Below are 72,089 nucleotides of genomic sequence, written 5' to 3' on the forward strand. Positions count from 1 at the left end.
TAAGTCTGATAGCTGCCGCTAATGAGAAACGAGGAGTGATTTATGGTTAGACAGAAGCTTCTGAATTCAGAGCTGTGTTTGGTTAGACTATATAAGAAAAATAAATGGAAGTCCCGAAAGATCACTTAACAAATGCAAACTATAATAAAAGGCCCAACAAGAATTCACCAAGTGCTCTCACATGATGATTAAGCTCACACGCCCAGAGCATTATTAAGCATTTAAGTGATCTTGTCATGATGCTACAGCCGTTGAGCCAATAAACTTCTCTCTATAACAGAGATTTAGCTAGATGGGGTGGCCACCGCCTTCAATTATTATCTCTAGGTATGTTGAATTTCAGTATATAATAGATTATAGATCCCTAGGTCCAGATTGAGCCAATATGAGAATTTTGTCTACCTCCAGGCCCTGCATATGCCCCACATGTGCTGCAGAATACCCTACAAAGTCAAATCCTGTTGAATTTTCAGGAAGCCTGATTAGACCATGGATCCACATGGAAATACATAAAAAATTTCTTCAAAGCCACAGATCAACCACCGTGATCTATAGCCACCAACTAGTGAAATCTATAATAGTAGGTTTTAGATGCACCAGAACCCTCCATGATCATTCATTATTTATCAGTTCCCTCGGTGTTAACTTATCTTTTTAATACAGGTCAAAAATTCTTGATAATAAACAAATTAATTAAAGGATTTAACTTGGCGTATAAAAATGTGCTAACAGAAAAATGAACAAATGATGTGAAACCCCTATTTTATCCTTATAATATTGAAGCTTTAAATTTATTTTTTTTAAATTATTTCTTTTTAAAATCTACCTAATGATAGCCCTGGTCTTCTTTGATTAATAAGCTCACAACAATCGCTTAATTAATTACATATAATTAAATTTATAATTAATCAATAACTCTGTTAATTTCTTACCTAATGATAACCTATTAAAAATTTAACTAATCATACCTAATCATACCAAAAATTTAACTAATGACAATTGATTTCGATTCAAATTTTATAAAAATTGATTCGATTTAGTTTTATTTTTGAAAATTTCAATTTTAGTTTATTTGGTTTTGGAGACAAAATAATAGTTTCATTTTTTTTTCTTCTCTCTTATAAAAATCATATAGTCTAATCAATAAGAGAATAAATCAAGTAACTATGAATAATTAGATCAATTAATTAAATAACTATTAATTAAGTAGATTATAAATCAAGTAATTATAATTAATTACATTATAATCAATTAGATCAATTAATTAAATAACTATTAAAAATTAGATTAATTAACAAAGTAACTATTAACAATTAGATCAATTAATCAAGTAATTATAATTAATTACATCATAATCAATTACTATCGCGTATTTATTAATTAATCAAGTAGATCATAAATCAAGTAACTATGATTAATTATACCATAACTAATTATATCAATTTAAATAACTATTAACAAATAAATTAATTAATTAAGTAACTATTAATCAATTAGATCTTAAATCAAGTAACGATAATCAAATAGAACATAATCAAATACTATCAAGTATTTTATCAATTAATCAAATATATCATAATGAATTAATCATAAATCAATTTATTATGATCAATTACATAATAATAAATTATTATCGAATATTTTATCAATTAATCCATTAGATCATAATTAATTATATCATAAATAAAGTAACTATGATGTGTGATAAATTAAATCATAATCAATTTTATCAACTAATCAATTAGATAAGAAGTGACCATTATTCAGTTTAAATTGAAATAACCGACCGAACAGAATTAATATGGAAATTCGGTTCAGTTTTTGTAGAAATTTAGTTCGGTTCGATTTTTATTTTCAAATTTTTTAGTTTAATCAGATCGATTTTGGAGACAACATAATATTTTTCTTTTTTTTTTCTCCTTTTTGTGAAAATGTGATCGCTTAATATTTATGTCACGACCCAACCTATGGGCCGGACCGGCACTAGGACCTGGGCCAGCCTAAAGCCCCCGAGGCCCGTAGTAAGCCTAGCTGTTCATTTACCCAATTCTAAGGCCTATTTGGGCCCAATTTCAAGAAAAAAAAACGGACAGAGTTCGGCCATAAAATGGACTTTTCAACGGGGAGTTTTTGACTCACCCGACCTGTAAACACAATATATAGTCATTTGGGGAGCTCAGCTCACCCTCCACATACTAATCAACATAAAAATAAATGGGAGCTTAGCTCCCTCATCCAATCCATCAAACATGCATAGCATATTAAGTTTACAAGTCCCAAAATAATAATTTAGTTTACAGACCCAAATCAAATAAACATTTCTAACACATGCGGAAATTCTAAGATTTAACAAGTTTATACAAACAGTAATAATTGACCTGCGAGGGAGAAAGCAGGTTAACCTCAAAAAAATATCATCCTGTGGCCTGTAAAAATTTTTGAACAGGAGTGAGCGTGCGACTCAGAGAGTAAAATATCAATTTTTAACCATAATCCCTATAACTATCTAAAACTAATGCACCCTGTAGAGTGAAATGCAACATCAACAACATTTTCACATCATAACATCAAAAAGGTAATTTGGAGCACTCACACACCCTGTAGTATCGATCATAACATATGGGAGCTGATCCCCTATACAGCTCTCTTAAATCCAACCTGGTGCCAGCGAATTACTCAAGCTCGGACTTCCACTTAATAACCAAATCCAGGGTCCCAGCGAATTACTCAAGCCATGACTATCCCTCGAAGGATCGGGTCCCAGCGAATTACTCAAGCCGTGACTACCCCGTCCTATCCATAGTCCACACCACATCATACGCACGCCAACGCTGCTTGCTCCAAATTACCACAACAACATCCATGGCACATCAACAGTTATGAATGCAACATAAATCGTGCCTAGAGTTTAACTACATAAATATATGCATATAAGTGATGCATGGGCATGCTTGAACATATAATAATATCAAAATTACAATTAAAATTAATATTCTACTCACAGACTTGACGATGGTCACTGAGGCGGCTGGGCGGAGGAAGAAGGCTGTCCCGGCTAACCTGACAATTTTATTACAATCATTTAATAAATTTGACTCAATACAAACAAAGAAAAAGACCAATACGTCCTAAGTCGTGCCGAAAATCGTGAGTCTCCCCTATACCTAGGACCTACCCAACCTGCAAAATGGCTCAAAACACACTTCTATATTCACAATCCATATATCCACAGCTCAATCATATCACACAGCCCCTCCTGGGCCCATCAAATCAATCATCTATCACAATATGTAAAATTTCAATTTAGTCCCTATAATTGACCATTTTTGCAAAAACTGCCCAAATCAGCTCTAAAAATTCTAAAACTTTGCCCCACGGTCCTTAGCAATATTACTAAGCTATTGCAAAAAGAATCATAATTTTCTAAGCTACCACGAATATTTTACGGATTTTTAATCATATTTAAGCACTAGAAAATTACGTAAAAACAAGGTTCGGGTTTACCTTTGCCGATTCCGACTTCGGGAACGCACTCGGGACGTCTGACAATGGGGGGCTAGCCAAAACCTCGGTCCAATTCGGAGACTTTTCCGGTAATGGGTCTGTCTGGCCCGAAATTTGCAGACCCGGTCAACTGTCGAATTTCCGCGAATCGAGGATACCTACACGAAGCCCATAACACGGGGGTTAGTACATAAATTTTTCAGAATTTTCTAAGCTCATTTAATGCTCGGAAAAATACTGCGAAGTTCCGTGGGATCCACCGAAAAACGGTGTCGGAAAAATTCGAAATTTATGTCGTTGCGAAGCTCTCGACGAGTGGAGCGTGTTGGTAGCCTCGGTTTTCTCATGGGATTCACGATTTTCGAGAAATCTAGCCCAAAAGTCGAAATGGGCTAAAAACTTCCCGAGCAAAAATTGGACAAACCGCTCGATGGATTTCGGCGTTCTTGTTGTATATGTAATGCTCTCGTCGATTATATGATTTTAGATACAAGACACTGTCCAATTGGTGGCGGATCGGCGGATTTTGGCCGGAGAAGCCAGCGCGCAGGGGAGGGCGTTCGCGCAGCGTTCCGGCGATTTAGGCGCGGCCGTCAGGGACCGGTGAGGAGGCGCCGTGAGTGGGGACGCGAGGCGGTGGCCGGCGGCGAGGGGAGGAGAGAGAAAAGAGAGAGAAAAGGAGAGGAACGTCGCGCGGAGGAAGAAAAAGGAAGAAGATCGGTCAATTCGACCGGTCCGATCCGATCCTGTTCGATTCGGCCGGTTCGATTCGTTTGTGTAAATTTTGAATTTTTACTCTGCCTCGGGACCAAAAACGAGGTCCAAAAATTCCGAAAAAATTTCAGAAAACTCAGAAAAATACGTAGACTCCAAATATATTTTTAGTTTTGCCACGTGATCTTTAAATAAATTTTTAAAATTCATCAAAGTTTATATTTTCGGAAAATCGAACCCGATTTTTAAAATCCGAAAAATCTCAAAAAAATTCCTAAAATTTAAATAAAATTAAAATACCAAAATGCTCATAAAAATTAAAATTTTGGGGTGTTACATTCTTCCCCCCTTACAGGAAATTCGTCCTCGAATTTTACACAAGGCAGAATAAATCACATGATTATACATTGAACAGATAGGGGTACTTGCTACGCATGTCCCGTTCTGACTCCCAGGTGCACTCTTCCACTGACTGGCTCCTCCACAAAACCTTAACCATAGGGATCTGTTTGGATCTTAGCTGTCTTACTTGGTAGTCCACTATGGCTACAGGTTGCTCCTCAAATGTCAAGTTCTCTTTTAGCTCTATCACATCCGGCTGCAGTACATGAGAAGGATCGGGAATGTATTTCCTGAGCATGGAGATGTGAAACACGGGATGAACGTGAGAAAGGTTGGGTGGTAGCTCCAACCGGTAGGCAACTGCTCCAACTCTATCCGTAACCTCAAAAGGTCCAATATACCGAGGTGCCAACTTGCCCTTCTTTCCAAATCTCATGACTCCCTTCATTGGAGAAACCTTTAGAAATACATAGTCGCCCTTTGCAAACTCCATCCCTTCGTGCAGTGCGCATAACTTTACGCCTCTTGAAATTTGTTTTGATCGTTCACGATTAAAGGAACTACCTCAAGTGTCTTGCACTAGCTCTCCATCATGCACCGTCGCTTCCCCAATTTCTTTCCCACACAGATGAGAACTACACTTACTTCCATATAGGGCCTCATAGGGTGCCATCCCTATCTTTGGAATGGTAGCATATTGTAGGCAAACTCCGCCAAAGCTAGCTGCTCATCCCATTGACCTCCAAAATCCAAGACACTCATGCGAAGCATGTCTTCCAGTGTTTGGATTGTCCTTCCGGACTGTCCGTGCATGCGAGGGTGGAAAGGCATCTTGAAGTTCAGCTGTGTGCCAAGTACCTCCTGCAACTTTCTCCAAAACCGAAGTGAATGGGGCCCTCTGTCGGATATTATGGAAGCGGAACTCCATGCAATCGACTATTTCTCGAATGTAGAGCGGGCATCTTGTGCCACGAGTATATAGTCTTCTGGTAAGAAGTGAGCTGATTTGGTCAAGCGGTCTACAATTACCCATATCGAATCATATCCTCGCGTGAGTGCAGGCAACCCAGTCCACAAAATCCATAGTGATCATTTCCCACTTCCATTCTGGGATAGGGAGCTCTTGCAGCTTCCCTGACGGTCTCTGGTGTTCAAACTTCACCTTCTGACAAGTCAAGCACTTGGACACAAAGTCTGCTATGTCTCTCTTCATGCCATTCCACCAATAGCTATCCTTCACATCATGGTACATCTTGGTGGAACCTGGGTGGACACTGTACAGTGTGTAGTGTGCCTCTCGCATGATTTCATTCCTGAGGTTGTCCACATCGGGCACACATATCCTAGAACCTTGCACTAGGGCGCCATCATTGGCAAATCCAAACTCACCACCTTCACCTTCTTTGTACTCTTTCTATGATCTTCATCAATTGTTGGTCTCTGTGCTGGGAAACTCTAACTCTGTCTCTCAAGTCTGGCCTCACTGAAAAGTGAGCCAACAATACCCCCTCATCTGAAAGATCTAGGATTAAACCTTGATCCATCAACTCATGTACCTCCTGAATCAATGGTCTCTTCTCTACTGAAATGTGCGCCAAACTGCCAGAAGATTTTCTGCTCAAGGCATCTGCCACAACATTGGCCTTTCCAGGGTGGTACTGGATGGTGCAATCATAGTCTTTCAGAAGCTCCATCCATCTCCTCTGTCTCAAGTTCAAGTCCCTCTGTTGGAAGATGTACTTCAAACTCTTATGGTCGGTGTATATCTCGCACACTTCACCATACAGGTAGTGTCTCCAGATTTTTAGTGCAAAGACTACAGCCGCCATTTCCAAATCATGGGTGGGATAGTTCTGCTCATGCCTCTTCAGCTGCCTTGAAGCATAAGCCACTACCTTTCCATTCTGCATCAAAACACACCCTAGGCCAACTCTGGAGGCGTCACAATACACGGTGTATCCTTCACCACTCACAGGTAGTGTCAACACAGGGGCAGTGGTTAGACACTCCTTGAGTTTCTGGAAACTCACCTCACAGTCATCTGTCCAAATGAATGGAACATTCTTCCTGGTCAACTTAGTTAGGGGAGCCGCTATCCTGGAGAAATCTTGTACAAAACGCCTATAGTAGCCAGCTAAACCCAGAAAACTTCGCACCTCAGTGACTGTTGTAAGCGTAAGCCAATCAGTTACAGCTTCAATTTTCTTGGGATCCACTTGAATGCTGTCACTAGAAACCACGTGTCCCAAGAATGAGATGCTTTCTAGCCAAAATTCACATTTTGAAAATTTGGCATATAGCTGGTGCTCCCTCAACGTCTGCAACACCATCCTCAAGTGCCACACGTGTTCTTCCTCGGTCTGAGAGTATACCAGAATGTCATCTATGAATACGATGACAAAATGGTCCAAAAATGGCTTGAACACCCTGTTCATCAAGTCCATGAAGGCTGCTGGTGCATTAGTGAGTCCAAAAGACATCACCAAGAACTCATAATGACCATATCTTGTCCTGAAAGCCGTTTTGGACATGTCCTCATTCCTGATTCTCAGCGATGGTAGCTTGATCGCAAGTCTATCTTTGTAAAGAATCTAGCTCCTTGGGTGATCAAACAGATCATCGATCAGGAAGTGGATACTTGTTCTTCCTTTGTCACCTTGTTCGGTATGTCTGTAGTCAATGCACAACCTCAATGACCCATCCTTCTTTCTCACAAATAGAACAGGAGCACCCCAGGGTGAAGTACTCGGACGTATGAAACCCTTGTCCAAAAGCTCCTGTAGTTGCTCCTTTAGCTCTTTCAATTCTGCTGGTGCCATCCTGTAAGGTGGCATGGATATGGGATTTGTACCCGGCACAACATCAATACAAAACTCTATTTCCCTTCTGGTGGCAACCACAGAAGCTCCTGCAGGAAGACATCCATAAATTCTCACGATACAGAACATTTTCCATCTTGACACCTTCTATAGATGTATCTCTCACCAATGCCAAATACCCTTGGCATCCACGCCTCAACATTTTTCTGGCACTAATTGCTGACACCAAGTTATATGGAGCTACGCTCCTGTCACCATCAAAGCTAAACTCTTCCACACCAGGTATGTGGAAATACACCTTTTTGTTCCTGCAGTCTAAAGTGGCATAGTGAGTTGCCAACCAATCCATCCCCAAAATTACATCAAAGTCCATTACTGGTAGAGGGACCAAGTCTGCTGGGAGGATCTTTCCATCCACTACTACTGGGCTACCCGGAAAAACCATATCTACATCTATGTTGTCACTAAGTGGGGTAGCTACTGACAAAGGACACTCTAAAGTTGTAGGGTTTCTACCCAACCTCATGGCAAACACAGGGGAGACAAATGAGTGCGTAGCACCCGGATCTATCAAAACACGAGCCTCATAGGAACAGACCAGAAGAATACCTGCCACAACTGCATTTGAAGCTTAAGCATCCTGGTGGGTCAGGGTGAAAACTCGAGCTTGACCCCTGCCCTGAGTGGCAGAACCTTGATACTGACTTCTACCTCCTGATCTGCCTCCAAATCCACGTCCCCCTTGTCCTCGGCCCTGTTGGCCACTGAACTGACTGCCTGCCATGTTGGAAGTACCCGGATACAACTGGCGAGGAACATTTGCAACAGAATCCTGTGACCCCATCTATGGCTCGCTGAACACGGGGCATTCCCTAGCAAAGTGACCTGGTTGGCCACACCTGAAGCATACTCCTGACTCCATCAAACAAGGTCCTGAATGTCCTCTTCCACCTTTGTGCACACGGTGCAAAGAGGATCTGAACCAGACCAGGCTGCTGTACCCAGCGTGACCCTGCTTTGGATCCGTACCACAGTGCAGATCCTCGTGGTCTGTGTCTAAAACCACTTCTCTTGCTCCTACCCTTTCCTCTGTAATTACTCTGGCCACCACTATCCGGAGTACCCATTTGGGGAACACCTGAAGAACCCTCTGCTCTGTTTTTCTTTGCTCTTTATTGTCATCCACGGCATAGCTAATCTCAATCATGCAGCTCGATCAACCACCACATCAAAAGACTGATCCGACATCATGGCCAGGTTCGCATACCTCCTGTCAAGCCCCTTTAGGAACCTCTTCACCTTCATAGTTTCTGTAGCTACTGCTGTAGGGGCATATCTGCTAAATTCTAGAAATTCTGTAGCATATTCATCTACAGACCTGCCATTATGTCTTAGGGCCTCAAAGGCCCACTGTTTCTGATCTCTGAAGCTTTCCGGCACAAACTGATTGATAAAAAGTTCCACAAACTGAGCCCATGTCAAGCCCTCCATCCGGGGTAACACGTAGTCATTCATCCATTGTCTAGGCATAGGCCCCATGACATGCTGCATACACTCTATCAGTCTTCTATCGATCAAGCTGTAATTACATTCTGCTGTCTGCGAGAATCCAAAAACCGATATGCATCGTCTGACACATCATAAGTACCAGGCACCAACTTCTTGAAATTTATGATCTGTTTGTAAGGTTCCCCTCTTGGTGCGGTGGACTGCTGCTGCTGTGGAGGGTGTACCATATATTGCGCCATCATATCGATGGTTCTCTGCAACCCAGCTAGAGTAGCTGCCATGGGATCCATGGGACCCTGTGCCATAAAAGACTGATCCTGTACTGGTGGTAGCTGCTCTTCTACTTGAGCAGCTCTAGGCCTCGTACCCCGCCTCCTCGGGGCAGGCGCCTCATCCTGTGCTGACACCTCGTCAGGCACATCTGGTTACAGTGCGATGGCGGCTCTCTCACCTTCTACGCATTTTCACGAAATTCAGCGGCATTAGCCCACAAAATTTAAGCGCACATTACGGCTCTATAGACTCAGATTTATACACAATATATGGAGCAGAAACTAGTAGCAAAGACGACAATGCAAGACGAATGTGGACCCTATTTTTCCGCATGTGACTCCTAGTAGACTCTTCCCAACACTTAGACAATTTTTCCCTAAGAATCTGGAGCCTAAGCTCTGATACCACATCTGTCACGACCCAACCTATGGGCCGGACCGGCACTAGGTCCTGGGCCAGCCTAAAGCCCCTGAGGCCCGTAGTAAGCCTAGCTGTTCATTTACCCAATTCTAAGGCCCATTTGGGCCCAATTTCAAGAAAACAAACGGACAGAGTCCGGCCATAAAATGGACTTTCCAACGGGGAGTTTTTGACTCACCCGACCTGTAAACACAATATATAGTCATTTGGGGAGCTCAGCTCACCCTCCACATACTCATCAACATAAAAATAAATGGGAGCTTAGCTCCCTCATCCAATCCATCAAACATGCATAGCATATTAAGTTTACAGGTCCCAAAATAATAATTTAGTTTACAGACCCAAATCAAATAAACATTTCTAACACATGCGGAAATTCTAAGATTTAACAAGTTTATACAAACAGTAATAATTGACTGCGAGGAGAAAGCGAGTTAACCTCAAAAAATATCCTCCTGTGGCTGTAAAAATTTTTGAGCGAGTGAGCATTCGACTCAGAGAGTAAAATATCAATTTTTAACCATAATCCCTATAACTATCTAAAACTAATGCACCCTGTAGAGTGAAATGCAACATCAACAACATTTTCACATCATAACATCAAAAAGGTAATTTGGAGCACTCACACACCCTGTAGTATCGATCATAACATATGGGAGCTGATCCCCTATCTGACTCTCTTAAATCCAACTTTGGTGCAGTGAATTACTCAAGCTCGGACTTCCACTTAATAACCAAATCGAGGGTCCCAGAATTACTCAAGCGTGACTACCCCTCGAAGGATCGGGTCAATGAATTACTCAAGCGTGACTACCCGTCCTATCCATAGTCCACACCACATCACACGCACGCTAATGCACGCACACTGCTCCAAATTACCACAACAACATCCATGGCACATCAACAGTTATGAATGCAACATAAATCGTGCCTAGAGTTTAACTACATAAATATATGCATATAAGTGATGCATGGGCATGCTTGAACATATAATAATATCGAAATTACAATTAAAATTAATATTCTACTCACAGACTTGACGATGGTCACTGAGTAAGGCGAAGGAAGAAAGGCATCGACTCACGACAATTTTATTACAATCATTTAATAAATTTGACTCAATACAAACAAAGAAAAAGACCAATACGTCCTAAGTCGTGCCGAAAATCCGGCAGAGTCTCCCCTATACCTAGGACCTACCCAACCTGCAAAATGGCTCAAAACACACTTCTATATTCACAATCCATATATCCACAGCTCAATCATATCACACAGCCCCTCCTGGGCCCATCAAATCAATCATCCATCACAATATGTAAAATTTCAATTTAGTCCCTATAATTGACCATTTTTGCAAAAACTGCCCAAATCAGCTCTAAAAATTCTAAAACTTTGCCCCGCGGTCCTTAGCAATATTACTAAGCTATTGCAAAAAGAATCATAATTTTCTAAGCTACCACGAATATTTTACGGATTTTTAATCCTATTTAAGCACTAGAAAATTACGTAAAAACAAGGTTCGGGTTTACCTTTGCCGATTCCGACTTCGGGAACGCACTCGGGACGTCTGACAATGGGGGGCTAGCCAAAATCTCGGTCCAATTCGGAGACTTTTCCTGAACGGTCCATTCGCCGAAATTTGCGCACTGTCAACTATCGAATTTCCGCGAATCGAGGATACCTACACGAAGCCCATAACACGGGGGTTAGTACATAAATTTTTCAGAATTTTCTAAGCTCATTTAATGCTCGGAAAAACACTGCGAAGTTCCGTGGGACCCACCGAAAAACGGTGTCGGAAAAATTCGAAATTTATATCGTTACGAAGCTCTCGACGAGTGGAGCGTGTTGGTAGCCTCGGTTTTCTCGTGGGATTCACGGTTTTCGAGAAATCTAGCCCAAAAGTCGAAATGGGCTAAAAACTTCCCGAGCAAAAATTGGACAAACCGCTCGATGGATTTCGGCGTTCTTAGTGTCTATGGAAAGCTCTCGCCGAGTAGATGATTTTAGACACAAGACCCGGTCCAATTGGTGGCCGGATCGGCCGGATTTTGGCCGGAGAAGCAGGAGGGGCGCGCGCGCTTCGGCCGTTTGGGAGGCGTGGCCTACCGGGATACCGGGAGGCGCGGCGAGGTGGGGACGCAGGGGAGGCGGCTGGCCGGCGGCAGGGGAGGGGAGGAGAGAGAAAAGAGAGAGAAAAGGGAGATGGAACGTCGCGCGCGGGAGGAAGAAAAAGGGAAGAAGACTGGTCCGATTCGACTGGTCCGATCCAGTCCGGTTCGATTCGAAATACAGAATTTTGAATTTTTACTCTGCCTCGGGACCGAAAACGAGGTCCAAAAATTCCGAAAAAATTTTAAAAAACTCAGAAAAATACGTAGACTCCAAATATATTTTTAGTTTTGCCACGTGGTCTTTAAATAAATTTTTAAAATTCATCAAAGTTTATATTTTCGGAAAATCGAACCCGATTTTTAAAATCCGAAAAATCTCAAAAAAATTCCTAAAATTTAAATAAAATTAAAATACCAAAATGCTCATAAAAATTAAAATTTTGGGGTGTTACAATTTAATTATAAATCAAGTAACTATGATCAATTTGATCAATTAATAAAATAATTATTACAAATTAGATTAATTAATCAACTATTAAACAATTAGATTATAAATCAACTAACTATAATAAATTATAATTAATAAAATAACTATTAACAATTAGATTAATTGATAAAGTAACTATTAATCAAATAGATTTTAATCAAATAACTATGATCAATTAGAACATAATCAAGTACTATTAGGTATTTTATCAATTAATCAAGCAAATCATAATCAATTAGATTATAAATAAAGTTACTATGATTAATTACAGAATAATCAAATACTATCGACTATTTTATCAATTAATCAAATATATCATAAATCAAGTAATTATAATTAATTTCACTATAATCAATTTCATCAATTAATCAATTAGATAATAATAAGTATTATTCAATTCTAACTGAAATAACTGACCGAACTAAATCAATTCAAAAATTCAGTTTGATGCAGTTTTATTTTTGAATTTTTCAATTTACTCGGTTTGGTTTTGGAGACAACATAATAATTTTATTTTTTCTTCCCTTTTATGAAAAGTATATCACTTGATTAATTAAATCATAAATCAAGTAACTATGATCAATTAGATCAATTAATGAAATAACTATTAATAATTAGATCAATTAATTAAGTAACTATGATAAATTATATCATAATTAAGTATTATCAGGTAATTTATCAATTAATTAATAATATAGGGGTGAGCATTATTCGATTCATAGCAACATAACCGATCAAGCCGAATTAATTTAGAAATTCAATTCAATTCAGTTTTTATTTTTGAAATTTTCGATTTATTCGATTCGGTTTTGGAGATAACATAATATTTTCCTTTTTTCTTATTTCTTGTGAAATTCAAATCACCTAATTAATTAAATAATAAATCAAGCAACTATGATCAATTAATCAATTAATTATTAATAATTAGATCAATTAATCAAATAGATATTTAAAATTAGATCAATTAATTAAGTAACTATTAATCAATTAAATCTTAAATCAAGGAACTATAATCAATTAGATCATAGTCAGTTACTATCAGATATTTTATTAATTAATTAAGTAGATCATAATCAATTAGATAATAAATCAAATAATTATAATCAATTAGATCATGATTAAGTATTATTAGATACTTTATCAATTAATCAAGTATACATAATTAATTATATTATAAATCAAATAACTATGATCAATTACTTCATAATCAAGCACTATAAGATATTTTGTCAATTAATCAAATAGATCATGAAACTAAGTGACTATGATAAATTACATAATAATCAATTAGGGTATTTTATCAATTAAACAAGTAGATCATAATTAGTTAGATTATAAATCAAATAACTATAATCAATTACATTATAATTGAGTACTATTGGGTATTTTATCAATTAATCAAATAGACCATAATCAATTAGATCATAAATCAAGTAACTATAATCAATTACATTATAATCGATTTTATAAATTAATTAATTAGATAGGGGTAAATATTATTTGATTTAGATTGAAATAACCGCAAAACCGAATTAATTCAGAAATTTAGTTTTATTTTAATAAAAATTAGGTTTGATTCGGTTTTTATTTTATTTTTAGTTCAATTCTAGAGGCAACATAGTATTTTCCTTTTTTATTCCCTCTTAAGAAAATCGGATCGCCTTTCATAGTTTTAGAGTTTCAATGGCGTATGAGATGAAAAACATAAATTCAAATTGAAAAGAACGAAAAAAAAAAGAGACTAAATGTAATAACTTGAATCATATATATATATATATAGTATTTAAATATTATTTTAATATTATCTAACTAATTTATAATTTTTGTAAAACTTTCATTTATATATTTTTAATGTTATTTCTAAACATATTTTATAAATTATTTAATAGTCCAATTTTGATTAAATGATTATTTTTAAATATTTATGTTAAATCAATTAACAAAATATATTATTTCATTATTGTTAACTTTGGTTCCAAGATTTGATTAATTATTATTAATTTGATTATTATTATTATTATTGTTATCAATATTATTTAATATATATTCTTTATTATTTAATTGTACATGTATTTGTATTTTGGAACCCAATTGAAAGGAATTTTGGATCCATTTGATTATACCCAAAAAGTTAAGGACTAAAAGTGTAATTAAAAGTTAAAAAAAAAAAGATTTTCAAAATCATGCAACAGACACCACCCCTCCCCCCCACCCCCCCCTCAATGCTCTCTCTCTTCTCTCCCTCACCTTACTAGTGGCTCATGGCTAGCAACCACCCCAGGTGGCCATAGCTCCTCCAGGAGACCGTCAGAGTTCAAAAAACAACAGCTGGCAAAGAGAAATCCAATACCCATGCGAAGAGAGAGAAAATTGCCACCTCCACTTCCAAGCTTCATTTCCGGGTGTTTTTGACCTCCAAACGGAGGCATTGGATTCTTGGGAGTGAGAGCTTTCAAATGGGACCAACCTCGTCGGATTTCAAGGAGTTTTCTACGAGGTGGAGGAGAGAGAAGGTAGTAGCATTTTGGCATTTTTCCAGATGATCTGACCATCGGATCAACGATCCGAGATCATCGATGAACTCAGAGTGATGAAACCTTTGAAATGGAATCGGCCTCCTCTGATCGAACACCATTTGAAATAGGTGATCATCGGACTATCCAAATCGCTTGATGAGATTTTCGATTTTTTTCTATGCCCATAAATTAAATATAATTATATGATAATTATTAACAATTTATGAACTTTGTTTAGGTGCGATCAGATTGGCGATAGGTCATGGGCACTTGGGACCGAGTTTTTAGCCCGATCTGGGTGTCCGGCAGAATGTCCTAGAAAGAGGTCATGTTTACGGTTGTTCTTAGAATTTTCAGACATTTCGGACGCATTCTAGATGTCAGAATTTACAAAGGTAGTCCCTAACGCAAATTGTGTAGTTTGTCCCTTGCTTAAACTAACTGGTTAAATCTGTAAAATATTTCTGACTTAGAAAATTTTGGTAAAATGGCTTTAATTAATACAAGGATGATGTGGAGGACCTCCAGAAATACTTTTATAATTTTTAAAGAGCTAAAAATAATTTTTTAGACTGTAAAAGAGTTAGAGACCTGAGTTAGAGTTTGAAATATTTGACCTATGTTAGAATCCTTATAGGCTCCGGATGGACATTATAATTATTGTTTGTGGGCTTGAAACCCTATTTGTTGCGGTTATTACATTTTTCTTGTAGGAAAGTTAGGTCCAGTTATAGACTTTAGAAATTATTATTGCTTCCTTAATTAAATTAATTAGTTAATTTTGTCAGTAAATTAATAGAGGTCAATGTGTATATTTAGGTGATCGGTGCCGACTGTCTTTTCCTTCCAGCCAAACTAGTTGTAGTCAAGTCTACCAGTCTATGAGTTGAATATTGATTATTTTTATAATTTCAATATTAATTATATATCTGGCATGCTCGTGGATTCTATAAATAATTAATTATGCACATAGTTAATATATTAAGGGTATTTTTTTTATTGATGCATATTTAATTATTGTTAATTGTTGTGATTGACGCCCTCAGAATAATTTGGAGCTCTGTGTGTGTGTGTTGGCGTGAGTATGGTGTGGATATGGATATGAGTAGAACGGGTAGTCGCGGTTGGAGCTTGACTCACTGGGACCCGATCCTTATATATGGATAAGTCAGGGTGAGTACGACTTTGAATTGATCTCGCTAACTCCTGTACTTGGATTATTAAGCGAAAGTCCGATTTGAGTTGACCTCGCTGGCAGGTATTGAATTAAGAGAGTTGTATAGGAAATCAACTCTCATATATATATATATATATATATATATATATATATATATATATATATATATATATATATATATATTGATATGATACACTGGGTGCATGAGTAGCTTCAAATTAACTTCTCGTATGAATATTGGGTGAATTATTTATTTAATGTGTTGGATGAGCATTTCATGATAGGATAGTAATAGTTTTAGATAGTTATAGAAATTACATCTATAATTAATATTTAAACTCTCTGAGTCGAACGCTCATTACTGTTCAAATATTTTTTCCATGTTGCAGGAGAAGCAAGTTTATTTTTTTTAGTCTAACATGCCATTTTCCTTCGTAGGTTGTGCTTCTTAGTTTAATATTTTATTGTATCTAGTTATTTATTTATTTGTTTAATAATTAGAGCTCCGCTGTGAGACTAGTTTATGTATATATTGTATTAATTAATGAAAAACTTATGATATGAAATAGTTTGTACATGATGGGTATCAAGATTAAGTTGCGCTCCCCTATTTTTGGCTTCTTAATAAAAATTAGGTTGAGTTGGTCCTAAATAAATCTATAATATTTTATTATTTTTGTTTATATGTTGGGCCTTGATTTTGGTCCTGGTTATGGTTTTGGGAATAGTGAGGCTTACTACGAGCCTCGAGAGTTTTATGCCGGCCTAGGTCCTGGTGTTGGTCTGGCTCGTGGGATCGAGTCGTGACACTAAAAATAGATATATGCAGAAAATGAACTCCTACTTGAGATGGGTTATGGAGTTAGAGGTTGAGATAGGTTCGATTAAAAAAAATTAACAAACTGAAAATGGATATATGAAGAATCAAGTTATATTATGATATTCAGTTTGAAATCCAGGACAGAGTGAATCGGTTTGATTCAAATATTATAAAACCAGTAACCACCAGTTCGATATATATTCAGTTCATGATCAAGTATTTTAATTCTTATTTTAGAAGGGGTTACGAAGTTGGAAGTTAAGTAGGAGATAGCTTATTATCGGTTAAAGTAATAGTGGGTTCTTATAGGTTAAAGAAATAGTAGAATGATATCTGATTGGTTAAATAATTAGTAGGAGATTCAGGTCACAGGTTAAAGAGTTAATGATATTTAATTGGATGATCAATAATAAAAAAAAAAAAAAAAAAAAAAACTTGTAAACTTTTAAATTCAAATATGAAGAGTTAAATACACATTACACATTGGAAAGGTGCCTGAAATTTACTGATGTATCCCATTTATAAAAGTTTTGTCCATTTCATAAGTACACAATCGTTTTCCCTTAATTAAAAGCACACTTTGGCTTCCCAAGGATGAAGTCAAAGACCAACCATTGCAGATAATAACATAGCTAAACAACCGAGACATCATTTGCAAAAAGATTATCAATGAGACAGATGAGAAAAACTAGGCATATGTACTCAAATCAAAACGTTCGTGAGCTGAAGGACCACTACATCAATATAGAACACAGCCTTTCAGAGCTCATGCTGCATGTTATTGGAATATTGCTTCTTGGTACTCGCTTGCATAATGAAGAATCGAAGCCACTGTAGCTCTGCTACTAATCAATCAGGGTGGGACTGACTCTGCTGCTGTTGCCTGTTAACCCACCATCTTCATCATGTTCCTAATCAGCAATTTTTGGCATTTATGCATTGATTTGAGGATTTTTATCATTCATTTTCCTTGGTATATCTTTAATTTTTTCTGTAATTCATCATTTATCTCACCATGTTGTCTCTTCAACTTCCTACTCTCTGAGGACGATCCTCTTTTCAAAAAAAAAAAAAAAAAACTGGAGCATTAAACTAAATTGAAAACTTTGACAACGGAATTGTAATAGAACCTTCAAATCACATTGGCATTTCACCAATAGAGATTAACAAATTCAATGAATAACAACAGACTTTTCAATGATAAAACTCAGATTAATAGAAACCCACAAAATATCCAGCAACATGAAGTAAGTTCTGCGGAATTGAGGATTATATAGAACCATTAGCCTATCAATGGAAAGGGGACAGTGGAAAATATATACCAACCTTAATTTCCTGCTGGATATCCAAGACCCAGTCTACACACTTCATCCATACTGTTAGAAAAATATTATAAAATCATTAATCCTTGTTTGGAATTTAAAAATTTAGGAGAATTTAATTCAATTAATTAATTTCATTTCATAATAAAAGAATCCAATTCCTTTTAACTGAAAAAAAAATAAAAAAAAAATTAAACATAATTTTGTGAGAATTAAATTAAATTCCTTTTTTTTATAAATAGTTTATTCCAAAAATTAAATACTTTTGTTCATTTTTTCATACTGTTAAATTCTTCCCTCCTTCCTTAGAAATAAGAAAGCGGTGAAAGAACAGCATTTGGCTTATAAACCATATATATATATATATATATATATATATATATATATATATATATATATATATATATATATATATATATATATATATATATATATTTTTTTGCCATATCTTCTTCCTAACAGCATTTTCGTTACTTAAAGGTGAAGTGAAGACCATATAACAGTTTCACTATTGATTCCTTGGACTTTATAATTAATAAAAATAATTAACTACAATTTAGTCACGAGATTTAATAAAACTTTCAATCTCAGGAGGGAATTATCAATAAAATAAAATTTCAAGAATTAAGTAATAAATTTTATTAAATCTCGAGACTAGATTACTTAGTTTTAAAAATACACAACTAAATGTTTTAAAATATAAAACTAAATTATAGGGCTTTTTTAAAACCTCCAAAATTAAATTGTAGTTTATCCTCTAACAAAAAAAATGTGGTGACAGTAGCAACTGAAACAGAAACAGCAAACATGTAGAAACCTTGGTGTTGGTGAAGTGAAATTTTAACTTTATATTTGCATTAGCCAATAATAAAGCAACAACGCAACAGTTTGGCAGCAATGAGAACTGTGGCGACAAAGCCTGGGTAAGGGTATTAATTCCAGTGATCAAAGTGCTAGTCTTGGAAAGAAAACAGAGTTGGTGAAATGGCAGTTTACAGTAGCGAGGAAACAGTGATAAAGAAATGGGGTTGTAACAGCGGTATAGCATCAAAGTAGTAGCAATGCAATGATGGTCACATGATGCAGTCTACAGAAAATGTTAGTGCAGTGACAGTAGTTGTGGTAATGGAGATCGTAGTTGAAGATTTCATAATGGAAAGTGAAGGCTGTGGAAACTATGCAGGTGACTGAGGAGCAGGAGTGATAGAGAACTGTAGACAGGCACCTAACTGAGATTGTTTTTGAGATATAATTATTTTTAGTATTTCGGATTTTTTTTTTAATATAATGACCTCTACATTATCCGTAAAATACATTCAAATCATAATTAAAAAGACATTCCTAAGTTGCAATGGGAAAAAGAAACCTTGGAATCAATAGCATTCCAGACTTGTGTGTCACATGCACGTCCTAACACCAAATATACAAGGCAAATAAAGATCAAAAGAGCAGAGATAATACCAAAGCTAAGAAGAGTGTCGTTTTAGTATTAGGATAATGCTTCTAATAGATATGACCTGATTCTGCTTGCAATGGAATGGACATCATTCCTCCAATTGTCAATTGCAATTGTATTATTGAAAAAAGAAACAAAGAAATCATGCTTCATTCAAACTGTATTCTGCAAACAGTGTGAAAGTCCTAGCTCCTAGTGAAGAGAAGGATATGGTTGCCATCTCCCTGTTGGCTGGTGCTACTTTCCTTTTGGAGAGTTATGGAGTCATTTAAAACATGAGGATCAGATGTATTATCAACGATCTTCTTAACATGCATTGTAGAATTAACAGGGATATGGAATATTCTAGAAGAGCAAAGAAGGCCAGCTGTGCTACAATCCGTTAGTGATTCTTGGAAGGAAATGTGCAGCAACTGAAAAGAAAAATATAAATAGATAGATGGGGAAGGGTAGAGAGGTGTGAAGAATTGAGTTATATTTTCCAGCTAGTGTTGCTGGTTCTGGGGGCAGAGTATTCTGCTGGGGGAGTAATTTTCTTGTGGTTCTCCAGTAATATTCTGCACTATGTGCTGTGTTCTGCTTGTACTTGTTCAATTAGGTTCCTTATTCCATCAAGAATCATCAGCATCTCCTTGTTAATAGGATCACTAAACTTAAAATACATGGATTAGAATTTGTATCAGTGTATTTTGAATGCATGGCAAATCAAAGATTTAGTTCCCACAACATTACGCTGCAATATATCCTTTGGTTTTTCAGGCCATGAAAGGAAGTTCCAAAATAAATTAAAGATCGAATTGACTTCTGGGTTATGTTGCAGGAATACCAGCCATCATCATCATACTGTTCCATTTGATAAACAATCCCATGATCTTATAATTACTACTAATTATTGAAAACAATAAGTAACAAGGATAATTAAGCAGCAGCTTATGCCACTAAGAACAGTCAAACGATGAAATCAATTTGAAAGCAGAACAGGTATAAAAATTAAATAAATTATGTTTGCTAGTGCTACAAGAGGTCAACCAAAGACAAATGCAAATGCTGATGGTTCGAGGAATGAGAGTGCCATTATTCCTGTGAACATGAGAGTATTTTAAACTAACGGAAGAGAGAAATGCTTGCTCTTTCAGATGCTGAATATATTTTAACTAGGACTTCTTTTGGCCTTCTTCTCTTCTTGTGCTACTACTTTTCAAGTATCTCACTGTTTATTTGCAGCAGGTGCCAACTACTAGGCTGACTAGTGATCAGAATTGGATTGACATGCTCCAAAAATAAATAAATAAATAAATAAATAGAGCTAGCCTTTCGTTTAATTCAGTTGTTGAAGACGTGAAATAACATGCCAGCCATTATCATTTCTATTGCTCTGGCAATCATGTGGAGTTCTTACACAAATTTCTTTTACGGGTACAATGAAGAGGAGTTGTTCTCTTGTTAAGGCCTTTGATGGCAGAATAACCTTCTTACCCTTTGGAAACTTAAGTATGAATGATGGATTTTCATTTTTTGCAAACAATTTAAATATATAAAATATATTAATGGCTCGTATCCTATTACAATTTGAAAGGAGTTGTGGACAGCTCCTTGTTCCATACTCTAACCTAGAATATCAGGCTATGGAGCATGGAGAAATTCTAAGACCATATGAATAACAAACTTAAACTTTGCTGCTCCTTCATATAATTTAACAAAAAGATTCAGCAATAGCATTCAAGAAAATCTTCCAAATCCAATACAGATACCAAAAGTCCTGAATTTTATACCCTTGGTATCAATGTGATGATAGCCATAAGCTGGTAACACCATTCATCCCCTCATCAAATATTATGGTCAGTTGGGAAAGGATTGAAGCCGCTCCGTGCCATTTTTTCCAATGGTCCAAACAATGGTTTTGGGAGGTTGTCCCAATCATACCATTCCCAACCATAGCACTTCTCAGGCTCAAGATTTTGGGGCACTTGATTGGGGTCGGCCAAGATTGCACGAAGAAAGATGGTAACATAATGTGATGGCCTTGGTTCCTCCAGGCAGGGGTTGTTGGTAACCGTTAGAAATTCTATTTTGGAAATATCCAAACCTGTTTCCTCTTTCATCTCTCTTGTCCCACATTCCTCAAAGCTCTCCCCTGAAAGCAAACAAGAGCAGAGCTTTTATTCAATTGCCAGGATTAGGTATTGCAATTATTCAGTATTCCATAGGCAATCACTAAGAGGACGATTTTGGAATTAGAACATCAGAAACTTCATTTAAAATTGTTTATCTTCAATTCAATCGATTGTACTCAAACCAAATTATATCAAGATCTCCATAGAATTTCAATTGAATTCCAAACTAATATATGCGATTAGTTTTTCTGAAAATAGTTACTTTCATGTTGTAAAATCTCGCAAGAACAAGACTAGAATATGCGTGAGAAAGAGACTAACCAAACTCTAGGTGACCGCCAGGAAGGGCAAAGGTAGAGTCACCGATGGAGGAGCGGCGTCGCCCCAACAGCACCGATTTCCCTTTCAACAGGAAGACTACCACAGCTACTCTAGGCACAGGAGTCTCTGCCTTTTTCTCCATTTTTCTTCTGAGGATCTCTTTGGAACACTTTCAGCTTCTCCCTCTCTCTAGACAGCATGAGATAAAAAATAAATCTGCCATTTTATATGGACTTGGAACGCGCCTGCCCAGCGCTTATTTTAAAGGTTTTTTTTTCCGCCAGAAGGATGACTAGTAGGAATATGCTGTTGTAGATATAGTTAGATTTCGTATTCATTGTGCAATCAAAGACAGCCACGTCATGGAAATAAACCTGAATAACGAATTTACCCTTGCATTTGGCGGATTGATCATTGGAAAATCTCAGCGGCTAGCAACGTGGCATGACAGTATTTGGTATTCTTGTAGCTTGCTTAGTCTTCCTGTCGCTCTTGTTTTTTCCGTTGTGCTTGGGCAGCGAGGGACCAGCGGTGGCAACTTTCAACTCGCCAAGTCAAAAAAACGAAAATAAATAGGGTAAATTACTTTTTTATTTGTATAATATACAATAATTAATAATTCAATATTTATAATTTGTAAATTCGATAATTGAATTTTTAATATTTAATTTCATCAATATTTTAATTTACAAATATATTTCACTAATTAGGCAAGTAAAATAATAAAAGATATTTTTATTCCATTAATTTTAAAGGCTCAATTAGATTTAAAAAAGGCATTTCTTGAGTCCATTAGGCTATAAATTTGATTAGAAATAGTAACGGAGAGCTCAATGATGGAGATCGCTCTTTCAACAATATAAATTTGATTAGAAATAGGGATTTTTTTTTATTTTTTATTTTAATATATTCTTTAAATATTATTTCAATAATATATTTATATTTTTTTCTAAACTTATCATATTTATATATATAACATATAGAAATAAATTATTTTTTAATAAAACATAATAATATATTATTATGCGAAAGGTTATGGGAAGTCGAGAAGAAGAAAAATCTGTTTATTTTTATCCCGCATAAATTAAAATCAAGAAAAATTAATCAAATTCAAGTGGATATAAATCAGGTTTAAAAACTTTTTGTCATCCCTCAATTAAATCAATTCAACACAAATGCGGAAAGCACAAACCACGTAATAATTTGCTTTTTAAAGTTTATAAAAAGCTACAATTTAGTCATTCTCTCTTTATGTCCTTTATTAGGGTTGCAATCGAATTGAGCCGAGCCGAGCCAAGCTTTGACTTGTTCAAGCTCGGCTCGTGAATATATGTCTTAGGCTCGAGCTCGACTTGAGCTCGATTCGAGTTTTAATATTAAAATTCGAGCTTGATTCGTTTGCAATATGTTAAATTCGAATTCGATTCGAGCTCAGCTCGGTTTAAGTTCGTTTGTCAAGCTTTAGTTTAAGCTCGCATCAAGCTTGATAAGTTTAAGCTCGAACTTATTTCGATAAGTAAGCTTGATAAGCTCGAGTTCAAGCTTGAATTCGATAAGCTCGAGCTCAACTCGACATTTATAATACATGTTTTAAATCACAATTACTTTCAAAATAAAATACTACATAAGTCTATAGCCATTAATAATACAAATTAACAAGAAAAAAAATATAAAATAGATTAAAAGAATTTAGTGTTTTCTATTTTTCTATTTAATTTATTTAAATAAGTTTAAAAGAATTAAATAGATTATATTATTTAATTTATCAAATTATATTTGGTACTTTATATCTTTCATTAATGCTCTATTAAAAAAATAAATAATTTAATTTATATGAAATAAGTGTACAATATTAAGTAATATAGTAATTATAGATTAGTTATTATTAATAAAAAGAAATAGGGGGAGATTACACACACAGAGAGAGAGAGAGAGAGAGAGAGAGAGAGAGAGAGAGAGAGAGAGAGAGAGAGAGAGAGAGAGTTAGTTTACAAACTAATTATAAATTAATAATATATAGATAGATTAGTTAGTGTTAATAGAAATAGAGAAGACACACACACAAAGTCAAATAGAGACATGGACAGAGATACTTATTAGATAGATTAGGGAGGGGAAGGAGACCACATACACACACACACAAAGAGCAATACTTATTAGATAGATTAGTGATAAGTTTGAAATTTAATCTTTTAAAAATTTAATATTTAGAGATAAAAAAAAAGAGATGATCAGAGATACATGACTTCATATTTAGTGATTTAATATGAATAAATAAGTTTAAAATAATTTTTATATATAAAAGTTATAATAACATTCCAAGAGCAGATAAAAATAATTATATTTTATAAATGTATTTTTTTATTTTAATTATATAATAAAATTATATAATAATATAATATTTAATAATATATTATTTTATATTTAAAGTAGGTAAACAAGCTTATTCATGAGCTTATAAAACGAGTCTATTCACGAATTTACTCACGAGCCTGTTCACGAGCCTATTCATGAGCTTAATTAACGAATTAGTTTGCGAGCCTGTTCAACGAGTCAATTTGCAAGCCTGTTCAACAAGTTAGTTCGTGAGGCTATTAATAAGCTGAACTCGAGCTCGAGCTCGAACCACATATGACTGAACTCGAGCTCGGCTCTTTTAATAAACAAACTTAAAATTCGAGATTGAGCTCGGCTCATTTAGAAAACGAGCCAAATCGAACCGAACTTTTTTTGAGCCGAATATCTAGTAGCTCACAAGCGGTTTAGTTCATTTATACCCCTATCCTTTATCCCCTCTATCCCTATGCTTTCCTCTAAAAAAAAACACAACAATAATAAAGCGTTTATGTAAATTTAAAAAATCTCTGCATATCATTGCATGATAGGCTAGAAATTTCTATGAACAGATAAATATACTGACATCGTAATATAAATAAAGCAATATGGTAAAGAACTCTCATGTCTACGTTAGCTGATCCACATGCTTTTAAAAATTAAAATAGTGAATTTTTTTTTTTATCAAAATTAAAATAGGGAAAGTTGAAACATTCGATATTAGATACGTAATAATCCTATTCTCACATTAAAGTGCAACTAATTGGATATTCGTGCCAAATTTGTCTTTGTTCTATTCAATTTATGTCATTAAGCACTCGCATTAATTAACAATTTAAATTGTACAATCACATCATTTTTTTTTACTTAGTAAATTTAGTTACAGCAAATTTAATAGGAAGGGAATATTAATGTCAGTCATATATAGTAAAACATAGGCCTTGAAGTGTTTGAGCAGGGAAATTTTATGCTTTGAGCGGATGGTAAAGTTCTCGCTATGAGGTTGATGATCTATCTCCCTGCTTGTTAGTCTTCCAAGCTGCCTTGCCATTTTCTCTTCTTTAGGCTTCTGTCTCCCTGCATACTGTGGCTGATGAAGAAGGAAGGGCGTTGAAGATGAAGTGGTTTTGTGTCAACCTGTTTAGTCTAGAGATCCTTTTCCTTTGGGCTTAGTTGAAGTTATGTAGTTTTATATTTTTAGGGGGCTGAACCATTGTAACTCATATTTTTCTAATTAAATATCTTTTTCTGTTCGAAAAAAAAAAGAGCATGTAAAGTAGAGTTGTGCACAATTCTTAAGGGATTCAAATCGAATTAAAGAATTATATCGAACTGATAAGAACTATACCGAATTAAATTTATTTTGATACTTTAGTTCGATTCTAATTCTTCACTAAAAATCGAACTGAAATTGAACCAGAATCATACAGAATTAAAATCGAACCGAGAATTGAATATATATATATATATATTAATTCTTAATTATATTTATATCTTATAGTTAAATATTATATGATTAATAAATAGTTAAAATGTATATTACATAATATTCTTATATTATTATATTATAATATATATTTAATCCTAAATTATATATGCCACCTCATAGTTAAAGATTATATAATTTAGATATAACTAAAAGATATGTTATATTATATATTATGTGATAATAATTAAATTCAAAATTTAAATACTAATAATTCAAGTATAGTTTTTTAAGAAAATAATTATATAAAATTATTTTAAAAATTAAAAATCAAATCAGAATCATACTAAAATTGAAAAATAAAAAATTATATCGAATTAAAATTAAAACTATAAAAAATTAGACTAAAATTTTATCGAAATTTTGATTTAATTTTGACTAACCAAACCAAAATCCAACACCCTATGCAGGAGAACTTTTGAGAGTGCGGTTGCTTATTTGGTTTGAATCAATGTGTTAATTTGGGTATCTAATCACTTGCCACTCATGAGATTGGCTTTTATTTTGGGAGGAAAAATTGTTCAACGCATAACATCAAACGTCAGTTTTAGTTTGGGTTTAGGAGACCCGATTGGACTGTGATTGCCTCATTTGTAACTACCATTCATAGTTGCATACTTCCAATTCTTTCTGGGTTTATACTTCTTGCAAGCAACATGAATATCGGCATGAATATCAACATCATTTCTCTCAATTGTTTTTCTTTTTTAATTATTTAAAATGATCCTTTTTTTAATAATATTTAAAATAATACCTTTTTAAAAAGTTTTTTTTTTTTAATTTTACTTGGAATCTTAATACTAAGCAAAGCCTTACAATCGTTATAATAATGTTTTACAAAATTCATTAAATATGAAATGGGATGTTGATTTAATTTAAAAATCATTTTATATCGTCTTCTTACATCACTGTTCACGCCCTATAAAAAAGTCGACAGAAAAATGAGGGGCGGCTGATAACACAATTATCCATTAACATCATAATTATTAAATGTTATTTATTATTTTTTGTTAATGTCAAATTCATTGCCTCTTTAAACGACATTAACTCTTTACACGCACACTCGTTATCGTCTCATTATCTTATTTTTATTAGAGTATTTATTATAAAAATGTAATAATTTTTTTCTAAATATATATAATAACAACAATAATCACTATTTATTGAAGTAGTAAAACTCATTTAATAAAATAATTTAAAATTAAATTTAATAAATTTTAATTATAAAAATAATAAAATAATTTTTTATATTATTTTTTTAATAATATCTAAAATATATATTTTTTTAATAAAAATCAATCAAACGAGCTTTTAAAGTGTACATAGGAAAGGGAATCTACTTTGGGATCCTGGGAATCTCCTGAAAAAGATCCCATAAATTTTCTGGGATGCCAAAAAACAGTACTAACTAATAAAAGAAGGACTCTCGAGCCTCGCAGATAGAAAAGGACATTTTCGGGGAAAATATGAATCACAAGCTCGTAAAAATTTCAGTGATCAGAACGGAAAAAAACTGCCCATCTTTTCCTCACTGACCCCCACGTTTCAACATTTCCCTTGCCCTCTCCTTTTCCTAAGAAAAAAACTGGGCCCTGCATTTAACAGAAGTTTTCGTCTCTGTTTCTCTCTGTACTTTTCCTCTATCACCACTGCCAGCTTCACCTTCTCCATTTCAGTCTTTCTCCCTGGAAGAAAGAACTGCACTTTCTCTTCTCTTAGATTGCTGCAGTGGGTTTTTGTTTTTGTGTGCCTAGGTGCTCTATATTAGTGCTTTGAGTGTTTTATTTTTGTTTTTATTTTTTCGGGTATAATGACGGATACAACAGACGATATAGCTGAGGAAATCTCATTTCAAAGCTTTGACGATGACTGTAAGCTGCTTGGGAATCTGCTAAACGATGTGTTGCAGAGAGAAGTTGGAGGCAGATTTATGGAGAAACTTGAAAGGAACCGGATCCTCGCTCAGGTTTTATTTTTAATTTTCCACTTTGAAGGGTGGGGGGATGGATCGTTAAAAGGTGTTATTTCAAGTTGTTCTTTACTTATTTTGACAAAAAAAAAATTGTTCTTTACTTCTCTGGGAGAGAAGTCACTGTGCTTATACTTCCAAATCATTATTAATTTTTGGGTAAGATGGCTATTGCTAAAGTCCATTCCTAGCTGAGAAAACAGAGGGGATAATGTGAAATGAAATATGATACGGATATTAAGTTTTGTATTGTTTTTATGGAAAATTTGAAGCTAAATTGACTTAGCCAACTGTTAAATCCCTTTCTTTCCCCCTCCTATGAATATAGTTCCAGATTTACTCGGTGATGATATGCATTATTGTTTGGGCCTTTTCTTTTTAAATTTTTTTATTTTGTTTGGATACTTAGAAAACTGGGAAGTGAAAATAACAAAACTAATTTTTCTTTTGGTTATTTGGCTCTTTTTTTTTTGTCGGGAACACACGCACCCACAAGACTCACTGTGACAACGCTTACACCCAGCCAATTGCAGTTATTTGGCTCTTTGACCATGTTTTAAGTATATTCAGCATAATGGATTTTTTTTTCTTAACCTGGTTCCTTTCTGTTGCTTAGGCCCATGAGAAGAAGGACGGCTTTCATATTTATGGTTATTTTTGTAAAACAGGGAAAAATCAGTATGGTCAAGATAACTGTAACTGACTCAAAAATTTTATTGTTGAATTTATGATTTAGAGTATTGATTGGTATTTTGGTCACATGATATGAAAAGAATCATTCACATGAAAAGCGAAATACATTTTCTTGCATTTTGATGGGTATTCTCTTTCTGCATTTTCTTGGTAGGCAAAAAGAGAGCAAAGTATACTGATATTGATTAAAAATTTACATGGGGCTTTCCTTTTTGTTCAGAGTGCCTGCAATATGAGATTGGCGGGGATAGAGGATACAGCTGAGCTGCTAGAGAAGCAGCTGGCACTGGAGATGTCAAAGATGACATTAGAGGAAGCCTTGACTCTTGCTCGTGCATTTAGTCATTACCTTAATTTGATGGGGATTGCTGAGACCCATCACAGGTAATTTCTGTTTGCTATTGTAATTTTTCTCTGAGCATGCCTATTTAATCAGCTCATTTATTTTACATTTCAATGTATGTTGATAATTTTCAGTCCTCAAATTATCAAAAGATTGATCAATTTAGGCTTTTGCTTAATTTGGAATCAGTAAATTACATCACAGGCAATGCATTGTCCTTTTAGGGTTTTCAGACTGACGAAGGTAGCGTTGTTTTTAAGGCCTTTTATTTCTTTTCTTCTGATATTAAGACATGATGAACTAACGCTCTATGGGTTCTTAGATGGTAGGAGGGAAAGAAAAGAAAATTCCCATGTAGAATTTGCATTTGACCATTCTTCTCTGATCCTTTCTGTTATGTCTTCTATAAACTACTGCAGAGTTGGTCATACTGAATAGCCTTTTAATTTACATTCCTTTCCTCTTTTTAGCGTTCTCCTATTGAATGCTTCTCTGTTCTAGTTCAGTTTTAAATATGGGAAGGAAACCTTTCTAGATAAATTGTGGAAAACTGTTGCATCCTGCAGGGTTCGTAGGGCTCGAAGTATGACACATCTATCAAAATCTTGTGATGACATTTTTAATCAGCTGTTACAGGGTGAAGTTTCTCCAGAGGAGCTTTATAGCACAGTTTGCAAGCAGGTTTGTTTGAAATATTACTATTGGTTTAGTTGGCTACTTGTGGTTAACTATTTAACGTTTCATGTATTTACTTGACAAGTTATTGCTGTTGCAGGAGGTTGAAATTGTTCTTACTGCACACCCTACTCAAATTAATCGTCGTACCTTGCAATATAAGCACATTAGAATAGCTGTAAGTTTGTCATATAATTGCTTTCAATTAACATCATGATAATCTTAGATGCTGTCTTAGTACACTGTATCTGAATATAACTTGAACTTTCTTGCAGCATCTTTTAGATTATAATGATCGACCTGATCTTACTCATGAAGATCGAGAAATGCTGATTGAAGATCTGGTATAGTTCCTATCCTTTAATAATTCTTTATCTATCATAAAAACCACTGAAAAGTGTGATGGTTGTATGATAATATGAAAAAGTAATTTCTCTCTGATTTTTTTTTTGTGGTTTATAGTTCACTATTGCATTTGCAGGTGAGGGAGATTACTTCAATATGGCAGACAGATGAGCTTAGACGTCATAAACCTACACCAGTGGATGAAGCTAGGGCTGGTAGATCACTGGATTTTAAATAAGATATATATCGCAGCTTTGGTACTTTGCAAAAATTGTTCTCTCTCTCTCTCTCTAGGAGGTAACTGATGATGTCAGTGTTTAATCCTTTCAGGCTTGAACATTGTTGAGCAGTCCCTGTGGAAAGCTGTGCCTCATTACTTACGTCGTGTTAGCAATGCCCTGAAGAAGGTTTGTCATGACTTCTTGTTCTGTTGCTAGTAGATTGGTTGGATGCATGTAAGGATTTTTGCTGACTTTCTCATTCTCATACATGATTCTGACTGCAGTTTTGCATTTCTGTTTTTCTCAATTCTTTTTCCTCCCTTAGCATACAGGAAAGCCACTTCCATTAACTTGCACACCTATAAAGTTTGGGTCTTGGATGGGGGGTGATAGAGATGGAAATCCCAATGTAACAGCAAAGGTGAGGCTTTTAAAGTTCTTTTGTGTGGCTTGCTAGTCAAATAACAACTCTTCTGTTGGTGAAAAATTATATCTAACTTTGCTGTGGATAGGGATATCAATATATTTGGTTCATTAATTTAACAAATAAATGATACATGTGGATGATGAGCTCGTGTAGCTTTTTGTGATAGGACTGTAAAATCATTTAGGAGATTTTGGTCTTAGAACAGAAAAATGAAAAATGAAAAAGGGTAAAAATTGTTCAAATCCTTTTTATTTATTTATTTATTCTTTTTCTAGAAAAATGTTCTGACTTAATTATTTCCTAATTGTCTCTTAGGAAGATATTGGATAAGCATGAGTAAGTTGTTAGTTGTTATTGTTACCGACTACTTTTTTTTTATTAGGCAATTACAATTAATTATCACTATTTCACCATTTTATTCCTTGTGCATGCCAAACAGATGATGATTTTCATGGAACCATTGGCAAGAAATTGAGAAAACAAGTTTAAGGCTTTGTTTTAGTAACTGTAGCATTTTATGCTATTACTTCTAAGGTGTGCTATGAAAATTTAGCAGCTATTCATTTTTATTCTAGGTTTGCATGAGTTTGTCCTTTAAATTTACAGTTTCTTTAAATTTACTGCTCACATTGAAACGTCTAGCATCTTTGATGCATCATCAGCATGGCATGCCCTTTAAACTGATGAAATTGAAGAATACCTTGTTATGCATCCCAAAGAACTCTGGTGTTAGAGAATGCTTTGTTCTCACATTTTTTGTGTGTGCATTTTCTTTTCAGGACTATATTACTTTCGCATCCCCTTGTTTCTTTCAGGTACATACAGTAACTGGTAGTCTTCCTTTTATTGTTTCAGGTCACAAGAGATGTTTCTCTTTTGTCTAGGTGGATGGCTATTGACTTGTACATTCGAGAAGTTGATAGCCTCAGATTTGAACTATCCATGAATCAGTGCAGTGATAGGATGTTAAAAGTGGCAAATGACATTCTAGTAGAAGGTTTGGGCTGTTGCCCTGTTTAAATTTTTATTATAAATTCTGAAGGAATTCACTTGAAATTTGTGAAAGATGATGCCCTTGCCTAGAAACAAATGAGAAACTGCATAAAGAGATACTAAACAAGCTGGTACCTATAAAAATTGTTAATGTAAATTATTTTTTAGTGCACCGTTCATTAGCAAAACCTCAATATACATGTTAATTAGTGTTCTCTCAGGAATTATTGTCTTGACATATTTGATTTTAGAATTTAATAATATGTTGTGGGAGCTGGTGATCAAATGAAGATGTGTCTTGGAGTACAAAAGTAATTAACGGTCAGGCTCCAACCACTAGAGGAATTGTCGGCTTTGGTAGTAAGCCTCATGGTTTTATTCCATAGGTGGAATGAAGAACTTCCAGGTGGTCACCCATCCTAGGATTTCTCTTAAGTAAGCACGCTTAACCTTGGAGTTCTTCCAACTCTCCAGGTCATTCCACCAAAAGGCGCCTCCAGTGACTAGTTCCCTATTTTATATATCATTACTTTTTGAACCCAAGACCATCTCCGTGCTTTGCCGATGTGGGATTTGCCTAAGAGACCTTTCTCCCCCCTTTCGATAACTCAGCGTCCTCGCTGAGGTTTGCCCCACCATCGCCTAAGAGGACACGCAAGCGGCTCTGAAATCAATTGTAACTGTCGGGCTCCAACCACTAGAGGAATTGTCCGCTTTGGCCATAAGCCTCACAGTTTTGTCCTAAAGTTGGAATGGAGAACTTTCCAGGAGGTCACCCATCCATGGAGAACTTCCCAGGAAGTCACCCATCCTAGAATTTCTCTCAAATGAGCATGCTTAACCCTGGAGTTCTTCCAACTCTCCAGGCCATTTTACCAAAAGGCGCCTCTAGTGATTAGTGAGAATTTGGCTGACTTCCCTTCATCAAAGTTATTCCTTAGTATCTTAGCTTTAATTCCCTTTTTGAATCACTTCATCTGGAGTTTTGTAGCTCAAGTTATGGCCATTTAACTATAACTGGCCGGATTGACTAAAGTCCAGATTTCTGGGCAATTTTTTTTGTTCTGGCAGATTTGGTGACCCAACTTTGGGTGGCAAATTGATTTGGTTATGGTCAGAATTTGGGATTGTGTTCTTCATGAAAGTTGTTTTACTATGTCATAGCTTTCCAATGGTCCAAAAATCAGGTCATTCAAACCTTTCTACACCAAGTTATGATCATTTGAACAAGTACTGTTCATATGGTCAATTCTATTCAAGGGCAGGGTGTGTGATCCAGATTTAACCTAATTTTTCACCAACTTAATGTCAATTTTAGGGAAAGATTTCTACATGAAAATTGTAGCTTTAGGTCTTAATTTTTATCTCCAATTGGCCTCACACCAATTTGAGTAACAGAATTTCAGTTATAACCATTTAAAGGGACAAGAGTCGAGCTGCCAACATTGACCATTTCACATACACCATTCCATTCCAATTTTAATCATTCACTCACACTCCAAATCACACCAATTGACCAATTTAAGCCTCAATTAGGTCAATTGGCATCAATTCCCCAAATTCCCAAATTTTCCCCAAATTTTCAATGGCTAAGAACCATAATTCACCAATTAACTCAATTCACTCAAATTAAAGCTTACTAATCACCTTTACTTACTTAATCAAACTTGTATACAAGGTTAAAAAAATAAAAATCCTCATTTTATCTTCTTCTTTGCCGCCCCATATAGTGGTTAGAGCCCGACCATTACAATTGTTTTGTCCCATAGGTGGAATGGAGAACTTCTCAGGAGGTCACCCATCCTAAGATTTCTCTCAAGCGGGCACGCTTAACCCTGGAGTTCTTCCAACTCTCCAGGCCATTCCACCAAAAAGCGCGTCTAGTGATTAGTTTCCCCATTTTATATATCATTACTTTTTGAACCCAAGACCATCTTTGTGCTTTGCCGATGTGGGATTTGCCTAAGGGACATCATAATTGTAATGGTTGGGCTCTAACCACTAGAGGAATTGTCCGATTCGGCCATAAGCCTCACGGTTTTGTCCTATAGGTGGAATGGAGAACTTCCCAGGAGGTTACCCATCCTAGGATTTTATTTAATTATTCTAATCACTAGAGGCACCTTTTGGTGGAATAGCCTGGAGAGTTGGAAGAACTCTAGGGTTAAGCGTGCTCGCTTGAGAGAAATCCTAGGATGGGTGACCTCTTGGGAAGTTATCCATTCCACCTATGGGACAAAACCGTGAGGCTTATGACCAAAGCGGACAATTCCTCTAGTGATTAGAGCCCGACCATTACAATTGGTATCAGAGCCGCTCGCGTGTCCTCTTGGGCGATGGTGGGGCAAACCTTAGTGAGGACGCTGAGTCCCGAAAGGGGGGGAGAAAGGTCCCTTAGGCAAATCTCACATCGGTAAAGCACAGGGATGGTATTGGGTTCAAAAAGTAATGATATATAAAATGGAGGAACTAATCACTAGAGGCATTTTTTGGTAGAATGGCCCGAAGAGTTGGAAGAATTTTAGGGTTAAGTGTGCTCACTTGAGAGAAATCCTAGGATGGGTGACCTCCTGAGAAGTTCTTCATTCCACCTATGGGACAAAACCGTGAGGCTTATGGCCAAAGCGGACAATTCCTCTAGTGGTTAGAGCCCGACTATTACAGTAACAGATGCAATTGTTGAGAAATTATACTGGGGAGGTACTTGCTTATTTATGACTTTTGTTTGTTTTGTCATAGATACTAGCCTTTTGGTTTTGGTTATGAGTTATGATTGCTGTGAATTATAACATGGTATAGATGTAGTTCTTCATTGAGTTTGTCAGTAAGCGTTGCTTCATTATTAAGATGGTTTAGTCATATATAATGTGGATAATCAAATGCCCTAGTACAAAAGTGTGATAATTAGCAGGGGAAAGAGTGAGAGGGGGAAAGGGGAGAGGAGGGAAGGGGTTGGCTAAGATGATGCAGAGAGAAGTAGCATTACAGAATTTACAAGTTTTGGATATTGAGGTGTACTTGGTGTCTAACAGAGCTGAATGACGAAAAAAAATTCATATAGTCGATCCCAACTAATTTGGGATTAAGCTTAGTCAATGTTATTAAAGGTGCCGGGCGAGGTGCGAGGCAAGATGAGGCTTGCCTTAGTTCCAAGAGGCGAGGCCCTCTCTCGTCTAGACATTGAGGTGTGAGGTGAGGCGAGGTTAGGTGCGCCTCTTTCAAAGTAACGTTTATTTTTATTATTTTATTTTTTTTAGGGTTAATTTCTTTTGCTCTCTTCTCTTCTCTCCTTTTTCTCTTCTTTCCTCCTCTCCTATATCTCCCTAAACCTTAAAACTTAATAAAGTGGAGTTAATTAATCTTTCTTTAAATTTCATTTTCTTTCTATAACCTTATTATTTTCTACCTTCTATTTCTCTTAAATTACATATAGTGCAAATATATTTTTTTCCTTTCTGTATTAAACTAGTTAAAGTATGAAATATATATATATACATATATATGGCGCCTCACTTTAAAAAGGCCCTCGCTTCGCTTCTCACCTAAAGCCATAAGGTACCTGATTGCCTTAATTTCATTGGGCTTAGTTGTTGTTGTTCATTTTTAGGAAGGGATAAAGAAATTGCATGTACTTCTGCTTTTTTTTTTTTTCCTAATCTTTTGTTTTTTGGGTAAAATTTGCAGCATAGGACTTTGTACCAGTTGAAAATTATGGTACCATCTAAAAAATTATCATTTATCTAGGTCCTTTTTTCTTGCTAAATATTTAGTATGATAGGTGGTGGAAATCTTTCTGCATTTTCTTGTTTTGTTTTGATAAGTTCAATTATATAATGTGCAGAGAACCTGGTTCAGTGGTTTTTCTATGTCAGTTTTCTTTTTGTAGTTGGCTTAGCAATGTATTCCTAGATTTCAGTATCTCTTCAGATTTTCCCTGTTTGTGCGAGGATATATATGCCTCAAAATGACTTTTTTGAGGGTACTTCTGTACCCTGCCTGCAATGTTCCTTGATGGTTTTAGGAAGAATCTTGCCAAAAGTTGTGCCTTGAGCTTGAACTGGGTTGGATTTATGGGTAAATGGTCATTGTTGATAACAAGTCTGGTTGGGACTTATAAAGCTAAAATGAGAAAGAATAACTGATATAGTTTTCACCTAATAGTTGTCTACTTTTCTATCAAAATCCTTAAGCATCAAAGTGGAGTTAATTAATCTTTCTTTTGATGTGTCCCAACCGCAAGTGCACGGGTCGTTCAAGTAGTATAGAAAAAGATATCGTTCCCACGGATAGTTGTGTTTTCAATTGAATTTTTGATGTAAAATAAAATATGTTAAAATTGTATTTTAATAAAATTAATAAAAGAAATTTAGGAATTTGAAGCATAAGGTATGAAAATGAAAAACTAAATTCAAACAATGACTAATTTAATAATTCGCAAAATAAAGAAATTGATAATATTAATAATGAAAATTAATAAAAGGATAATTAAACTAAACACTCAAAAGTAAAATTTCAAGCAATGATTAATAAAAGATGATTCTGGAGTTAAGGGTTTATATTTAAATCATTTTGGGATTTTCCCTAGCTAGCCCAATCCATGAAATTTATGGGTTTAAAGGAGATTAATTCTAAAATCCTTTGAAAACTCTTTCGAGTGAGACAAAGAGTGTCTTAATTAACTTAATCCTACTTTCGTGGAGTTAAAATTAACCAAGACCCATTAGGTTCTTTAATCAATCTATTAAAACTCTCTTAACCCTTAGTCTATTTCTAGATCTAAGTTAATTAAGTCTAATTTCTTGATTAACTATCGCTTGGTTTTCTCCTTACGGTGCTTCAACCAAGAATTAAAATCATAACTTAATGAGGCCCTTCATTAAGCATGTGAATAAGCACACAAGAAATGGATTAAACCTCATAAATTTCATTAAATTGGGACTAACCTAGTTCAAATCCACAAAAATAACTAAAATATTACATCCCTTACTCCAGAATCAAAGAAAACTACTGACAATCTATGTTTAACACAAGAAATTCTAAGTAAAAGAGGAAATAAATCATGAAAATAAACTAAAACTAAAGAAACCCGATAGGAGAAATGTAGAAAATGGTGAAGAAGAGAAGAAGAAGCTAGATTCTGCTCCCCAAGAATGGAAGTTGACTGCTCCTCTGTTTTTCTGCCCCTTTTTCTGTCTTCCTCTCTTTCTTCTCTTTGCTAAAATGAGATAAGGGCCTATTTATATCTTTTTCTGAGAAGTAGCCCTAAAATGGTGTGTTTGAGGTGTAGTTTTCATGAGAGAATCTTCTGCCAGCTCATTATGAAGACTCTATGAAACTGTATAAGTTATGCAGTCCCTTATGCAGTTTTCGGCAGGTTTTTGGGCCCTCTGTGTGAAGCTGCATAAGCAAGGAATAGGTCTGCATAAGTCATGCAGTGACTTATGCAGATTTCGGTAGGAATGGAAAAATTGCTTCTTCTCCCTGTGCAGAACTGCACAACTTATGCGGCAAGTTATGCGCAATTTGGCCACTGTATTTTTCAACTTTCAATCTTTTTTTTTGACATCTTTGGCTATAGGAATCACTCCTCACTAGCATAATTTCTTCTTAGTCCATCAAAAACACCATTTTACCTACAAAACAAAGTAAAAATTATAATTTAATCTAAAAATTGATAATTATGAAAAACTATCTAAATAACGAATAAAATTAGCTAAAAGTGACTAACAAATAAATAAAATGGCCATGAAATTAAACCTAATTGACTATGCAAAATGCATGTATCAAATACCCCCAAACTCAAATCTTTGCTTGTCCTCAAGCAAACTTTGAAAATATAATGCAATTTTAGGGGGTGTCTTGTCCAAAGAGCTATGAAAAATCACCTATTAAAGTAACTTAACATACCTTTAGCCATACTAACAATTCATATACCCATCCTTCAAGATGCAAAGAATCTAATGCTTATCCAAGCTTTCACCGCTTAGCCATCAAGTCAATTATCATCCAAAAATTCCAAACCAACCAATCAAAAGAGAGAGTCATGCTAAAAAAGAATTCTAGAATAATCAATAGCCAAAGTGTCTCTATATAGAATGATGGAATTTAATGAGTGAATGAATAAATTTCCAATCTCATAGGCAAATTTCCTACTCCTATCTCCACTAATGTAGCAAGTACTATCAAGAGATCAAAGGTCTTTTTAGGAATGTAATGGGGCTATGAGGTTCAAAATGAGGCTAAGAAGAAACAGGGTAAAAATGATTCAAAGTACGAGAATATTTTCAATCTTGAAAACATAAGGTACATAGTAAAGTAAGGAATATTTATCAATAGAAAATTAGCTCAAGAGAGAACAATATAAAAACTGTGATTGATTGTATTAAAGTAATGCAAAGGTTTGATAAGACTTTCAGCACAATACAACCCTTCAAAAATACAATTCCATTGATGACTTCCACTATAGAAATAAAAGATAAAAGAAAGAGATAAAAGAAAGATAAAAATGGCTGGTGATCCAACCCCCAGGATGACTCCCGTGCAGATAACAATTCTGCCCAATTTTTCCCAATTCCTCCAGACCCCTTTCTGCTCTATTCTTCATCCCTTATATTCTGTTTTGCTCCCATTATTGTAACTGCTTTCAGCCACGTGTTCCTTCCTCCATATTTCTCTCCAACGTCCATTTCCAGCTGTGTAGTACTCTCCTTGTCTATTTGCAGCAGTGTAGTACACTCCTTGTCTCTTCCTTCCTTCCTCCTTCTAGTATAAACTTTGAATGGTCTTGGGCCAGAAAGAGTAATAGCACCTGGGCCTGCTGAAACAAAAACATCTCTATCAGTACACCTCTTATTACCCTTTTTTTTTTCTCTTTTTTTCTTTTTCTCTTTTTTTTTTATATATAAAGAGGAGAGAAATACACAATGAGAATTTTCAATTGCTAGCATATTTTACAAAATACATAAAATGGAGGGATACTTTGATACTTTAAGCTTGTATCTTGTATCTTCTCTTGATGATTGTCCCTAAAAATACCACCCCCAAACTCATTTCCTTTAATTACTTTGGGTGTATTTCTTTTAATTTGAATGACAATAATGAAAAGTACATACATACTAGCATTTTTATATCATGATAAGCATTTCTTCTCCCTTCTATTATTAATTTTTTTTCTTTTGTTTTTGTTTTTTTTCTTCTTTTTTTTATAGTGTACCTACTATTATAAATAATTATTCTCATGAAAAGGGTTGGAGTGTTTGGTTCATTGGCTAGGTAGCAATAAGGGTTTCAAGAAAAATTAGGAATATAAAGGCTCAAAGGGGTTTACAAGAGTTAGTTGTAATAAAGGGAAGGATAAAAGTTTAAAATAAGAGGTTTGCAATCAAAGAATGCCTAATCATCTCCCTTTTCAAGTACAAGCTAGTATTTCGCCTTGAAAGGTTTAGAAAATTTGTTCTAGGATTGGTGAAACATCACTTGACTACTTTTTATCCAATAACTCCCTCTAAACACTCCAATCTCTAAAGGACTAGTTGGGTGGCTTTTTGGCTAAGAAGATATAGGCAAGGGATAAATACTTCAAAATTTTGCACCTCTCAGGAAACTTTCAATCCACAAACCCAACTTCAGGTAAGTCAAGTCACTCTCATAGGCAACTTCTCATTACTCAAGGGATTTGACAAAAGATTTTATTTCATGATGCATGATTCCTAAAAATGAGCAATGCATTAACTACTATGAAAACAAGGCCAAAGTGCAAGAAAATTTCAGTTGGCAACTCTTTATGCGGAATATTTTAATTCATGATAAATAAGTTCATAAAAAGTTATAGTTTTTTATTTATCAATAGTGTGGAAGAGCATAAAAAATACATGCTTTTTTAGTTTCTTTTAAAAAAAAAAAATAATTTTGTTTGAATAAGCCGGAGTGCTTAACTAAATTCGGGGACATCCTAATTGAATGTGGATCAATATATGATGCGTCCCAACCGCAAGCGCACGGGTCGTACAAGTAGTATAGAAAAATATCGATCCCACGAGGAGTTGTGTTAATGATTGAATTTTTGATATAAAAGTTGACTAAATTGAAGTATTTATGAAATTAAAATAATGAATTAATGGGTAATGGAGTATGAAATCTAAATGTGCAAATTTAATATTCTATTCAACAATGTATTAATTAAACTAAGATTTGCATCAAATTGAAATAAGCAAGTTCAAATATGGCAATATTTAAAATGGAAAATGATTAAATTCGATTAACAATGGTAAAAAGGCGATTCCGGAGTTCGGGATTTCATATTCAAGCTATTTTGGGATTTTCCCTAGCTAGCCCAATCCATGAAATTTATGGGTTTAAAGGAGATTAATTCTAAAATCCTTTGAAAACTCTTTCGAGTGAGACAAAGAGTGCCTTAATTAACTTAATCCTACTTTCGTGGAGTTAAAATTAACCAAGACCCATTAGGTTCTTTAATCAATCTATTAAAACCCTCTTAACCCTTAGTCTATTTCTAGATCTAAGTTAATTAAGTCCAATTTCTTGATTAACTATCACTTGGTTTTCTCCTTTCGGTGCTTCAACCAAGGATTAAGAACATAACTTAATGGGGCCCTTCATTAAGCATGTGAATAAGCACACAAGAAATGGATTAAACCTCATAAATTCATTAAATTGGGACTAACCCAGTTCAAATCCACAAAAATAACTAAAATATTACATACCTTACTCGAATCAAAAGTAAACTACTCACTATCCATAATGCTTACAAGATATGATGAGTTTAAATGGAAATAAAGCTTTAATCTAAGCTAAGAAGTAAGAAATTAAACACTAGAAATGTAGAAAAGTGTAAAGAAAGAAAGAAATCTGCAAATCTTAGTTAAAAAATGGTGTGGAAGGTGAAGATGGCTCTTCAAATTCTGCTCAGCCCCTCTCCTTTTCTTCTTTGCTCCTTGTCCCCCTCTAAAATGGGAAAATGAGACTATATATAGCATTTTTCTGACATGGAGCCCTAAAATAGTATGTTCTAGGAGGAATACATTAAGGGAATCTTCTGACTCATTAATGAACTCTTTATGGGGTGCATAAGTGGACTGCATAAGTTATCTGATCCCTTATGCGATTTCTGATTACAGGCCACTTATGCAAGCGCATGACGTGGTGCATAGGTTATGATCAATTCTGTGAAGGTGCATAAGGGAGGCGGGAATGTGCATAAGCTATGCTGTCTCCTTATGCACACTTCGGCTGGTTCTGGAACAGTGATCTTTCTCCTTATGCAAATCTGCATAGCTTATGCGGCAAGTTATGCACAATTTGGTCAATGCATATTTCAGCTTGAAAACTTGTTTTTGACATCTTTGGCTGTAGAAGACACTCCTCAATGGCAAAATTCTCTTCAGTCCTTCAAAAACACCATTTTTCCTACAAAACAAAGTAAAAATTACAAATTAATCCAAAATCGACAATTATGAAAAACTAACTAATTAACTAATGAAATTAGCTAAAAATGACTAATAATCAAATAAAATGGCTATGAAATTAAACCTCAATGATTATGCAAAATGTATGCATCAAATACCCCAAACTCAAGCTTTTGCTTGTCCTCAAACAAACTTTAAAATGTAATGCAAAATTTTTAGGGTGCCTTATCCAAAGAGCTATGAAAATTACCTATTAAAGTAACTAAACACACCTTTAGCCATACTAACAATCCATATACCCATCCTTCAAAATGCAAAGAATCTAATGCTTATCCAAGCTTTCACCGCTTAGCCATCAAGTCAATTATCATTCAAAATCCCCAAACCAACCAATCAAAAGAGAGAGAGTCATGCTCAAAAGGAATTCTAGAACAATCAATAGTCAAAGTGTCTCTATATAGAATGATGGAATTAAATGAATGAATGGATAATTTTCCAATCCCATAGGCAAATTCCCTACTCCTATCTCCACTAATGTAGCAAATACTATCAAGAGATCAAAGGTCTTTTTAGGGATGTAATGGGGCCATGGGGTTCAAAATGAGGCTAAGAAGAAGAATGGGTAAAAAGGATTCAAAGCATGAGAATATTTCAAATCTTAACAACATAAGGTACACTTCTTATTTTATTATAATTTTTTTCTTTTTTTTTTTTTTTTTATATATATATGGAGGAGAGAAGTACACAATGAGAATTGTCAAGTGCTAGCAAAACACATAAAAATGGAGGGACATTTTGATACTTTAAACTTGTATCTTGCATTTTCTTTTTTATGATTGTCCCTAAAATTGCCACCCCCAAACTCATTCCTTTTAATACTTTGAGTGGATTTCTTTCAATTTGAATGACAATAGTGAAAAGCACATATAGTAGCACTTGTACAAGATGACAAGCACTTCTTCTCCCTTTTATTGTATATTTTTTTTCTCTTTTTTTTAATTTTTATTTTTATTTTTTTTAGAAAGTGTACCTAACATTCAATATTATTCTCATGAAAAGGGTTGGAGTGTTTGGTTCATTGGCTAGGTAGCAATAAGGATTTCAAGAAAAATTAGGGATAAAAAGTCTCAAAGGGGTTTTCAAAGGTCAATTTTAATTAGGAAAAAGGGCCAAAGGTTTAAAATGAGAAGGTTTAAATCAAAGAATGCCTAATCATCTCTCTTTTCAAGTACAAGCTGGTATTTCGCCTTGAAAGGTTTAGAAAATTTGTTCTAGGATTGGTGAGACATCATTTGACTACCTTATATCCAATAACTCCCTCTAAACACTTCCATCTCCAAATGACTAGTTGGGTGGCTTTTTGGCTAAGAAGATATAGGCAAGGGATAACACTTCAAAACTTTGCACCTCTTAGGAAACTTTCAATCCACAAACCCAACTAAAGGTAAGTCAAATCACTCTCATAGGCAACTTTTCAATACTCAAGGGATTTGGCAAAAGAATTTAATGCATGATGCATGATTCCTAAAAATGAGCAATGCATTAACTAAATGGAAGAAGTCTATTTGTGTGCAAAGTGTATAATTTCTAAGTGATGTATAATGTGTGTGTAAATGTGTTATGTATATGTATGTATGGATGTATATGTAAAATATTTACAATATATGTAAATGAAATGGGATGAGATGTTCCTATACTCAAAATGTAAAAAAAATGAAGCAAAAATCAAAATGAATGTGCACCCCCAAACTCAAAATTAGACATTGTCCTCAATGTCTCAAGTAGTGCATTATCAAAATTCAAAGTAAAGAGAAATGACCAGGAATTGTGAAATTTAAGAGCAAAAGGAAAGAGTTACCTGGTATAGAGCAGATGAGAATTCAAGGAATAATAGTGATGCATAAGAGGCTGTACAGGTTATGCAGAGTAAAGTGCTACCCAAAACATGTGCATAAGTAGGGTGCATAAGCCGTGCGGTTCTGCATGAGTGGCAATAAGGGTTGCATAGGCTATGTAAAATATTTTAAAAAATTTTTTTTTATTTTTTTGGTCATGCGGAAGTGCATAAGTTATGCACTCTCCTTATGCAAGTCTCGTGAGTTTTAACTTTTCCAGAACATGTGCATAAGTAGGGTGCATAAGCCGTGCGGTTCTGCATGAGTGGCAATAAGGGTTGCATTTTTTTTTTTTTTTTTTTTTTTTTTTTTGGTCATGCGGAAGTGCATAAGTTATGCACTCTCCTTATGCACTCTTCGGTGGGTTTTGAAATTCAGAGTCTTTGGTTATGCAGAAGTGCATAAGCTATGCACATTGCTTATGCACCCCTCGGCAGAATTGGAAATTCAGAGTTTTTGGTTATGCAGAAGTGCATAACTTATGCACCTTCCTTATGCACCCCTCGGCAGGTTTGAATTTTTGGAGTTTCTGGTCATGCAGAAGTGCATAGGCTATGCACTCTGCTTATGCAGACTTCGGCAGAGAGAGAAAATGCAGAATTTTTGGTTATGCAGAAGTGCATAAGTTATGCACTCACCTTATGCAAGTTTTGTGATATGAAATTTGACAAAATGAGGTTATGCGAGTTGCATAAGCTATGCACCCTCCTTATGCACTTGCAATAAAGGTGAAAAAATGGCAAGAATTATGGTTATGCGAGATTGCATAAGCTATGCGATTCTTATGCACAATTTAACAAGATCAAGAATGCAATAGAACATGGATTGCAAGTGTGAAAAATACCCTAGAATGAGGAAATATAATTCCATGAAGCATAAACCATGAGAATTTTTCACCAAAAACACATCAATATATACAAAGTTCATCAAAAATGCATCACAGGCATGTAGACATTGATCCTACATAAAAGACCTTTGAGAGCTATGCCATTTTGACTCAAATTCTGCAAATCAACATTCAGCACATAAAACTCCATAAAAATCTGCATAAAGTTGCATCTAACCACAAATGAGAAATGAACTCTCCAACATTTTCCAAGTAAATGCAGCATTTATATATTGTTTCCTATAACCCCAATAATCTCAAAACTTCAAAAATGTTTCACTTTCCACCATATTAAAATTATAAGCACAAGTATTAAAAAAAAAAATACACACCCAACCTCACCAAGAACTTAAGTGATGCTGCAGATTCTATTTTTACGCTCTGCATAAACGGATAGCAACTTCAGTTCACCAACCTTCCTCCATTGATATACATCCAACCTCACCAAAAATACAAGCCATTTCTGCAGACACCCTTTTTTTGCAGATTTCATTTTGCTTCGCATGAACTAGATTGCAGCTCACCTGCAGTTATGCAAAAACTTATCAGTTCTTTTGAAGGACAAAATTTTTCAAGTTAAGAATTACTTCCCCAACAGTTCACCAGCCTTTCTTCATTGAATTACATCTACAAGGGACAAGATTTAACAATGTCAAAAATTGAATTTGGGGAGATTTAAGATAAAACAAAAGCAATGAAAATAAAAGTAAATCAACAAAAGCAAAATAAAAGAACTTGGGGTGCCTCCCAAGAGCGCTAATTTATAGTCCTTAGCTGGACTCTTTTCATGTTTCATGGTGGCTGAAATTGGAATTTATTGCCTCTGTTTCCAATAGGCGCTTCAATGAATCTATACTTCATTTTCTTTCCATCACATGAGAAGATCCTTGTTGCTTTGTCTAAAAATCCGACCATTTCTTTCTTGACAACCTTTGGTGCATCTTTTTCTTTGAGAGATGGTTGCTTTACTTCACTTTTCTCCATTTGCTCAACTTGAAAGATTGGTGCCATAGGACAAGGTGGATTACTATTCAAATCTTGTGCAAATGCAGCCTCTTTTGGATTTTCATCATTGATACTCCCTTCATGGATAAGACAACTTTCAAGAGAAGCCTTCGGATAGCTCTTTCTAAAGTGCTCTTTTACTAACTCATCAACTATATCAATTATCAAACAAGAGTCTAACTCTTCATGTTGCTTCTTCTTATCATTGCCAATATTGAAGACTAAGCGATCCTCTCCGATTCTAAGAGTAAGCTTTTCACCTTTCACGTCAATCAAAGCACCAGCTGTAGCCAGGAAAGGCCTCCCCAAAATGATTGGCATATGAGAATCCTCTTCCATGTCCAAAATGACAAAGTCAACTGGGATGTAAAATTTTCCAACCTTGATGGTATATTTTCCAAGATCATACGGATATTTAATTGATCATGTCATGGTGAAGAGAAATGTGGGTTGGCTTAAGATCTCCCATGTTAAGCTTCTCATAGATGGAGAGGGGCATAAGGCTTACACTAGCCCCTAAATCACATAAAGCTTTTATAGAACATGATTCCCCAATATGGCATGGAATTGAAAAACTCCCTGGATCCTTGAGCTTTGGAGGAAGTTTCCTTTGGAGGATAGCACTACATTCCTCGATTAAGGCTCTGATCTCATAATCTTCAAGTCTTCTTTTGTTTGAGAGAATTTCTTTCAAAACTTAGCATAAGAAGGCATTTGGGAAAGAGCATCGATAAAAGGCACATTTATATATAGCTTCTTCAAAACCTCTAAGAACTTCCCAAATTGCTTATCAAGCTTGGCTTTTTGAAATCTCTGTGGAAAGGGAAGCTGTGGCTTGTAAGGCTCTGGAGGTATATATTTCTCTTCTTTCTCTTCAACCTCCTCTTTACCTTTTTCTACACTCTCTTGTTTTTCATCTCCCTTGACATCTTTCTCATTTTCTCTCTTCTCAGCTTTTTCACTCTTCTCAGTATGCACTATTTTACCACTCCTCAGTGTGATGGCATGACATTGCTCCCTTGGATTTTCTGTTTGACTAGGAAGTTTCCCCATAGAATTGGTACTTGATGAGCATGCTTGTTGTGCAATCTGATTTTCCAGCATCCTATTGTGTGTTTGCATTTGTTCCAGCCTTGCTTTCATCTCTCTCAACTCTTCATCACGCTTAATTTGATTAGCAAGAATTTGTTGTAATAAAGCCTCTGTGGTGGAACTTTGTTCTTGCTGTCTTGGTAAAGGTGCAGTATTTGCATTCTTTTGCTGAAAACTAGGTGGTGGTTGCCTAGGTTGTTGGTATTGATGCTCTTGTTGTTGTGATGGAAAGTTCTGAGTTGAAGCTTGATTTTGCTGATTCTCCCATGAAAAATTGGGATGATTCCTCCAAGCATATGAAGGATAATCTACTCCACAGCTCATTGTTCCTTCTGCATAAGTAACTTGTTGAGAACTTCCAGAGCATGATGATGAACTGATTAGCATACTTAAATCCTCCATTTTCTTAGCAAGGACATTAGTGAGTGCATCAAATTTGGCATTGATCATGTTGAATGGATCAAGCTCATACATTCCAGCAACTTGCCTTTTTTGAGTTGGAGTTGACCCTCTTGGACTACTCCATAGATGACTGTTCTTTGCTATTTTCTCTAATAACTCATAAGCTTCATCTTCATGCTTAATGATGAATTCCCCTCCAGTTTGAGCATCAATGATCCCTCTGATAGCAGGAGTGACGTTTGTGTAAAAATTCTGGTTTATCATCCATTTGGGAATGGCATGATGTGGACATTGTCTCTCCAACTCCTTCCATCTCATCCATGACTCATAAAGAGTCTCATCTTCTCTTGGTCTAAAAGCAATCATTTGATTCCTCAACTCTTGAGTTTTTCCAGGTGGAAAGTATTGGGCAAGAAATGCATCAGTGAGCTGCTCCCAATTTGTAATTGAGTTGTGAGGTAAAGAATCAAGCCAATCCAATGCTCTATCTTTCAAAGAGAATGGAAACAATTTTAGCCTTGCTGCATCATCAGATACTCCAGGTTGTTTTTGCATGTCACAAATCATAGCAAACTTCTTCAGATGTGTGTGTGGATTTTCAGAAGGATGACCCCCAAATTGAGAATTCTGAATCATTTGAAGGACTCCAAAATCCATCTTGTAACTATTTGCATCAATCCTTGGTCTTGCTATGCTCTCTCTCAAGTCATCAAAACGTGGAAAAGCATGATCCATCATACTTCCCCTAGGCACGTTAGCATTAACAACTTCTTCACCATGGGCTGCATTTTCATTATTTTGATCATTTCCAGCATTACCAACACCAATTCTAATTCTTTCATCAGCCATGTCTGCTTCTAATTCAGTTTCTATCAAGGCTTCTTTTCTTTTTCTGGTTTCTTTCTTGTTGGCCTTACAAAATTTCTCAATTTCAGGGTTGAATAATAAGGATGTATCACTTGTGCTTCTAGCTCTTCTCATAAAAGATTAAGAGTACCTGAAAAAGAACAAACAAACACAAAATGAAAAGATAACAGAGATAAAACTAAAAAACAACTAAAATAATCAAGAATTCAATCTTAAGCAAACAACTCCGACAGCGCCAAAAACTTGATGCGTCCCAACGCAAGTGCCCGGGTCGTACAAGTAGTATAGAACAATATCGATCCCACGAGGAGTTGTGTTAATGATTGAATTTTTGATATAAAAGTTGACTAAATTGAAGTATTTATGAAATTAAAATAATGAATTAATGGGTAATGGAGTATGAAATCTAAATGTGCAAATTTAATATTCTATTCAACAATGTATTAATTAAACTAAGATTTGCATCAAATTGAAATAAGCAAGTTCAAATATGGCAATATTTAAAATGGCAAATGATTAAATTCGATTAACAATGGTAAAAAGCGATTAGGAGTTGGGATTTCATATTCAAGCTATTTTGGGATTTTCCTAGCTAGCCCAATCCATGAAATTTATGGGTTTAAAGGAGATTAATTCTAAAATCCTTTGAAAACTCTTTCGAGTGAGACAAAGAGTGCCTTAATTAACTTAATCCTACTTTCGTGGAGTTAAAATTAACCAAGACCCATTAGGTTCTTTAATCAATCTATTAAAACCCTCTTAACCCTTAGTCTATTTCTAGATCTAAGTTAATTAAGTCCAATTTCTTGATTAACTATCACTTGGTTTTCTCCTTTCGGTGCTTCAACCAAGGATTAAGAACATAACTTAATGGGGCCCTTCATTAAGCATGTGAATAAGCACACAAGAAATGGATTAAACCTCATAAATTCATTAAATTGGGACTAACCCAGTTCAAATCCACAAAAATAACTAAAATATTACATCCCTTACTCCAGAATCAAAAGTAAACTACTCACTATCCATAATGCTTACAAGATATGATGAGTTTAAATGGAAATAAAGCTTTAATCTAAGCTAAGAAGTAAGAAATTAAACACTAGAAATGTAGAAAAATGTAAAGGAAGGAAGAAATCTGCAAATCTTAGTTAAAAAATGGTGTGGAAGGTGAAGATGGCTCTTCAAATTCTGCTCAGCCCCTCTCCTTTTCTTCTTTGCTCCTTGCCTCCCTCTAAAATGGGAAAATGAGACTATATATAGCATTTTTCTGACATGGAGCCCTAAAATAGTATGTTCTAGGAGGAATACATTAAGGGAATCTTCTGCCAGCTCATTAATGAACTCTTTATGGGACTGCATAAGTGGACTGCATAAGTTATCTGATCCCTTATGCGCTGGGCTGACAGGGGGCCACTTATGCAAAAGCGCATGACTTGGTGCATAGGTTATGCACAATTCCGTGAAGGTGCATAAGGGAGGCGGAATGTGCATAAGCTATCTGTCTCCTTATGCACACTTGGCTGGTTATTAGACGATGATCTTTCTCCTTATGCAAATCTGCATAGCTTATGCGGCAAGTTATGCACAATTTGGTCAATGCATATTTCAGCTTGAAAACTTGTTTTTGACATCTTTGGCTGTAGAAGACACTCCTCAATGGCAAAATTCTCTTCAGTCCTTCAAAAACACCATTTTTCCTACAAAACAAAGTAAAAATTACAAATTAATCCAAAATCGACAATTATGAAAAACTAACTAATTAACTAATGAAATTAGCTAAAAATGACTAATAATCAAATAAAATGGCTATGAAATTAAACCTCAATGATTATGCAAAATGTATGCATCAATATAAGAGTTGCATATCTCTTTTTATTGTTCAATGGGGAGGTTTATTGTTCTAGGCATTTTAATCATTAAGGACTGTCTGTTAATTGATTTCCAGGTCTGATTTATCAGTTTCGTTTAGCATAATGTGCCTATCAGAAATGTTCATTGAGCAGCCAACATTTTAAAGTCAAATCTTGAAAGAAGTAATGATCATAAATGTCTATATAGGATGTAGATATAATAGAAAAATCATATGGAATGCAGGAGTTGCTATGAGTTGATTAATTTTATAGAATTTGTTCAAAGCCTAAGAAATTTCCATATTTGTTTCATATAGAGAAACAGGTCAGTGATGATATTAGTCTTCTGTTGAATTTATTTGTTATAAAAATTTTCTTTTGAGTAATCATGGTAAGAGAATTTTAGTGAAAGTATAAGCAAAGCTTAGCTAAGAAGTATGGGTCACATATTCATTATGAAGCATTATATTCCAAATTAAGAAAAAATGGAGTCGTTAAATGATACGAAAAGTTTGATGATGTAGATATAGATGAGCAAGTAGATTTTTTTTTTATTTTAAAAATTTTGGTGCAAGCAGAATATGTACTTTTTTTAAAAAACTAAAGATGGGTAAGTAGATTAGGATGAACAATAATTGGGAAAGATTTTTGTGAAAAATCAATTTTTTCTCTGAATGGGAGGCTGAACAATTTGCGTCTGCTATTGTGTTTTTAACGTCAATGTGATGCTGGCGGAATTAATAATGTGGGGAAGGATTAATGATCTTGGGGAAGAGTTTGAAAGAAGGATAAAACTAACTGCTAAATTTAAGAGACGTCATTCATTGAAGATGGTATCATTTGACGGTTAGTAATCAATACACTAGCTGGTTTAGTTTCAATTTTTCATCAGCTGTGATTCTCTTTGATTTTCCCAGGTATTACTATTGTTATTTGAAACAGGGTAAGGCTTCTTTTTCAGTCATTAATTCCATTTTCTCTATTTAACGTGAATTTCTCTGTGTGATGATTTCTGATATCAGCTTACGAGGGCTAGAAGACGGTTGGAACTTCTTCTAGAGGATCTTCCCTGTGAATATGATCCTTGGGATTACTATGAGACAACAGAGCAATTACTAGAACCACTGCTTCTGTGCTATGAGTCTTTGGTAATATCTTGTGCATTCTTTTGCAACTCTCTCCTCCAAATAATGTTAGTAATAACAGTGAAAGGAAAACTCCAGCGGTTTAAGTTGAAATTGATGTTCTGTAATCAATTTTTTCAGCAATCATGTGGAGGTGGGGTTCTAGCTGATGGTCGGTTGGCTGACCTGATTAGAAGAGTTGCTACCTTTGGGATGGTATTAATGAAGCTAGACTTGCGCCAGGTGGGTCTTGTTAGTAGTTATTTGCCATATTTATGTGCTTAGGTAAAGTTTCTTTAACTGAAATTTTTGCAATGTGACAGGAATCTGGTAGACATGCTGAAACACTAGATGCAGTCACGAAATATTTGGATATGGGAACATATAGCGGATGGGATGAAGAAAAGAAACTAGAATTTCTATCAAGGGAACTGAAAGGGAAGCGACCACTGGTTCCTCCTACTATTGAGGTAACATGTTTAGACAGTTTAAAAAAAGTTGAACTAAAAGAGTATCGTATTTTCTTCTCTTGAGGTGGTTGCAAAGGCTTCTTGTATGATGTGTCATTAACTTTTAAATATTTTGCTGTTTCTTTTCCAAGCATTTGTTTTGGTGGATATGTTTTCCTTTACTTGATGAGCCCTTTGCAGGTTGCTCCTGATGTCAAGGAAGTCCTGGATACTTTTCGAGTTGCTGCTGAGCTGGGAAGTGATTCACTTGGGGCTTATGTGATTTCTATGGCATCCAATGTATGATCACCTGCTGCTCCTGATTCTTATAAATCCATTCATTTTTCTGGGAAAATGAGTACTTTCTGGTTTCTGCCTCTGAATTTAACATCAGATTATCTGCCTATTCTTCTTCGAGAATCTATGGTAATATTGGCTAGAACTTGCTGTTTGGCAGGCAAGTGATGTCCTTGCTGTGGAGCTTCTTCAGAAGGATGCCCGGCTTGCTGTTAGTGGGGAGTTGGGGAGACCATGTCCTGGTGGAACGTGAGTATGCATTTCTTTTTTTAGTGCTCTGAGCAAATCATATTCTTACTTCTTAGCAATGCATTGATTTAAGTATGTGCATGTTTCTGAAAAGTACTATGCATATATTTCATGTGACATTTAAAATTGTTCTACATATATTACTACTAACAAAAAATAAAGTGATTTCCTGCTACCATAGATTTACAGAGATAAAATGATTCCTATTATTGGCACATGTGAAAGTGTGTGCCACACATTTTTTATCTGTTGTATCTGTTGATCAGTCACTCGTAGTTGACCATAACATGATTAAAATCATCTAAACCATTGAATTCTGGCTTATTTCCTCTATTCTTTTGCTGATGCTGCACCAATGTTGGATATATTTCTGGACTTGACATCCTATCAAGAGTTTTTTTTTTTTTTTGCCCTTTGTATTGCATCTTCAGTGTATATTCTCATGAGATACATGTTGGAACAGACTGCGAGTAGTTCCATTGTTTGAAACTGTGAAAGACCTTAGAGGGGCTGGTTCTGTGATCAGAAAATTGTTATCAATTGATTGGTACCGTGAACACATTATTAAGAACCATAGTGGGCATCAGGAGGTACTCATTTCATAAAGCTGTTTTCTAAATTGATTTTGGTAGGTTTCTTGTGGAAGTTTCTGGAGCTTACACCAATAATTGTGGATAGGTGATGGTAGGATATTCTGATTCCGGTAAAGATGCTGGGCGCTTCACTGCTGCATGGGAACTTTACAAAGCACAAGAGGATGTTGTGGCAGCTTGCAATGAGTATGGTATCAAAGTAACACTATTCCATGGACGTGGAGGGAGTATTGGTCGCGGTGGTGGACCCACATATCTTGCCATACAATCCCAACCACCTGGCTCATTAATGGTGAGTTTAAGCATCTATGCATCATAGAAACCTTTAGCTCCATAGTTCAGTCTTTCCTATGCCTCCCCACTGCTTTCTGAAGTCAGTAAATGATGCTGTTTTATGGTGAGTAAGATTTTTAGTATGCCAGTTGTTTCAATTGTAGAAATATATTTAAGTTTCTTAACTGAAACAAGCTCATTAATTTCTATGAACCGAATCAAATGATTATGGGACAGAAATTGTTCTGATGTTACACTTGGAATGTGAATTCAATTGGCAGGGTACTCTTAGGTCAACCGAGCAAGGAGAAATGGTGCAGGCCAAGTTTGGGCTGCCACATACTGCTGTCAGACAGCTAGAGATATACACGACTGCAGTGCTGCTAGCAACCTTACGTCCCCCACTTCCACCTCGAGAAGAAAAATGGCGCAATGTCATGGAGGAGATTTCAAAAATTAGTTGCCAAAATTACAGGAGTACAGTCTATGAAAATCCAGAATTCCTTGCCTATTTCCATGAGGCTACTCCCCAGGCTGAGCTTGGCTTTCTTAACATAGGAAGCCGACCTACAAGAAGAAAGAGCACAACTGGTATCGGACATCTTCGTGCCATTCCTTGGGTATTCGCATGGACTCAAACCAGATTTGTTCTTCCTGCTTGGCTTGGAGTTGGAGCAGGTTTAAAGGGTGCTTGTGAGAAGGGATTTACTGAAGACTTGAAAGCAATGTACAAAGAATGGCCTTTTTTCCAATCAACTGTAGACCTTATAGAGATGGTTTTAGGAAAAGCAGACATTCCTATAGCCGAACACTACGATGAAGTGCTTGTCTCTGAGAGCAGGAGAGAGCTTGGTGCTGCACTCAGGAGGGAACTCCTAACAACAGAGAAGTATGTGTTGGTGGTTAGTGGGCATGAGAAACTATCTGAAAACAATCGGAGCCTGAGGAGGCTTATAGAGAGCAGGCTTCCTTATCTCAACCCCATGAACATGTTGCAGGTGGAGGTTCTAAAGAGGCTTAGAAGTGATGATGACAACAAGAAGCTCAGAGATGCCCTGCTCATTACAATAAATGGGATTGCTGCTGGGATGAGGAACACAGGTTGAGCGAACACCTTCAAGATCCATGAAAGCTACGCCTTTTTTAATATATAATATTTTCTTCCAAGGGCTATCCTTTGATGGCTCAGTATGAGAGTATGATAACTGTTTTTAGGATCAGTTGTTTGTAAAAATTTATACTGATAAATACGTTACTGTATTTTTGTCTTTGCAATGGAAAGCAGTATGGAATTGCTGTTACAGCTTCCATTTTTTCTTGCCTATTAGGATAACGAGGGTTTAATGATTTGTTGGGGACGATTTCAAAATTGTTATGTTATAAAATTATATACAAATCATAAACATATATAAAAAAATATATTTTTTAAAATCACTCGGAAGGGAAATTGCATAAGCTGATCTGATTGCACACTCCACCAAATATGAATATAAAATCTATTAGCCTTTCTTCTTTTTTTCTGTCATTTTCTGAAATCAGAAAAACAATTTTTACAATAAAGGTGCTAAATATTGTCAAAAGAGGCTGTAATTAGGGTTGAGCAGAAATGGATTATAATTAAAAATTCGAATTAAATTATTTTATTTTAATTTTTTAGTTCAATTTTTCTTTTTAATTTAAATGATTCGTAGTAACATAATCGAATACCTCCTCCAGCTCCAGCCTAGGCCTTCTGTCTTTCCCTTCTTTCATTCCTTGCTATATATCGTTTTCTCCTCCACCCCGATTCTCTTGCACCACTGCCATCTGCAAATCGTTTCCACCTCTTGCTTTGCGTTTTTGCTGCTCCTCTCTATCTGAAATAAGAATTTAACATTTTTAAATTTTAATATTTTTGTGTTTGAATTCTTGGAATGTGTTGGATGACATGTTTATTTGAATTGTTTGATATTTAGTAGATCTAACTTCAAAATCCCTTCAAGATCCTTGTCTCAAAGTACTTGTGAATCAAAATCTTTCTGCTAGTGGTTTTTATCTGATATGGTAATTTAACCAGATTAATTAGAATCATTTTTAATTAACAATTTGACCAGATTTATGTGTTTGGTAGAAGGTACACCCCAGTTATGGGCCTTGTGATAAAGTTGCAGCATATATATTGTAAGGCATTGATAGTGTTCTTAAAGCGGGTTTTGTTGTCAAATGGACAATTAGAATATATTCCCTCATAGATCTTAGAAGGGCCAACCCATGTTAAAGATTTCAACTCAGGTGGCTGTGGCATTTGACATTGTTGATGATGTTTATTGGTGCAAATAGTGATGATGTCTGTATCAATCTTCAATTGCCATTTTCTAATGTTTTCTCATTTGTACAAATTCCAAACATATGAAGCTTGTCTTTTGTACGATAGCCCTTTACCCTCTTTTAGGACATATCCTTTACATTCTAAAGATACAAGTGGCTCCCTAGCTAGCTCCCCCTCCCCTTTGTTCATAAATCTTTTTCAATGCTTAAAGTTATGGCCATGAACATGTCATAAAATCATTAGTGCTTGCATGCATTGTAATGCTAATTAGCTCGATGCCTAGTTTAAAGAAAAAACAAGAAAAGTTTAATATTACTATTGATGCAGTCTGAAAATATAGACTTTGACATAGAGATCCCGTGATCCAATCTTGGTCATTGGAGAGCTATTGTGGAAAGGCCCTGATTTGAGAAAGCTAAAGAAAATTGATAATTTAAAAGAAAATAAAATCCCTTCCAAAGTCCCAATTGTTGAATTTTGGTATGGAACAACAACAAAAGCAAAAGATTTTAAATTTAATATGAGCAATATTATATATTCTATCTAAAAACAAACCCTAATTGATCATATATTGGTTATGGCGTAATAGCTGCACAGATTAATATTTGACTAAAGCCAAAAGCAATAAATTAAGATTAGGTTTATGATGATTAAATGCTCCATTAGGGCATTTGACCATTACATCACTGCCATAAACGTCCTTTCATTTTTCCTGTAGACGATTACCACTAAACCAACAAGCCATGATGATGGTATTCAAATGGAAGATCGTACACAGTTGGCAATTGGGTTTTTATTTTATTTTGAGATCACTAATTCATGGATTATAATCTTATGCAAGATTCAACTCTACCCTTAATGATCTCTTTTGATGCATGATAATGACCCATTTAGAGGAGTCAAATTTTGGCCTGACTGATCAGTAATTTGAATTAAAGTTAGTGGTTTATAATTAATTTATTTTAGTTCAAATTAAATTAAAATTTTTTAAACACAAATATTATATAAAATTAAAAGTTAATTCGTCGGTCTATGTATAACTTAATATTAAACTTAGTTACTTAAGCTGATTTGATTAATGAATTTTAATTTAATAGGAATTTGATCTTTACCTGTTATTTATTTTTCAAGTTTTTACATTTAATTTTAAGTTTTATAATTTCTTTTTGATCAATCAATCAAAACATTTAATTTCAGTTCATTTATTTTCGATTATTTGTGAAATTGATGAACTGCATATAGTAGAGTCAATTCTCATAGTAGTTTGCTTTAGAAGTTAAAGCGCAAATTAGAAAATATATTTAATATTTGACATGCCCGCATAAATAATAAATTGTGAGACAACCAAAATTATTTTTCACAAAAATACACATAGATATTCCAATTTTATAAATTATAATTAAAAAAAATTATGAGGTTCGAATTAAAATTCTTCAAATGAGTTTTGGAGTTCAGGTAATTGTAAGCTTTAAACGCAAAATAATGATGGCGCTACAATAATTCATTTTGGGGGGAAATTTTTATTTTCTTTTTCTCACACACAACCCCTAAAAAGTTGACAAAATTTCTAAGATTTCTCATTTTCTAGAAATAATGAACTATTCTCATTTTCTAGAAATAATGAACTATCTTTTTTTAAGGTGTGGTTAAATATTCGATTCTTAATGTATTTTATTTTAATTTGAATCTTATTAATTGCTATTGTAGTTTCTCGTAGGTGATTGTATACCCATATTCCAAAAGTAATTAATCACTTGAATCTGAAATTCTGGAATTAATTGCTGGTTTGATGAATTGGAATTTCATTAGATATAGATATAGATATAATTGGTAAGATGCAATAAAGTGTAGTTTGAATTTCAAACTGAACAAATGGTTAAAGTGGATGCGTCGCTATGGCAAGACAGTGACAAATAATCTTGGGCATTGAGATCAGTAGTTGATGGTTGGGCATAATAGGGTAGCTATATATGTGTATATATGATGAGTGGAGGCAAAAGATCATAAGATGCAAAGGGACAACGGTGCAATTCCCTCTTTAATGATCACTTCTGGGGCAGTCACTTAATTCTTTCAAGCTGGATTTTCCAGCCTCTTTTTGCTAGTTGCTTTCCTCACTATATGCCACTAACTTATTATGATCATACTCCTCATCGCTTTATACATGACGTTCGTGCATATCAACTTTTTTCTTATATTGAAAATCTTTTTTGGCTCAGGAAACCCTAGGATTACTTGAAAAAAAAAAAAATTCCAATCATCTTCATTAATTATAGAAACATATATTTAAAGTTAAGAAAATTTGATGATACAAATTAAAATTGTAGAACAACCGTGATACAATTATTTAAGTCGATGGATAGTGGGTACAATTTATTCCAAAAATAGTAAGCATTATAAAAAAATTGAGTCTGAATGGCCGCCAATATATATAGTTTTACACAAGCTAGAAACAGTAAAGAAAGAAGCAAGGAATCGATAAGTAAGCAAAAGAAAATGAAAATGAACTGGAGAAGCAAGGAATTGTACTGGTGGTCTATGGTGGTGGCTAATGGGAATATGCATTTCATATCTCAAAACCTGTTCAATTATATTGGATTTGGTGGTGGCTAATGGGTCTATGGTGGTGGTCTATGTTTCCCCACATGCGTTCCCTTTCATGCACGTTCCATTCAGATGCTACCCTGCGTGATTTTTAAAGCTTTACTGATTTCCAAATTATAATTAGATGAGCAAATACAACTTTTTTTTTGTCCGTCAGGATAAATCTCTAAAAAGAAGGGCCGTCGGCAACTTTTTTTTTTTTTTTTTAAAGGTTGCTGCTAAGGGGAGAATAATCCAACCCAAAAAATCTAGGACTTTTATTTGAATGCTTCATCTTTGATCTTATCCTCTATATAAAAAAAAAAGCACTTGTCTGCTTCGATAGTTGTTGTTATAGCTATTTAGGATTACTTGCAAACATGTGTGCGGATTGACTTTGTAGTGCAGTTGCTAGGAATTATTTTTTAAGGACAAACGATAGCAATATTACTTAGTTAAACTTCATTGGTCAAATTGTAGCTTTAATTTTATGTAATAAGAACTAGATTGAGAGTAAATTGTATCAATCATCCGTTGGTTTAAATAAGTATTTTATTTCGGTAACTCAATTTAAACTTGTTAAAATAAAGTCCCTCAATTTTTTTTTTAATTTGTTTTAGAAAAAAATCTCTTTAACTTACCGTATCAGGTTTTCGGATTCATTTTTTTCTTAATTAACACTATTGATTAAAATAAATTTATAAATTATTATTTATCATTTATATATAAAAAATTGATAAAATATCATGTATTAATAAAATATTTTTTAAATCTATTATTATTTTTCCATATTGTTACAAATTAAATTTTAATTTAACAATAAATAATATATATAACTAATAATTTTATTAATAAATTTAGTTAAAATAAAATAATTTTATTAATAATAATAATTTAATCATAAATATAAGAAAAAGAAAACAAAAAGAAAAGATGATAAAAGAGTAATTTTATTATTTTTAATTTAGAAATATGGGATTACATGGTAGGATGACTTTTTTTTAAATAAAACTAAAATTGAGGTATTTTATTTCAATAAATTGAAGTAAAATGACTAAAATAAGATAATTACATAAATTGAGGGACTGTGAATTAAATTTGCAAACATTTGAATTTGCTACATAGATGTGCAGGATATAATTAATGTTGCCCAAAGTGAACTTGTGACCTAACTAGCCGAGTAATTTTCAAATCAAGCCATTTAAGCCAGTTCTACCAGCGTCTCACACGGTGTGAGCTAAAACAAGGGCTCCAAATCACACCTTCTGGAGCAAAGCCATATGCGTCGCCTCCTTCCTTTAATTGGTTATTATCGCGAGATAGTTCCTTTCCTTCTACAGTTATGAGACCCATTATGAAATTTATAGTTTTTCTTTTCAAAACCATAGAGATTCTTCTCCTCTTGTGAAGATTGAAGATCGATAAAATCTTATCATACCAAAGATCAAGAGAGCAAAGGGTAGGAGTGAGTGATATTCCCTCTCTTGTTTCTGCTCTTTCTTGCTAAGTAGGTTCTTGCATAATAAGAGATTTACAGGATTTTTTTTTATAAAATGGATTTACAAACAATTTGATATTTTATAACGAATTATCTTATTACATCCTAATTTTTTCATTAAAAAGTCATATAAAATGATAAGTTATATACCAGTAAAAATATAAACTTTTATGACAACTTAATAATGATAATGATTGATACTATCCGAAATTTTTGAGATCTAATGCTAATGCCACATAAATCTGCAAATAAAAAAAAAAAATGAGGTGACTGGCCTTCTAACAAGTCAATCTAATGTTTAAGTTAGAGAACTGTCCATGAAAATACTAGAAAGAACTGTATTAACATTTTCATTTTGAAAATGAGAATATGCGTACCTTGTTTTTAGTTACTTGATTGGTATTTATAAACCTTTTAAGGAAATAACCGTTGTTTCATTTATGGGGATAATCTCGACTGATATGTTAAGATTGTTTTCCTGAAATCGACTCATAATTCATTATTGACATGACTATTGCTCAATACATGAGATTTATTCTTGATTATTATTCAGTATATGAGATTTGATATTGTTTAATTACTGGCATAATTATTGCGGGGTACATCTTTTGCTCGTCTTGTTAGGCGATCGAAGGTATTTTGTTTAGTCTTGTTTTAGTTCCATGATCCTTTAATCAGTATTTAACCTTTTTAACTACAATGTTGGATATTTATTTGGAATTGACTATTTGTTATATTTTATATTTTATTATGATTTTATAATTTTTTATAATTTTTTCCTTAAGAAGTCAAATAAAATGACAAGTTATATACCACTAGAATCTAATTTGAATTTTTTATGATTTTATGAAAACCTATTGCTCTTGACCATTTTCATCGTAGTAAGTCATTATTTTTCTTTTCATTTATTTAAATCTATAATATCATGATATTTTTAATCGATTAATTTCATTATTTTTTTGTAGATTTTATTTTATTATTTAGAGCTTTATTTTTTTAAAGAGTTTTTTTTTTCTCTTCACTATGAGAGTTTTTTTATCCCTAAAAAAATTATTAATTATGGTGTTTATTCATCAAATTCTGAATTTTGAAATAATTTTTTAAGGTTTTATAATGTATCAAAATGGTTACGCTCTCAAAACACTATAATAATAATAATAATAATAATAATAATAATAATAATAATAATAATAATAATAATAATAATAATAATAATAATAATAATAATAATAATAATAATGGCATAAATTTTTCAATCAATAGAAAATGCAATGTTATTAAAAAAAATTTTATGATAAAATAATGTTAATAATTTTAAGATCAAATCAAATTTATAGATATTATAATATATATATTAAAAAAATAAATTTATTATAATATTATAAATTTAAATATGAATGAAATTTATCTTTTTTACTTTAAAAAAAATTATTAGCAAAGTATATATATATATTTCCTTGTTGAAAATTTAGGTGGCTTATACAATTAGGATGATGTATTAAAATAAGAGGAAAAACTTATCTAAACTTTTTTTATTATAGATTATAAGATATAAATATACATATAGATATCTATTTTATTTATAAGTTTCACTATATATATTATATTTTGAATTCACAATAAATTAGATTTAGATAAAAAGAATTTTAAAACTGATGCGTCCCAACCGCAAGTGCACGGGTCGTACAAGTAGTATAGAAAAATATCGATCCCACGAGGAGTTGTGTTAATGATTGAATTTTCGATATAAAAGTTGACTAAATTGAAGTATTTATGAAATTAAAATAATGAATTAATGGGTAATGGAGTATGAAGTCTAAATGTGCAAAATTAATATTCTATTCAACAATGTATTAATTAAACTAAAATTGTATCAAATTGAAATAAGCAAGTTCAAATATGGCAATATTTAAAATGGCAAATGATTAAATTCGATTAGAAATTAACAATGGTAAAAAGATGATTCCGGAGTTCGGGATTTCATATTCGAGCTATTCTGGGATTTTAAATTGGTTATCCAATCTTATGAAACTTATGAGTTTTAAGGAGATTAATTCTTAAATCCTTTGAATTCCCTTTCGAGTGAGACAAAGAGTGCCTTAATCAAACTAATCCTACTTTCGTGGAGTTAGAATTAATTAAGACCCATTAAGTTCCTTAATTAATCTGTGAATCCTCTTAATCCTTAGCCTATTTCTAGGTCTAAGTTAATTAAGTCCAATTTCCTGATTATCTATCACAAGGCCTTCTCCTTTCGGTGCTTCAACTATGGATTAAGAACATTACTCAATGGTATCCTACATTAAGCATGTCATTAAGCATACAAGAAATGAATAAAACTCATTAAGACCACAAAATATGGATTACCCAATCAAAATCCACAAAATATCTCAAATATTACAACCCTTACTCCAGAATCAAAAGTAACCTACTCACTATCCATAATGCTTACAAGATATGATGAGTTTAAATGGAAATAAAGCTTTAATCTAAGCTAAGTAAGGAATTAAACACTAGAAATGTAGAAAAGTGTAAAGAAAGAAAGAAATCTGCAAATCTTGGTTGAAAATGGTGTGGAAGGTGAAAATGACTCCTTAAATTCTGCTCAGCCTCCTCTTCTTCTTCTTTGCTCCTTTCTTTTTTTTTAAATTGGGAAAATGAGACTATATATAGCATTTTTCTGACATGGAGCCCTAAAATAGTATGTTCTAGGAGGAATACATTAAGGGAATCTTCTGCCAGCTCATTAATGAACTCTTTATGGGACTGCATAAGTGGACTGCATAAGTTATGCGATCCCTTATGCGCTGGTTCTGGGTCACTTATGCGGTTGCATGACTTAGTGCATAGGTTATGCACAATTTCGTGAATGTGCATAAGGGAGGTGAGAATGTGCATAAGCTATGCACCTTATGCACATTTCGCTCGCGATCTTCCTCTATCTCTCCTAATCGCACTTAGCGGCAAGTTAGTTTGCAAGTTTGGTCAATGCATATTTTTTTTGAAAACTTTTTTTGGCATCTTTTGCTGTAGAAGACACTCCTCAATGGCAAAATTCTCTTTAGTCCTTCAAAACACCATTTTTCCTACAAAACAAAGTAAAAATTACAAATTAGTGCAAAATTGACAACTATGAAAAACTAACTAATTAACTAATGAAATTAGCTAAAAATGACTAATAACCAAATAAAATGATTGTGAAATTAGACCTAAATGACTATGCAAGATATGTGCATCAATTACCCCAAAACTCAGGCTTTTGCTTGTCCTCAAGCAAACTGTAAAAGGTGATGCAAAGTTTTTAGGGTGCCTTATCCAAGGAGTTATGAAAATTACCAATTAAAGTAACTTAATACACCTTTAGCCATACCAACAATCCATATACCCATCCCTCAAAATGCAAAGAATCTAATGCTTATCCAAACTTTCACCGCTTAGCCATCAAGTCAATTATCATTCAAAATCCCCAAACCAACCAATCAAAAGAGAGAGTCATGCTCAAAAGGAATTCTAGAACAATCAATAGTCAAAGTGTCTCCATATGGAATGATGGAATTGAATGAATGAATGAATAATTTTCCAATCCCATAGGCAAATTCCCTACTCCTATCTCCACTAATGTAGCTAGTACTATTAAGAGATCAAAGGTCTTTTTAGGGATGTAATGGGGCCATGGGGTTCAAAATGAGGCTAAGAAGAAAGATGGGTAAAAAGGATTCAAAGCATGAGAATATTTTCAATTTTGAAACATAAGGTACACTTTATTATATATATATATATATATATTTTTTTTTTTTTTTTTTTATATGGGAGAGAAGAATACACAATGAGGATTGTCAAGTGCTAGCATAGTTTACAAAACACATAAAAATGGAGGGACATTTTGATACTTTAACTTGTATTTTGCATTTTCTTTTGATGATTGTCCCTAAAATTGCCACCCCCAAACTCATTTCTTTTAATACTTTGGGTGGATTTCTTTCATTTTGAATGGCAATAGTGAAAAGCACATATACTAGCACTTTTACAAGGTGACAAGCACTTCTTCTCCCTTTTTTTGTATATTTTTTTCTTTTTTCTTTTTTTTTTATTTTTATTTTTATTTTTTAGAAAGTGTACCTAATATTCAATATTATTCTCATGAAAAGGGTTGGAGTGTTTGGTTCATTGGCTAGGTAGTAATAAGGATTTCAAGCAAAATTAGGGATAAAAAGGTTCAAAGGGGTTTGCAAGGGTAATTTTAATTAGGAAAAAGGGCCAAAGGTTTAAAATGAGAAGGTTTAAATCAAAGAATGCCTAATCATCTCTCTTTTCAAGTACAAGCTGGTATTTCGCCTTGAAAGGTTTAGAAAATTTGTTCTAGGATTGGTGAGACATCATTTGACTACCTTATATCCAATAACTCCCTCTAAACACTCCAATCTCTAAATGACTAGTTGGGTGGCTTTTTGGCTAAGAAGATATAGGCAAGGGATAGACACTTCAAAACCTTGCACCTTTTAGGAACTTTCAATCCACAAACCCAACTAAAAGGTGAGTCAAATCACTCTCATAGGCACATTTTCAATACTCAAGGGATTTGGCAAAAGATTTTAATGCATGGTGTATGATTCCTAAAATGAGTAATGCATGAACTAAATGGAGGAAGCCTATTTGTATGCAATTTGTACAATTTCTAAGTGATGTATAATGTGTGTGTAAATGTGTAATGAATATGTATGTATGGATGTATATGTAAAATATTTACAATATATGTAAATGAACTGGGATGAGATGCTCTTATACTCAAAATGTGAAAAATAAAGCTAAAAATCAAAATGTGCACCCCCAAACTCAAAATTAGACATTGTCCTCAATGTCTCAAGCGAGATATCCAAAACTCAAAGCAAATAATATTGACCAGAATTGTAAAAATTAAGAGCAAAAAGAAAGAGTTACAGTATGAGAATTCAAGTTAAAGGGATGCATAAGAAGTCGAGGTTAACATGTGCATAGGTAAGGTGCATAAGCCAGTCTTGCATAAGCCATGCGATGTTGCATAGGCTATGCAGATTTGCATAAGGGAAATAAAGTAGCGAATGAGTTGCACAGCTATGCAAAAGTTATGCATGAGAAAATTAAAAGCAGTATGGGCAAATATGTACAAAAAGGCAATAAGTGCAATAAAAATCAAAGAAGACTAATGTAATAGCTATTCATTAAAACTTCAAAAGAAACAGAATTTAAAAGAAACTAATTCAGAACAAACAAACAAAATCCAAAACAAACTATAAATGTTTGAACATATTTACAAAGAAAAGGTCCTACAAGATTGAACAAAAGTAAAATAAACACTAATCTATGTCTATTGTTTTTCCTTTGTCCAAGGATGTTGCTAAGGGGTTTCAGAAATTTGTCGAAATGAGGGTGCTGGAGGAGGTGATGGATGTGGAGGTGGCATACCCAGAAAGATCATGAGTTGTTTCACCATCTCCTTCAGTTCTTTCTGCTTGTCCCTGGTTTCCATGACAAGGTCAAATAGTTGATCATGACGATCCTTTAGTGTATCAAGACCACTGTCAAGCTTCCTTCCTATCCACAAAGTAGATATCATCACTAAGTCACAAGGTAGGTGAATAAGGCTTTAGTGTTGAATGCAGGAGGTGTGGATGAGGTAGGTTCATTGTAGGGAGGAATGGGCAGAGGTAGCTGGAATGTCTGAGTAGGTGAGGGGTGAGGTAGGTGTAGTAGGGTCTTTGTGGGACCGTGTGAAAGGTTGGGTTCTGGTTGTGCAATAGGCTCGATTCGCTGCAGGTGGCCAGATCAAAATATGATAAATGGAACCTGTTTTGGTTAAGTGTCGATATCAAAATAGGAAGTGTCCTCAAGTCTTGGGATTGAGTGCTCTGCAGGATTAAAGCCAAAATGCTTGGCTATGACAAGAATGAGCCCACCCAAAACAATGTCACCAATGGATTTGGTGGCAATATGCGACATGTTCACAAAAGAAGTAACACGGAGACACCTTAACTTTATGAAATGCACACCATAACATAAATAGTTCGATTTGCCTGACACGAACTAGTCCTCTCGCCCAATATGGTGCTAGCCATCAGCCTATGAATAAACCTAAGTGCAGGGTCAAGGATTTGGGATGTTTTGGACCTACCAGCAGAGAAAGTTTGAGGTTGGTTTGTTATGATTCTCCAAAATTGGGCAGATTCCAAATGCCCTTGTTGGCTACCTCTACTCCAGATGTGGTACTCTAAAGAACCCATCAATTGTAAAACCAAAAATGCTATGAAATTGGTCCAATGACAGCTCTCTATTTTGCCCCAAGCATCTAAATGTCATAATTGGTTTATGGTCTACATCATGCAAGTTGAGGGTAGCAGAGAATGAAGAAATAAACTCCAAAACTAGAATTGGATAAACTACCTCTTGCTTATGCACAAATTCATCCAACCCATACCACAAGAAATGCAACTACATTGTCAAATAAACCCAGATTGTAGAGCATCACAGATATATACCTAGTAGGTTGTACCCTTCTATCTTTGAGTCTTTTGAAAGCGGCTTTTGAATTGTATCGAGGAGAGGCCAGGTAGCTTTGATACAAATGGGGTTCTTGAAATTGTCTTTCTTGGAAGAAGGTGTAGAGGCTGGAGCTTTTGGCTTTTTAGGAGGTGGTTAGAAAATGGGGTGGGTGGGTCTTTGCGTTTGGACAGAGGAGGAGCAGAGGACATGGGTCGACGGATTTGGATCGGATTTTGCGTTTGTATGTGGTTGGTGGAGGTGGTGGGGTGTCGTTTGTGGTGGAGGATTGGGCGTGGGATGTATCGATGACAATGGAGAGACTTGAGAGGAGAGGCGGGCGGGAATGTGGAGGAATCCATTGCCGATGGAGAAGAGATAGGGGGAAATGAAAATGTAGGGGGATTTAGGGTTTTCGTGATGAGAGCGCTGGTGGAGAAGATGGGAGAGAGACGGCGAGAATGCCGGAAGGAATGGAGGTTGAAGGGCGGTCGTGGGGTGAAGAGTCGGGAAGTGGAGGTTGTGGGAATTTTGTGTGCCGAAAATGAATTTGAATCGGGTTTGTAGGAGACTGCATAAGGGGAAAATGATTTATGCATAACCTGTGCACTCATTTGTACATGTTTCAAAATGATTTAAACTTCAGAGAAATGCTTATGCACAAGTGCATAGGTTATGCACTGTCCTTATGCATGTTTCGGTGACCCTTGAAATGTTGAGGAGCGAAGTCATGCGGGAGTGCATAAGTTATGCACTCCCCTTATGCATCTCTCGGCAGAAGTGGTGTTTCAGAAAATCGGGTCATGCAGAAGTGCATAGGTTATGCACTCTGCTCATGCACTGTTCGGCAATTTTTTTGAATTTTAGTTGGTGGTCATGCAGATGTGCATAAGCTATGCACTCTGCTTATGCACTCTGCGGTAGGTTTTGAAATTCAGAATTTTGGTTATGCAGAAGTGCATAGGCTATGCACATTGCTTATGCAGGTCTCAGCAACTTTTGGGATTTTCTGATTTCTGGTTATGCAGAAGTGCATAACTTATGCACCTTCCTTATGCACCCCTCGGCAAGGTTGTTTTTTCTGGGTTGTTGGTCATGCAGAAGTGCATAGGTTATGCACTCTGCTTATGCAATCTTCGGCAGAATTGTATTTTTGGAGTTCTTGGTTATGCAGAGGTGCATAACTTATGCACCTTCCTTATGCACCCCTCGGCAAGGTTGTTTTTTCTGGGTTGTTGGTCATGCAGAAGTGCATAGGTTATGCACTCTGCTTATGCAACCTTCTCAGTGGAGCTTTGGATTTTTGGTTATGCAGAAGTGCATAAGTCATGCACTCACCTTATGCAAACTTCGGCAGAGAGAGAAAATGAAGGATTTGAAGTTATGCAAATGTGCATAAGTCATGCACTCACCTTATGCAAGTTTTGACAGATATGAAATTTGACAAAATGAGGTTATGCAGAGTTGCATAAGCTATGCACTCTCCTTATGCACTTGCAATAAAGGTGAAAAATGGCAAGAATTTTGGTTATGCAGGATTGCATAAGCTATGCAGTTGCTTATGCACAATTCAACAAGATCAAGAATGCAATAGAACATGGATTGCAAGTGTGAAGAATACCCTGGAATGATGAAATATAATTCTATGAAGCACAAACTATGAGAAATTTTCATCAAAAACACATCAATATATTCAAAGTTCATCAAAAGTGCATCACACAAGCATGTAAAAATGGATCCTACATAAAAGACCTTTGAGAACTATGCCATTTTGATTCAAATTCTGCAAGTCAATTATTTAGCACATAAAACTCCATAAAAATCTGCATAAAGTTGCATTTAACCACAAATGAGAAATGAAATCTCCAAGATTTGCCAAGAAAATGCAACATTTCTACCTTGAATCCTACAACCCCAAAGGAGCTCGAAACTGCAAAAATGACCAACTAACCACCATAATATCATTATAAGCACAGATATTAGAAAATTACCCACCCAACCTCACCAAAAACATGAGCCATTTTGCTGCAGACACCCTTTTTTTTGCTGCAGAATGTACATTTCCTCTGCATAAACCAGATTGCAGCTCCTGCACAGGTTATGCAGCAAAAACTTATCAGTTCTTTTGAAGGACAAAATTTTTCAAGTTAAGAATTACTTTCTCAACAGTTCACCAGCCCTTTCTTCATTGAATTACATCTACAAGAGACAAAATTTAACAATGTCAAAAATTGAATTTGGGGAGATTTAAGATAAAAACAAAATTAATGAAAATGAAAGTAAATCAACAAAAGCAAAATAAAAGGACTTGGGATGCCTCCCAAGAGGGCTAATTTATAGTTCTTAGCTAGACTCTTCATGAATTTTACTGAAAAGAGGTGAGGGATTGGAGAGCTTGTAACAGCTTGCTCCTAGCATTGGGTCTCCAGTTATGTAATGCTTCAATCTATGCCCATTGACCTTAAAATTCCCAGATTTTTCACTCCAAATTTCTATTGCTCCATAAGGGAAAACCTTAGAAACTCTATACGGACCAGTCCACCTTGACTTGAGTTTTCCAGGGAACAATTTCAATCTTGAGTTGAACAACAAAACTGAATCACCTTCTTTGAATTCCTTTTTCCTCAGATGCTTATCATGCCAAACTTTAGTTCTTTCTTTGTAAATACGGGCACTTTCATAAGCATCCATCCTCAATTCCTCAAGCTCATTAAGTTGTAACAACCTTTTCTCACCAGCTTGCTGAAGATCAAAATTCAAGGTTTGAATGGCCCAATATGCTCTATGTTCTAGCTCCACAGGTAAATGACAAGACTTACCATACACCAACCTAAAGGGAGTAGTTCCTATAGGGGTTTTGTAGGCAGTCCTATATGCCCATAAAGCATCATCTAGTTTGATAGACCAATCTTTCCGAGAATTGTTCCTTGCTTTTCTCCAAAATATGCTTGAGCTCTGTTAGAAATTTCAACTTGTCACGAAGTTTGAGGATGGTATGGGGTAGCTATCTTGTGCACTACACCATACTTCCTCATTAAGCTCTCAAATTGCTTATTACAAAAATGGGAACCCCATCACTGATTATAGTCCTAGGAGCTCCAAATCTGCTCAAGACAAATTTCTTCAAGAATTTCACTACCATTCTAGCATCATTAGTTGGAGTTGCAATAGCTTCCACCCACTTTGACACATAGTCAACCCCAACTAAGATGTATCTATTACCATATGAAGGAGGAATGGCCCCATAAAATCTATTCCCAAACATCAAATAATTCCACTTCAAGAATATTATTTAGGGCATTTGATCTCTTTTGACAAATTTCCACTCCTTTGACATTTATCACAATTCAACACAAATTTCCTCACATCCTTAAAAGATTTGGCCAAAAGAAACCACTTTGCAAAATTTTACTAGCTGTCTTAGAGATGCCAAAATGACCTCCATAATCAGAAGCATGGCAATGATGCAAAATACTTTGTACCTCCTCTTCAGGAATACATCTTCTAATTAAACCATCACAACATCTCCTAAAGAGTAAAGGATCATCCCATCTATAAAACTTCACTTCATGCAGAAACTTTTTCTTTTGTTGCCATGTCATACCTAGAGGTAGAACCCACAAGATAGATAATTCACAAAGTCTGCATACCAAGGTAGTTTAGCAACAAGAGAGAAAAGTTGGTCATCCAAGAAAAACTCATCAATAGGGATTTCATCCAATTCTTCACCATCCAATTTCAACCTACTAAGATTATCAGCAACTACATTTTCAGCTCCTTTCTTATCTCTAATCTCCAAATCAAATTCTTGTAGCATCAGAATCCACCTAATGAGCCTAGGTTTAGCCTCCTTTACTGAGCAAATACCTGATGGCTGCATGATCTGAAAATATAACCACCTTTGAGTCAATAATGTAAGGTCTGAACTTTTCCAATGCAAAGACAATTGCCAAAAATTCCTTTTCTGTTGTTGCATAATTTGTTTGAGCCTCATCCAGTGTTCTACTAGCATAATAAATAGCATAAGCCTTTTTGTCCTTTCTTTGACCAAGAACAGCCCCAATTGCATAGTTGCTAGCATCACACATAATTTCAAAAGGTAGGCTCCAATCAGGTGGTTGCATGATTGGTGCAATGATAAGAGCTTGCTTCAACTCGCAAAAGGCATCCAAACACTCTTGGTCAAATACAAATGGTGTGTCATTACTTAACAAATTAGACAAAGGTTTAGCTATTTTAGAAAAATCCTTGATAAAGCGTCTGTAGAACCCGGCATGTCCTAGGAAACTTCGAATTCCCTTGACATTGGTAGGAGGAGCCATCTTCTCTATCACTTCAACTTTGGCTTTATCAACCTCTATTCCTCTGTTAGACACCAAATGTCCAAGCACTATCCCTTCCTGAACCATAAAATGACACTTTTCCCAATTTAACACAAGGTCAGTATCTGCATATCGCTGCAAAATTTTAGAAAGGTTAGCCAAGCATATATCAAATGAAGATCCATAAACAGAAAAATCGTCCATAAAAACCTCCATTATCTCTTCAATGAAATCTGAGAAGATTGCCATCATGCACCTTTGAAAAGTGGCTGGTGCATTACACAACCCAAATGGCATTCTTCTATAAGCAAAGGTTCCATATGGACAAGTAAAAGTGGTTTTCTCTTGATCATTTGGATGGATAGGGATTTGAAAAAAACCTGAATATCCATCTAAATAGCAAAAGTAAGAATGCCTAGCTAGTCTTTCCAACATTTGATCAATGAAGGGAAGTGGAAAGTGATCTTTTCTAGTGGCAACATTTAATTTTCTGTAATCTATGCACATTCGCCAACTAGTCACTGTTCTGGTGGGAATTAATTCATTATTTTCATTTTTGACAACTGTCATTCCACCCTTTTTTGGAACAACATGTACTGGGCTCACCCAAGTACTATCTGAGATAGGGTAAATGATCCCTGCATCAAGCAACTTCAAAATTTCATTTTAACAACTTCTTTCATATTTGGGTTCAACCTCCTTTGATGTTCAATAGATGGTTTACAATTTTCTTCCAAAATGATTCTATGCATGCAAAAGTGTGGGCTTATTCCCTTAATGTCATCTATGGTGTATCCCAAAACTTTCCTAAATTTTCTCAACACTCTTAATAACTTATCAGCTTCTAAAGTACTCAAGTTTGCATTTACTATTACTGGATAAGTGTTATTAGTGCCAAGAAATTCATACCTGAGCTGAGAAGGAAGTTGCTTAAGTTCTACCTTAGGTGCATCTTCTTCCTTGAATGATGGTTGCTTAAATTCGACTTTTTCCTTTTGTGTGAGTTGAAAAGCTGGAGCAGTATGAATGGTGGACTTCCTGTAAGTGTTGAGTATATGCAGCTACATGAGGGTTGTCATAGTCTATGCCTCCTCCATGAATCAAACAATTTTCAAGTGGATCTTCTGGATATTTCTTCCTGAAGTGTTCTTCAACCAGCTCATCAATGATATCAACTCTCAAGTAAGTATCAGCTTCAGAATGATGCTTTCTCATAGTGTTATTAATATTGAAAATTAATTGCTCTTCACCAACCCTAAGAGTCGACTTTTCTCCTTTCACATCAATCAATGCTCTTGTAGCTAGAAAGGGTCTCCCAATATAATTGGAATATTAGAATCTTCCTCCATGTCCAAGATGACAAAGTCAACGTATATAGAACTTTCCAACCTTGGGGCACATTCTCCAAAATCCCTTCAGATACTTGATTGTTAATCAAGAGAAATGTGGGTTGGCTTTAGATCTCCCATGTTGAGCTTCTCATAGATGGAAAGGGGCATAAGGCTTACACTAGCCCCTAAATCACATAGGGCTTTTGTAGAACATGACTCTCCAATGTGGCATGGAATTGAAAAACTCCCTGGATCCTTAAGCTTTGGAGGAAGTTTCCTTTGGAGGATAGCACTACATTCTTCTGTCAAAGCTACAGTTTCATCATCTTCAAGTTTCCTCTTGTTTGAGAGAATTTCTTTCAAGAATTTTGCATAAGAGGGCATTTGTGAAAGAGCATCAACAAAAGGCACATTTATGTAAAGTTTCTTCAAAACCTCTAAGAACTTCCCAAATTGCCTATCAAGCTTGGCTTTGTGAAATCTTTGTGGAAAGGGAAGTTGTGGCTTGTAGGGCTCAGGAGGTATATACTTCTCTTCTTTTTCTTCAAATTCCTCTTTACATTTTTCTGCACTCTCTTGTTTTTCACTCTCATCAGTTCCTTTTTCATTTTCTCTCTTCTCACTGTTTTCACTCTTCTCATCATTTATAACTTTACCACTTCTTAAAGTAATAGCTTGACACTGCTCTCTTGGATTTTCTGGTTGACTTGGAAGCTTTCCAAAAGATTTGGCACTTGAGGAAGATGCTTGTTGTGCAATCTGGTTTTCCAAAGATTCATTGTGTGTTTGCATCTGTCGACCTTGCTTTCACCTCTCTCATCTCCTCATCATGCTTATTTTGGTTGGCAAGAATCTGCAATAAAGCTTGATGGTGGAATTTCGTTCTTCTTTGTTTTGGTGGAGGGTTCATATTTTTCTGCTGAAAATTAGGCAATGGTTGCCTATTTTGCGATATGGAACTTGACTCTTTGTTGTGGTTGAAAATTCGATTTTGAACTTGACCTTTGATTGCCCCATGAAAAGTTGGGATGATTCCTCCAATTTGGATTGTAAGTTTGAGAATAAGGATTCCCCATTTGCTTGTTTCCATAATTACCAACATATCTTTGCTTGTTCTTCATAATCTACTCCACGGTGGTTGTTTCCTCTGCATAAGCCACTTGTTGTGAACTTCGGTGATGATGATGAACTAACCAACATACTCAAATCTTCCATCTTCTTAGCAAGGACATTTGTAAGTGCATCAAACTTTGCATTAATCATGTTGAATGGGTCAAGATCATATATTCCAGTGACTTGCCTCTTACGAGTTTGGTGGTCCTCTTGGACTACTCCAAAGATGAGTATTCTTTGCAATTTTCTCCAATAGCTCATAAGCTTCATCTTCATGCTTTATAATAAATTCTCCTCTGTTTGAGCATCAATAATTCCTCTGATTGCGGGAGTGACATTTGTGTAGAAATGATTTATCATCCATTTTGGAATGGCATGATGTGGGCATAATCTTTCCAATTCTTTCCATCTCATCCATGACTCATAAAGAGTTTCATCTTCTCTTGGTGCAAAGTCATCATTTGATTCCTCAATTCTTGAGTTTTTCCAGTGGAAAATATTGTGCAAGAAATGCATCGATGAGTTGCTCCCAATTTGTAATGGAGTTGTGAGGTAAAGAATCAAGCCAATCCAATGCTCTATCTTTCAAAGAGAATGGGAATAGCTTCAATCTTGCTGCA

At 34.9% G+C, this 72,089-nt stretch overlaps 3 protein-coding genes and 1 non-coding gene across 5 annotated transcripts; 3 read left to right on the forward strand and 1 right to left on the reverse strand.

Moving 5' to 3' along the window:
- Window positions 1–20,998: 20,998 nt before the first annotated feature.
- Window positions 20,999–22,176, reverse strand: LOC110649757 (nudix hydrolase 1). The gene is made up of 2 exons (XM_021804456.2): window positions 21,909–22,176; window positions 20,999–21,607 (listed from the first exon to the last, which is right to left on the reverse strand). The coding sequence occupies exons 1-2, from the start codon at window positions 22,048–22,050 to the stop codon at window positions 21,300–21,302; spliced, it is 450 nt and encodes a 149-aa protein (XP_021660148.2). The 5' UTR covers window positions 22,051–22,176; the 3' UTR covers window positions 20,999–21,299.
- A 4,967-nt stretch (window positions 22,177–27,143) lies between these two features.
- LOC131171933 (phosphoenolpyruvate carboxylase 4-like) lies at window positions 27,144–31,729 on the forward strand. Of its 2 annotated transcripts, none has more exons than XM_058132326.1 (9): window positions 27,144–27,694; window positions 28,611–28,774; window positions 29,300–29,414; window positions 29,509–29,586; window positions 29,684–29,752; window positions 29,890–29,968; window positions 30,084–30,160; window positions 30,300–30,395; window positions 31,257–31,729. In XM_058132326.1, the coding sequence occupies exons 1-9, from the start codon at window positions 27,539–27,541 to the stop codon at window positions 31,419–31,421; spliced, it is 999 nt and encodes a 332-aa protein (XP_057988309.1). In that variant the 5' UTR covers window positions 27,144–27,538; the 3' UTR covers window positions 31,422–31,729. The 2 variants fall into 2 exon arrangements, with proteins under 2 accessions (XP_057988309.1, XP_057988310.1); XM_058132327.1 differs by lacking the exon at window positions 31,257–31,729 and adding an exon at window positions 30,841–30,907.
- Window positions 31,730–46,373: 14,644 nt separating this feature from the next.
- LOC131172368 (small nucleolar RNA R71) lies at window positions 46,374–46,481 on the forward strand. The gene has a single exon (XR_009142848.1). It is a non-coding gene; the product is annotated as a small nucleolar RNA R71 (small nucleolar RNA).
- Window positions 46,482–48,828: 2,347 nt separating this feature from the next.
- LOC131171932 (phosphoenolpyruvate carboxylase 4-like) lies at window positions 48,829–53,109 on the forward strand. The gene is made up of 8 exons (XM_058132325.1): window positions 48,829–49,964; window positions 50,082–50,183; window positions 50,264–50,410; window positions 50,591–50,689; window positions 50,847–50,935; window positions 51,399–51,525; window positions 51,614–51,820; window positions 52,083–53,109. Exons 2-8 carry the CDS (start codon window positions 50,154–50,156, stop codon window positions 52,905–52,907), a joined length of 1,524 nt encoding a protein of 507 aa, XP_057988308.1. The 5' UTR covers window positions 48,829–49,964; window positions 50,082–50,153; the 3' UTR covers window positions 52,908–53,109.
- Window positions 53,110–72,089: the final 18,980 nt, after the last annotated feature.

The sequence above is a fragment of the Hevea brasiliensis genome, chromosome 13 (assembly GCF_030052815.1).
Source record: "Hevea brasiliensis isolate MT/VB/25A 57/8 chromosome 13, ASM3005281v1, whole genome shotgun sequence".
Taxonomy (NCBI): Eukaryota; Viridiplantae; Streptophyta; class Magnoliopsida; order Malpighiales; family Euphorbiaceae; genus Hevea; species Hevea brasiliensis.

Bases quoted from the DNA above. Each gene is read 5' to 3' on its own strand.
- LOC131171933 (XM_058132326.1), top strand. From the start codon at position 27,539: ATGACGGATACAACAGACGATATAGCTGAGGAAATCTCATTTCAAAGC. The intron at 29,587-29,683 runs GTAAGTTTGTCA...ACTTTCTTGCAG, and splicing joins ATAAGCACATTAGAATAGCT to CATCTTTTAGATTATAATGA. The intron at 30,161-30,299 runs GTTTGTCATGAC...TTCCTCCCTTAG, and splicing joins TTAGCAATGCCCTGAAGAAG to CATACAGGAAAGCCACTTCC.
- LOC131171932 (XM_058132325.1), top strand. From the start codon at position 50,154: ATGGTATTAATGAAGCTAGACTTGCGCCAG. The intron at 50,936-51,398 runs GTGAGTATGCAT...ATGTTGGAACAG, and splicing joins AGACCATGTCCTGGTGGAAC to ACTGCGAGTAGTTCCATTGT. The intron at 51,526-51,613 runs GTACTCATTTCA...AATTGTGGATAG, and splicing joins ACCATAGTGGGCATCAGGAG to GTGATGGTAGGATATTCTGA.
- LOC110649757 (XM_021804456.2), bottom strand. From the start codon at position 22,050: ATGGAGAAAAAGGCAGAGACTCCTGTGCCTAGAGTAGCTGTGGTAGTC. The intron at 21,608-21,908 runs GTTAGTCTCTTT...GTTTGCTTTCAG, and splicing joins TGGCGGTCACCTAGAGTTTG to GGGAGAGCTTTGAGGAATGT.